Source organism: Vigna unguiculata, chromosome 11, assembly GCF_037176805.1.
Source record: "Vigna unguiculata cultivar grain cowpea cultivar isolate G323 ecotype 2 chromosome 11, ASM3717680v1, whole genome shotgun sequence".
Lineage (NCBI taxonomy): Eukaryota > Viridiplantae > Streptophyta > Magnoliopsida > Fabales > Fabaceae > Vigna > Vigna unguiculata.
Window position 1 is genome coordinate 15,944,324 of NC_140802.1, and position 72,089 is coordinate 16,016,412.

General features: G+C 33.7%; 2 protein-coding genes, 1 long non-coding RNA gene, 2 other non-coding genes and 1 pseudogene across 7 annotated transcripts; all 6 read left to right on the forward strand.

Moving 5' to 3' along the window:
* Positions 1 to 6,304: 6,304 nt before the first annotated feature.
* On the forward strand, positions 6,305 to 7,870 carry LOC114170072 (uncharacterized). 2 transcript variants are annotated; one of them, XM_028055553.2, is made up of 2 exons: positions 6,305 to 6,614; positions 6,692 to 7,870. In XM_028055553.2, exons 1-2 carry the CDS (start codon positions 6,371 to 6,373, stop codon positions 7,603 to 7,605), a joined length of 1,158 nt encoding a protein of 385 aa, XP_027911354.2. In that variant the 5' UTR covers positions 6,305 to 6,370; the 3' UTR covers positions 7,606 to 7,870. The 2 variants fall into 2 exon arrangements, with proteins under 2 accessions (XP_027911354.2, XP_085524861.1); XM_085668735.1 differs by having other exon boundaries at positions 6,476 to 6,614; positions 6,712 to 7,870.
* Positions 7,871 to 28,462: 20,592 nt separating this feature from the next.
* On the forward strand, positions 28,463 to 30,755 carry LOC114170201 (uncharacterized; annotated as a pseudogene).
* Positions 30,756 to 37,093: 6,338 nt separating this feature from the next.
* Positions 37,094 to 39,476, forward strand: LOC114168232 (uncharacterized). The gene is made up of 3 exons (XR_003600643.2): positions 37,094 to 37,326; positions 37,425 to 37,658; positions 39,093 to 39,476. It is a non-coding gene; the product is annotated as an uncharacterized LOC114168232 (long non-coding RNA).
* Positions 39,477 to 49,443: 9,967 nt separating this feature from the next.
* Positions 49,444 to 49,515, forward strand: TRNAQ-CUG (transfer RNA glutamine (anticodon CUG)). The gene has a single exon. It is a non-coding gene; the product is annotated as a tRNA-Gln (tRNA).
* Positions 49,516 to 49,624: 109 nt separating this feature from the next.
* TRNAQ-CUG (transfer RNA glutamine (anticodon CUG)) lies at positions 49,625 to 49,696 on the forward strand. The gene has a single exon. It is a non-coding gene; the product is annotated as a tRNA-Gln (tRNA).
* A 90-nt stretch (positions 49,697 to 49,786) lies between these two features.
* LOC114168713 (Cyclophilin-like peptidyl-prolyl cis-trans isomerase family protein) lies at positions 49,787 to 57,860 on the forward strand. 2 transcript variants are annotated; one of them, XM_028053620.2, is made up of 12 exons: positions 49,787 to 49,952; positions 50,051 to 50,302; positions 53,001 to 53,090; positions 54,930 to 55,025; positions 55,514 to 55,621; positions 55,755 to 55,807; positions 56,038 to 56,137; positions 56,348 to 56,401; positions 56,972 to 57,130; positions 57,211 to 57,333; positions 57,425 to 57,474; positions 57,558 to 57,860. In XM_028053620.2, exons 1-12 carry the CDS (start codon positions 49,857 to 49,859, stop codon positions 57,667 to 57,669), a joined length of 1,293 nt encoding a protein of 430 aa, XP_027909421.1. In that variant the 5' UTR covers positions 49,787 to 49,856; the 3' UTR covers positions 57,670 to 57,860. The 2 variants fall into 2 exon arrangements, with proteins under 2 accessions (XP_027909421.1, XP_085525573.1); XM_085669447.1 differs by lacking the exon at positions 53,001 to 53,090.
* Positions 57,861 to 72,089: the final 14,229 nt, after the last annotated feature.

Sequence of the window (72,089 nt, forward strand, 5' to 3'; positions counted from 1 at the left end):
GAGTATTATGGAAGATATGATAAAAGTGGACAACATCCTGGTTCATTCGCTAAGTTCCTTGAGAAACGTGGTATTTGTGCTCAATACACAATGTCAGACACACCACAACAAAATGGTGTATCAGAAAGACGTAATTGAACCTTATTGGATATGGTTAGGAGTATGTTAAGTAATTCATGTTTACCTGTATCATTGTGGATGTATGCTTTAAAGACGGTCATGTATTTGTTGAACATGGTTCCTAATAAAGTTGTTCAAAAGACTCCTTTTGAGTTGTGAACGAGTAGAAAACCCAATTTGAGACACCTGCATGTTTGGGGTTGTCAGGCAAAAGTAAGAATATACAATCCGCAAGAAAAGAAACTGAATGAAAGAACAATCAATGGATATTTCATTGGTTATCCAGAAAAATCAGAAGGGTATATGTTTTACTATCCTACCCATAGTACAAGAATCGTTGAAACTGGAAATGCTCGGTTCATTAAGAAAGGTGAAACCAGTGGGAGTGAAGCTTCACGAAATGTGGAGATTAAGAAAGTTAGAGTACAAGTTCTTGTAGCTAGTACTTCTTTAACAAGAGTTGTTGTTCGACATGTTGTAGAAACTCACAACAATCGAGAAGAGAAACAAATTAATGATCTCGAGGTTAACAATGAACCAATAGTAAAACAACCACAAGAAATAGTATTAAGAAGATCTCACAGAGATAGAAATTCTGCTATTTCAAATGATTATGTGGTTTATCTACAAGAGTTAAAAAATGACTTGAGTATTGATAATGATCTAATTTCTTTTTCAGAAGCCATTAATGATGATAATTTTGATAAGTGGTTAGATGCCATGAAAGATGAGATTAAATCAATGGCACATAATGACGTATAGGACCTTGTGGAATTGCCAGAAGGATGCAAGAGAGTTAGGTATAAATGGGTCTTTAAGACTAAGTGTGACTCTCAAGGCAATATTGAACGTTAAAAGGCTCGACTTGTTGCCAAAGGTTTTACTCAGAAAGATGGCATTGACTATAAGGAAATATTTTCTCCTGTTTCTAAGAAAGATTCATTTAGAATTATCATGGCATTAGTAGCTCATTATGATCTTGAGTTGCATCAAATGAATGTTAAAATTGCTTTTTTGAATGGGGATTTAGAAGAGGATGTTTATATGGACCAACCAGTGGGGTTCGCTGAAGAAGGAAAGGAACACATGGTGTGTAAACTTAAGAGATCAATATATGGAATTAAGCAAGCTTCTCGACAATAGTATCTTAAGTTCAATGATACTATTGTGTCCTTTGGATTTAAGGAAAACATAGTTGATCGGTGTATATATCTGAAGGTCAGTGGGAGTAAGTTTATATTTTTGATTATGTATGTTGATGATATCTTGCTTATGACTAATGATCTTGGTCTATTAAGTGAGACTAAGAGGTTTCTCTCTAATAACTTTGAAATGAAAGATATGGGTGAGGCATACTATGTGATAGGAATAGAAATATTCCATGATAAATCACAAGGACTGTTAGGTTTGTCTCAGAATGCATATATTAATAAAGTTTAGAGATATTTAGAATGGATAAATGTTCAGCATCTTTCGTTCCAATATAGAAAGGAGACAAGTTTAGTCTTATGCAATGTCCAAAGAATGATTTGGAACGGAAACAAATGGAAAATATCCCTTATGCATCTGTTGTTAGGAGTTTCATGTATGCTCAAACTTGTACGAGGCCAAATATTAGCTTTGTAGTTGGTATCCTTGGTAGATACCAAAGTAATCCAAGTCTGGAGCATTGAAAAGCTACAAAGAAAGTTTTAAGATATCTACAAGGAACAAAGAATCACATGCTTACTTATAGAAAATTTGATCACCTTGAGGTGATAGGTTATACAGATTCAGACTTTGCCGACTGTGTGGATACAAGAAAATCTACATTTGGTTATGTGTATCTATTAGCCGGAGGAGTGATTTCGTGGAAAAGTGTGAAGCAGTTTGTCATTGCTGCATCCACCATGGAAGCTGAATTTTTGGCATGCTTTGAGGGCACAATTTAGGCTAATTGGTTACGGAACTTTATTTCAGAACTTGGAGTAGTCAACAGTATTTCCAAGCCGTTGAAAATTTATTGTGATAATTTTGTAGCAGTCTTCTTTTCTAAAAACGATAAATATTCCAAAGGTGCTAAGCATATGGAGTTGAAATACTTTGTCGTTAAAGAAGAAGTTCAGAAACATAGAGTGTCAATAGAACATATTAGCACAGATCTTATGATTGCTGACCCTTTAATAAAAGGGTTACCGCCCAAATTGTATGTTGGTCATGTAAAGAATATGGGCATTATGTCTACTAGTGAATGTTAAATGTTAATTGTTAATGTTATTAATATTTATGTGACACTCTATGCTCTTTAATGTATAAGTTTCTGAAATATGTATTTTCTTCTTTAAGTTTATGCATGCAAATTATGATGAAGAAAACAAATTATGTTATGTTATTGTTTTGTAAAAATGACATTATGTTTGAACCCATCATGAACTTCTCGTTTTAAGGTCATATTAAAGAGAAAGAGATGATATAGTAGTACATGAAAGGGATCATGCCGATCGAATGATTTGTGACCATCATAACTTTTATTATTTTTTGTACCTTTAATTATGAATAATGATGGAATCAATTTATGTAAGGTCTTTTAATGCGCATTATGTTTATGTATTAAATCACATAATGTTATGACATCTGACATCGTATGGGTCAAGTGGGAGAATGCTAGAATTAATTGACAAATTTAATTCTATTAGTGACTCATTTGAAATATTATGATGGTCCAATTGTGATTTAATAAAATTTAAAGTCATATTGGTTATTATTATGGGAAGTGATAATAAAATAATATAAAGATAAAATAAAAACCAACTTGATGGATGTTGATTTATAAAAGGAGTTGGGGTTCTGTCTCTGGCCATAAGGTTCGTTTCTTTTCACAGTAACCATCAAGAACGTGCGTGTCAGGAGAAAAGAAAAGAAAGGCGAAGAAATAGATTGGAAAATTGTGGTTGAAGAGCACACAAAATTACAAATTGAAAAACGCATTCTCACAGGATCTCCCATACATCAAAGTTAGTACTCTATTATGTTTTATTGTGTGAGAATCCTAAATCTTATCTATCCTTAATTATTTTACAAAAGTATGGCGTAGACAAAGGCTCGTTAGTTTGATTATCTCAACACTTTGGTAGACAAAGCTTCATCTAAGGCGTAGTTGAAGCTGAATCACTAAATGAATTAATTAATGAAGAAATATTCTTTAAGCAATAAAGTTTAATGAAAAGTAGCAAGATTATTTGTATGTGTACTTCTCTTTAAATCTTTTTTTTTTAAGAGTTCCCTGTACGAACTATTTATCAATTTGGCTGTTAACTATGATTATTGGAAAATAGAAGTCACCAAATCTTTCATTCTAATCGCTTTTTGTATTATTTACAAAACTAAAACGGTTACTTAAAACAAAATCAAATTGACACTTACTTGAATAATTAACTTTAAAATAATTCAAATGGACTACTGACTTATATTAAACTAAAGTATATTATATAAAAAATACTATATTATTAAGAATAGTGACGGATTTGATTAATAATTTTTTGAAACAAAAATAATATATTTAAACTAAATATAATTTTAAGTCTAACCTCTATATAAAGTCAATATAGTTCATTCTTCCTATGTCTTATTCTTCCTATGTCTTAAAGTTGTGTAATCGAATTCGCTCACATATGTGGTAGAGGTGAAATAGATACAAAATAATTTTATCTCATTTAATCACCAAACTGCTCTCAATTATATCTTTTTTAATCACCAACAAATATATGGGATTTTTTAAGTCAAAACTCCCATCGTCTCTATTAAAATCCACATACAAAAAGTTAAATTGAATTTTTTAAGTTTAGTTTTAAAAATTGAATTATTTTTAAATAAAATTAGTTAAATTGAACTGAACTATAATTTATGAGTTTAAAAATATGTTTTTAAATAATATTCCATTGATAATAATTCAGAAATTTCAAATATTGAAAAAAAAATTATTTAATTAGTTCAATTTAATTTACCCAATAAGTAATGCAAAGGAAGAGCAAAGAGAAAGAAGAAAGTTATATATTTTGCAGTGGTATTTCGAAGATGGTGAGTAGGGAAGCAAAGCCTTTAGTACAAATATATTCTCTTACGAACTGAAAGGAGTAATGTAATTCATTCATGGGACCCTATGATCCCATCATGCCAATCATTGCCCGTTCCAAGAGGCTGTTATATCCATGACGAGAAATATGAATTATGATAATATATAATACTAACAACACATCTTAGCTAGTTCTTTGAAATTAAGGAACAACATTTGTCTTCAACCTGATAACTAGTTAGTTGGTGCTCATTTATTATCCCAATCATCCCAAATTTATCTCTCCTTGAATAATATAGTGGATCAATCATTATTTTTTATTATTTTTTATGTATTGTTCATTTTAAAATCTGAAATTTATAACGATATTATTTTTAAAAGACGGTTCAGAGGATTACAGAAGCAAGGAATACATAAACTTTTTTTACCTCAATTTATAAATGATATTAGACTATTAGTGTTAGGATTTTAGGGAAAAATTTCTATGGAGAGATACCATACCAATAAGACCTGAGTCCAACTGCATAAGGTATTGACGTCACTCTCAACCTAAAACCTCAAGACTATAGATTTATAAGTCTTTATTCTTATATTACTCTACTTTCTCATTTATATCCAATGTGAGATTTAGACTCACTTGAATTCCTAACAATTAGGTATACCAAAACAACAAACAACATGTATATCAATAATTGTTTGGCCATATCATGCTAAATTAGGTTGAAAATAAAATCTCAGCTTAAATGGCTTAGTTTCAAAGTTAAAAAACGCCATAAAAAGAAAATGCAATTAATACAATATTAATGCAATTATTGTTATTTTGTTATGCAAATGAAATTAAATAACCTAATCCTCTAGGTTTAGTCAGCTTTTTATTTTCTTTCATGAACATATTTTTATTACAAGATTCCGACTTCGTGTGAACTAGACTGCCCCATTATCAGTATGCAAGTCATTATTGGATTTTAGTGATGTAGCTTATAAACATCAATAAAAATTAATTTAGTGTGATGAAGAAATATATATTTTCCCGCAACCCGTTTCTTCTTAAAGTGATACACGTTTTAAAGATATTTTTTATTTCAATAACTTTTTAAAAAGTTCAAAATAATATTAACCAAAATATATATATATATATATATATATATATATATATATATATATATATATTGTAATTGAAGAGAAAACTAAAATATAACATGTACCATAGTGGCCAGATTAACCGCTACCTTAAAGAAGTCATTAACTTGAGGTAACTGTATCATAGTAGGCAAATAATCTGCTATCCTAAAAGGTCGCTAACTTGAGGTTAACCACTAAATCTAAAAGAAATGTCATACACAAACCATAACCGAGTGCATGACGACGACATACTAAATTAGTATCTCATCAATAAACATGAATCAACTAAAGTACATAACGACTCGGTCATTCAACTAGGCGGATTCATTAATTGGACAAGCGACACCAACCGACTACAAGAGTACTGCCTACTTTAACTTAAGGAAAAGACAACTGAAACCACTTTGAAAGTATGATGAGCCTGAAGTTTGGGGCCAACCAAATCCACACCAAGCCCAATAATGATTGGGCTATTGTGAACATAATCAACACCTAATACATAGTTCGAACCAAGGTAAAAATGAGATTAAACTCCTATAAATAAGACATGATGAATAAAATCAAAGAACATCCATCCAAGAAACTCAAAATTTGTAGTAAAATAAAGTTTGAATCCTGTGACGATCTAATATTATTTGTGCATCAACAGAAAATTTTACAAATAGTTTAAAAATGAAGAAAATTAATTACATTTTTATCTAAAAGAACCGTAAACCACAATTTAAAAGAATCCGGGTATTATTTTGTAGTGATAATAATAAATCAGTAATAATTGTGACAATAATGGTAATTCATTCATCAATATTAACAATTCTTTGTCGATCTTAAACACCACCATAACATCTCTCATTGTTTCTATCATATACTTAATATATACTTAATTAGCATATCTATAATTTCTTCTTCATTTTCTCACTTTCGTATACAGCAAAAAATGAAGCATACCACCTTTTATAACTACCCAATTTCAATTTTAATTTTTTAAATACTCACTCATTCTCTCTCTTAATTATTTTGTAGAGGTATATTTATTGTCCAAACAACTCTGGCTAAATATAAATACGATATAAATAATCAATGGTCTGCTTGGAAGGAAGAAAGAAAGAAATAAACCTCACTGATTACAGTGATCTCTCTACAGTCTTCTCTCCCTCATTTACACGCTTCCCTGTCTCTCTGACACTGAGAACGGAAAACGAGGAATCACTGGGAGTTTGTTTCAACCAAAATGACATCACACTATTTGATGCACCATCACCATTAACGTCAAATAAACCTTCGAAGATCCAAACCTCCCACTTTGTACTACCAAACTGTAACTGTATGCCACACACTCCTAGACTCCTGTCTCCTTTTTTGGGTCAATTAAGGATTTTTTTTTTCAATTTAATTTTGTAGGTATTTTCTGTGAATTGCAGAATCAAAGAATGGGAAAAACATCAAGCAGAGAATGGACGCGGATCTACCTCATCTACGGAATGGATCAGTGGCAAACCTTCGTCTTCCTTCTCTGTCAAGCCGTTCTCTTCTCGATTCTCTCAGTACTCTACCTTCACTACTTCAACCAAATCTCCAACCTTTTCGAGACCCTTCTCTCCATCGCCGCCGTACACCGCGGCGCCGCACGCTTCGCGGCAGGCTTCACCGGCTCCGTCACGGCTCTCTCCGCTCTCTGCCTTTTCTACGCGGCGGCCAACTTTTTCTACTCCGCCGTGCCTCTCCATTCTGAGATGGCTCAGCGCATGGTGGACACGGTCGAGGAGTGGTCCACGGTGCGCTTAGCGCTTGACCTCGGCTGCTGCGGCCGCGGCATTTTGCTGAATGCCATAGCCGCCCGCCTTAAAAAGGAAGGAGGTTCGGGTCGGGTGATTGGATTCAGCGGTCCGAATAAGGCCGGGTTAGCGGCGACGCTTCGGGCCGCTAAGTTAGAGGGAGTGGAGGAGTATGTGACATGCCGCACAGGCGACCCGACCAGACTGCCATTCTTGGATGGCAGCTTTAACGTTGTGGTGTCCGGGACGTTTTTGCACACGGTGGGGAGGGGACACGGGGCGGAGGTGGCTGCGGCGGAGAGGGGTAGGGCGATGGCGGAGGTGGTGAGGGTGTTGAAGGAGGGTGGCGTTGGAGTGGTGTGGGACCTTGTGCACGTGCCGGAGTACGTGCGGCGGTTGCAAGACATGAAAATGGAAGACATAAGAGTGAGCGAGCGCGTGACTGCGTTCATGGTTAGCAGCCACGTCGTGTCGTTCAGAAAACCCACTCAACACGTGCATGGCCCACCTGAGGTTAGGTTGGATTGGAGATTCTGCTGACGTGGATTTTCTCACAAACACTACTGATGTTCATATATACAAACAGAACAAAACCATTTCGTATTTTTGTCTGAGTTTTTCCTTTTTTTTGTTTTCTCTATAATTTTATCAAGGGGAAGAAAAATTACTACTTGGCTGGGGAGGCAAAGTCGCACCATGTAAATGAGTAAGGTTATATAATTTATATTATAGTTTATATACACTTAAACTTTAGTTTGTTGAGTGCAAACTTAGTTTACGAATAATAAGTTTCATAGTTTATATATTTAGATGTGTTTAAATTTAATTTTGCGTTTCAATTTCAGATTGTAACTTGAGAAGGAAGAAGCAAAAAAATCTTTTGGTATTGAACTGTCATTTAATTGTAAGTCAATGACGTTTCCCATTTACGTCTTAAAAATAATATTCCCTGAAAATCAAATTTCTTGGAATGGTTTTATCTTTGCATATAAATATTCTCATGCAGATGTGAACAATCTAACTTTCACTAATTAGAATAAAAAATTATAAAAAATTCATATTATTCTTATTAAATCAATTAGTGTAGTAAAAAGTAAATCTTTTAATAAAAATATTATATTGCTCTTTAATTTTTAGAAATCTTTATGTAAATATTCCTCGAAGTATCTCTTACCGATAAAAAAAAAGAAAAAAAAAACCTTAGTCATTCATAGGAATCGTAATTTACAAGAAGATTAGAAATCACGATTCCCATCTGTGAAAAAATTTCCCTCATGCCAAACCAATTGAAATGTTTAAATGTGCCATTTAAACTTAAACATAAGTAGAAAAAGGTCATAATTGATGGACTTAAAATAAGTATTCAAATCACTTAAACCTTGATTAATATTATTATTTCAAAAATATTTGTATCATTAAGCATAATTTTCAATAAATAATAATTTGAGGGTGACTAAGAAAAATATCTTCTTGTTACATAAAATAAAAATATTAAATAAACTATTATTCTTAATCAATATAGAAATTGTTAATTTTGTTTATAAATGAGTTGGGAAGTATTATAACATAAGGAGATAACTACCCAAGCATTTTTGTGTTTGTTAGTTGTATAAGAAAAATGTGATAAACAATATAATATAATATAATATAAAAAGGAATAGTAAGAGAGTAAAAAAAGCAATAAAAACAGTAACGTATATTATAATATTGGGAAGAAATTAAAAGAAAATTAAAAATTGGGACACAGAAGGAAAGGGATCACGTTGTCACAATCTAATTATTGCGTTTTCAAGTGTTGTGTCCATGTGAGCTTAAAGTTATGAATAAAGTTGAAAGGTAGTGCTAAGAATTGATGAAAAAGAAAAACAGTGACATGTGTTTGAAGACTCTACTACGTGCAATTCAATTTTGTGGATGCTGTGATTTGATATGAAAAACGTGGCAAGCTGCCCCTGAAGTGTTATTAAGGTTCGGAATGAATTGGTTATAGGTTACTATCAAAATGGTTACTGCTTATCAAATTAACTAACTGTAATAAATCATTTTAAAATATTAGGATTAAAATTAATTGTAAATGATAAGACCCATACATTTCCAATCAAAATATTCCTAATTTTATCTTTCTTTAATTATAACTTTTCACATTCAAAATCATTCGTTCAAAACAGGTGAATTACATCATTAACTTGGAATTATCAAAGGTGGAAAGTCTTGATCTTATTCTTAAAAGTCTCAAACTTATTGTGAAAATGCAATCTCAAAATTAATTATTTATGTTAGAAATTTAAAAAATGATAAAATTTATTTATTCATGAATATTGTTTATGCGTACCATTTTTTCCTTTCAAATTTAGAAAACTTTTATACTTTGTTAGCCATTGGGTCATATATATATATATATATATATATATATATATATATATATATATATATATATATATATATATAAAATAAATAATTAAATGTGTTAGAGTCATTATATTATTAATCAAAGTATTTAAGTGATTTAATTAATTAAATATGTGGCTATGAACTTACATATGATATATTAAATGTGTGTATACTAATAATATTCTAATTTGATGAATGAGTCAAATTAGGAATATTGAAATTAAGTAACTATCAGAAGTTATATAAAGGATTATGTTAGTGTTCCCATCAATGAGCACATTACATTACATATTATTCCTGCTTCGTTCTCTCCCTTTCCGTTAAGAGAGAATCTAAAGGGAACCTTCAGGTACTCTACTGTTGGAAAACCAGGTACCATCTTTCTTCATCTACGGTTCCCAATTATAAGGTACGCTTCCACATTCAATTCTTTAAAATATTGAGAACTGTTTAATTATTAAGAGAGTTTATTATTTTGATATTTTCATAAATCAACATACTTAATTGATTCGAGTTCTAATCTCACTTCTAAAGTATTCAGAGTTATTTTAACATATTTAAAGTTAATTATATAACTAAATATATTTTATATTTTCTATTTAAACGACTTGGATATATTAATACGACAACTAAATATTTTTTAAGAGATTTTAGATAACTCAATCAATTTTAAGTAATTAAATATATATTTTTTTTATCTTTTTCTAAAGGTCTAATAAGTCTATACTTACAGCACATCAATTTAGAAAGTACTTAATACTAAATTCTTAATTCGTTTAATTTTTATATAATCGTATTTTAATATTTTCTTTAAACTTTATTGACTCAGACATCGAAAAATATTTTACATATAAATCCTTCTTTAATTATCCCAATAATTCGACAACAAGACCTTAGAAAGAATAGTTCTTTTAATGACCTTATTTAAAACATCTACTATGATAAAAATTCATTAATATTTTTAATCATCTCAACTAAATCATTCTAATATCATAATTATAGTTTTTTCCCCCTTACCAATTGAATATGCTAATATGGTATTTGACTTGTGACAACAATTATACGATCTTTTGATGTATTGGATACGAATAAAGAGGCACATAAAAATTTATTAAAATAATGTAAATAAGTAAAAAAAAAAAAATTTATAGTATACAATATTTGTTTATGATATATTTTTTATTTAGGTTATACTTTGTCATTGAATGATTTTTTTGTGTGTGTCTTAATTAAGTATGGACAGTACATGGTTAGATCAAGTGTTTACTATTAGGTCAAAAGTTATAGCTACACAATACTACTACAGTTTTGACTTTTTAACTCGCTCTTTATGTCTCGGTTGTACAGCAAACGAGGCGTATAAACACGCGGTGACAATTTTGAAATTTTTCAACCTTTAATGCCTCGGTTATTTCAATACCCGAGGCAAAAACTTACATTATGCCTCGGTTCACTCAAACCCGAGGCCTAATGTCTGTCAATATTTTTAATTCTCCCGTCATTTTTAATTTTTCAATTAAACGAAAAGGGTTTTGTCTCGGTTGTTTAAGACCCGAGGCATAAACTTCACACTGCTTTGATTTTATTTGCACTGCAGGAAGGTGGAAAGTTTAGGTTAAATAAACCAAAATCAACCACAATCCTCGTCTTCCTCTCTGCACCGCATTCTTCCTCATTTTCTCTAACACTTCAAACTTTCTTTCTCTCCATCTCCAAAATAAAACCCAATCATTTCCAAAGTTTCAAACTTTCTTTCTCTCCAACATCTCAGATCCAACATCCAATCTCAAAGGTAAGATCTTTCAATGAGGGACGTTGCGGTAGCGTCGCTGGCCATCTAACGCGCCACCACCATTGCGCACACTGACGTCGTGGAGACATGGCGGAAGCAGAGGGACTTTGGTTCGCCGGTGCTGCTCGTCGCTGCACCACAGACGACAAACGCACACCGCCACACGCAGTGAGGGACTCTGGTTCGCCAGTGCTGCTCGTCGCCTCTGGTTCGCCTTCATTGTCGTCTCCGTTCGAAGTTCCGACGCCATCATCCTTCGTTCGAAGGATAGCGTTTTCGTCGAACAGGCATGAGGCGCAGAACAGTGAGGTGTTTGGGATTTATTTGGTGAGACCAGATGGGAGTGGGTTGCGGAGGGTGGAGGTGGCTAAAGGGGTGGAGGGTAAGAGGGAGAGGTTGAATCACGTGTGCTTCAGTGGCGACGGAGAGTGGCTGTTGTTCACGGCGAACTTGGGTGGCGTGACCGCGGAGCCGATTGGGTTGCCGAACCAGTTTCAGCCGTATGGTGGTCGGGAAGATGAAGATGAGATAATGGTGAAAAAAGGGTTCTAAAATGGCCACTGTTTTTGTGCTTTGGGTGCGTGAGTGTTTATGTGTAATAGACATTGAATCTGATAATGGAACTCAGGCAGAAAGGCTGGGTTGTTTTAATTTTTTTTTATTTTTAATGTCTATATTAGGCCTCGGTTATTCTAGAACCGAGGCAGTAATGAATGAATATGCCTCAGGTGTAAACCGAGGCAGAAAGGTAACATTTTTTACCTCGGCAATATATACCTCGGGTCTTAAACCGGGGCCAAAAGACTAAAATAACCGCGACAGAAACTCTTTCTTGCACTAGTGCAACTATTTTTATTTAAGGGTGTAACATAAGTCCAAGCGCCACAATTTGATTGTGACTCGACCCATTTAGTCTCTGTCACTGGACAATTGATACCACCTATAACAATCTCTCTCTCAACAATTGTCCTACTAGGAATCTCACTTGTGATCTGACCCACTTGGCTTCTGCCACGGGACAATTGTACAACCTGCAACAATTTCTCCCTTAGTAATTATCCACCAAAAATTAAACTGGTGACCTTAACTCTGATACCAATTGATATAAAAATCCCAATAATCACTTTATTAATAGATAAATAAAATAAACACAATAAAATACTTCCTAACATAAATAACCAAGACAATTTTTTGTTTTGATTTTAGTTTTTAATTTCTCTTTATTAAGTGATATCATATATAATAATGTTGATTGTCGGTACGTAGCACATGGTGCATGTGGTCGTGCCTCTCTTAGATGGGCCATGTGTTGAGAAATTAATCAACTACAATTGTTTCAGATAACCAATGTGATTAAAATTGGTCTTTGTAAGACCTATTCTTGGATGAGTGATAAAATTGTAGTTCAAAATATGTGACCGTATGATCTTTTACAAGATACGAACAAATATCATTTTCTTTGTTTGGAGATAAAATTTGTTAGAGTACTCTAGAGCAAACAGTCTGTGATCTATTCTATAGTTTTTGATAAAGGTTATGTAACTACCAAATAAAAAATTGTTCACGACACATTGACAAAGAATTTTCAATTAAAATTTACTTTATTAAATATAATCGTTTACATTTTTATAAAAAGAAAAAACACACTTTTTATTTACCATAATTGTTTATTTAAATCTTGTAGCTTGTAGTACATCTTTGTCTTTATTGTCCATCGCATCCTAATTGTTTAAATGTTATTTTGATGTGTATTTTCTCCATTTTTTATTCTATAAAATACAAAAAGAATGTTATTAAAAAGTTATTTTCCAGATTTAATATAATATTTTGTGGAAAAGCATATATTCCTGCATATTGGAAAACTAAAGAAAATTTTTAAAATTGAAATTTTTTTAAAAGATTGTTTCTTTTAAAGAAGGATCTTTAAAGATGAAAAAATTAGTCCATGTATGACCTCAACAAGAAGACAAGTTTTTTAACTAAATCATTCTTCCTATAGCACCTTTGTTTGCTTTCAAATAATTTTTTTAAATAACTCAAAAGACACTGTTTAAAATTTGGTTGTTTAAAAAATTTACTTTCTTCTTTTTCTATTTCTTTATCTAGACTATGGTTATTCACATCCTTCTCATTCTTCTTTGTATTATTTTCTTCTCTTCTCAATTCTCCACACTCATTTTCAATCTCATTTTCTTCTTTTTGCACAACTTTTTCTTGTTCATGCTCACTCTCAATATTTTATTCTTCTTTTTTCTCTCCTTCTAACTCTCATCTCACCTTCTTTATCTCTCAAGTTGTCTTCAATTCCTTTTCTTATCACTATGCCTTGTTTGACAGTGATGGGCTTGCATTGATCCTTATGATTGACCCTTGTATTGTTTGAGATTTGAGCTTCTTATTGATTTGTGAGTTGCTTTGCAATCTGTCCAATCCACACTTCAAGGTTTATTGTGTATGCCTCAGTGTTCGTTTCATTAGAAATTTATATTTGTATGAACTAAGTCAAAGCATCTTCAATCTTGGAAACTGTGTCATGTTGCTTATTATGTTGTCCTTGATAGGGCATATGTGCATACTGCCTATTGGATGTTCCTCATTCTTACCTCCACTAGAATGTTGATTTTGATTTTGATTTTGATTTGATCTTAATTGTTGGAATAATGGTTTGTTCTTCTATTGTGTTAATGTAGTTCACCTCCTCCTCTTTTCAAGTCTCTAATGTAGAACATTAATCATTTTGGTGTTTTCCAAAGCAAAAATCACATCTCATCACTTATTGCATTAAGCCAAGAGGTTGTGGCTTAAGCTGCAATTTCTTCATTTGCTTCTTCAGTTCTTTCATTTGTTGTGAGATTATTTTATTTTGGACAAAATGGCATCCTGTGTTCCCAGCTCCAAAATTCTTCTTCTGGAAGGTTGACTTATGTCCTATGATGCATGGATACAATATGAGTATCAAATACATGTCGTATACGATGATTCGTCCTACTTTACAAAATATAGGATACAAACATTTCCGATACAACAATTTATTTTATATTAAAAAAAATACACGATGTTATTATAATTTGTTTTAAATCATATTAAAACAGAGAAATTAGTAATGAATATTATCTAAATAGAATATGCTAAATACATTAAACTCGATATATAAATTAAAACTAATAAATTATACTTTTAAATAGTTTAATAAATAAAATTATAAATCACTATACGTTGTCTATTGTCTAAAAATAAATACTCTATATTTTAAATTTATTTTTATGTTAGATGGTTAATATTAAAGAAAGAAGAAGTGTTAAATTTTTTTTTAATAAATTAAAGAAAACCTGATAAATAAATTAAAAATAATATTTAAAAATATACTTTTTTTATGTGGGTTGTTAATATTGGAGTTGTAAGTGTTGAAGATAATAATGTTAAAAAAATAAAAGAAAAATCCTTTAATAAATTAAAGTTTGGATGAACAAAATAAAGTGTTGTACAAAATAATTATATGAATCAACGAAATTTAATTGGTGAAGCATAAATGTCTAGATAAAACGAATTTTAATGAACTAAGACGTATTTGTGTCGGTTACGTCCTCGACACGGATACACATGCTTTATCTACATGTTCGTGCTCCAGTACTTATGTTATATTGAACTTGTTGGTCATTAGTAGTTATTGATTCAATAATCACAATGGCTTCTTTAGTATTTTTTAACATCATTATTTCTCTTGTAGAGGCATCCAATAACATTTTGGTTTAGGGCATGAGTCCATCGTAAAATATGTTACGTTGTGCTATGTCATTAAATCCATGGTTTGGGCATTTCTTTAATAATGCCTCATATCTTTCCCATGCTTCAAAAAAGTGCTCACAATAGCTCCTTGAGAGAAGGTGGTTATGGCAACTTTTGCATTGATATATTTGGAAGGAGGGAATAATCCCTCTACGAACTTTTTCCCTACATCTTCCCAATTGGTTAAGCTTTGAATTGGGTGAGATTGTAGCCATGTTTTGGCATTACCTATGAGTGAAAAAGGGAATAGTCTGAGGTAAACAACATCTTCATCATCAGAATTAGTTCCAAGAGTTCCACACAACTTATAGAACGTGACAAGATGATTAAAGGGGTCTTCTTGCTCCAAACTAGAAAATTGATTTGTTGTGATTAATGAGAGTAATGCAAGCTTCATTTCTATACCATTAGGAGGCTTGACTATGCTTGAGAAATAATGAGGTCCCTACTATATGTGTAATCACCTAACAACCTCCTTTGGTTATTTTTTGCAGCCATTTGGTCTGGTGTATGAGAATCCATACTAGAGTTTGAATTAGCCACCTCTGCTTATTGTTGTTACTGTCTTTTCACGAGTTGCTTATGTTTTTTTGTTTTTGCTATTGTTTCTCCTACTTGTCCTTTCAATTTCAGGATCAAAGAGTAGACCTTGTTTTTGTTTTCTTCTTTGCATACAAAAAACCTTCGAGCAATAGTGAGCAATAAAATTATGCAATAACAAAATCTATCAAACAGAATAATTTTATATAGTTTATACAGTAATCAAACTAGTTGTAAACAATGGTTTTCTTAACACAAATCCACGACAACCACATAAAAAAACTTGTTGATGCTCCAATGTAATCAATTTTTCCAACAAGTATACTCGGTAGTTCGTATCATCTAAAAGTAGGAGGAAAATCAGTTGGACCACAACTTGGAACCAATTTCCACTCAATCTCAAGCTAGTGAAATAAGATGAGTGGTAAGTTCATCCAACAACAAGTATAAACTAATTCACAAACATGTAATAAAAACATACCTTGATAAATGTAACAATACCAATACAAGAGTGTTCCAAAGAGTTACATCTTTGCTTCAACACTTAAACAAATTTAGCTCCTCATAATAGATGAAGAGAATAAAATATATTCAAGAATCATCCTTCTTATGCCCTTTAATAATGTTCACTAAGTATAGAGGTAAGTGATTACAAAAAGCTCTCAAAGAGTCTCTCTATAGAACCCCTAAAAAAGTCTGTCAAAACAGGGGTACAACTTTGTTTCATTAATTGTCTAGGGCAATGCTCAACAATGCACTTGTGGCTCTAGTTGCAGAGGTTTCCTTCCTAGTTGAGTTTCCTTTGTGGCTCAAGCCTCATGCTTTGGTGTTGTGGCTCGAGATAACTTCCTAGAGAAGGGGTCTTCAAGGCTTAGCCTCAGGTTCAGTGCTTGAGGTTTTCCTTTGTAATGAGTTCGCTTTTGTGGCTCAAGCCTTGGCTTTGCCACTTAGACCCACCAGTGTCATTTTTTGCCCAAAATTGCTTGAAATTCATTTAATTTATTTATTTTTCCACTTTGACTCTCTGTTGATATCGGGAACTACAAAACAAGTTAAACTGGGGTGATTTGTTGAGAAATTCAACAAAATCAAAACATGACAAGCTCCAAATTCATCTCAAAATTATCTCATATTGGGCACTTATCACTATGTTTCGAAATGGGTGGAATCCAAAGCCATCAGGACTAATGATGCTCGAGTTTTTGTAGATTTTGTTATATCTAATATATTTTGCAGCTTTAGAGTACCCGAAGCTATTGTTAGTGATTAGGGCACCCATTTTTGCTATAGATCCATGCTGGCTTTGTTTAAGAAGTATCAGGATGTTCACAAGATTTCTATCCCTACTAGCCTGAAACTAACAAGCAAGATGAGATTTTAAGCAAAAAGGTAAAAAAGATATTGGAGAAGATTGTGCAGCCCAACAAGAAGGATTTAAGCAACATATTAGAGGACGCTCTTTGGGCACATATGATTGATTACAAGGCACCTATAGGGAATCGAGCCTACTTGGTTGTGAAGTCCTACAACTTCTCTCTTGACCAGACTGGGAGGAAAGGAAGCTGCAATTGAATGAATTAGATGAGATCCGACTCAAAGCCTATGAGAAGTTCAAGTTCTACAAGGAGAAGACCAAGAAATTCCATGACAACTTCATAGCTAGAAAGGAGTTTGTGGTTGGACAAAAAATGTTGTTATATAACTGTAGGATTTGTATCGTAGGTGGTAAGCTCTAGCCTAAGTGGATTGACTCTTTAGTTATGACTAATGTTTTTCCATATGGTGCAGTTAAAATCAAAAGTGAGTCTACATATAAGAGCTTCAAAGTTAATGGGCACCATCTGAAGTCATTCCTTAGCAATCCTTCTTTGGTGGATACGGTCGTCGAGGGTATTTCTCTACTTGACCTTGATTCTCTCCCACCATGACTTAGGGAGTTTTCTCTACCTTTCCTTACTTTCATTGAACTTTTCCAATTCCATTTGTTGATTTGAATGCTTGATCTTGTGTTTGTGCCACATTGGGACAATGTGTAGTTTAAGTTTGAGGGGAGGTTTACATGTTTTCTTTGTTTTAGATTTATGTTTTTTGTACCATTTTTACATGTTTTTCTTTAATTTTTAGGTTTTGTTCAATTTGAGGGCACTTTTGCTTGATATTTCATGGATTGAATTCCTTGTGTTCTTTGCATGTCAAGTTCATTTTGAGGTTTCAGAGGTTGAGTTGAAAGTGATACGTGTACCTATGTGAGGTTTTGAGACATTCTATGTTCTTTCTTGTGTGTTATGCCTCTTGATTGCTTGCATTGTGGCCTTAGCTTGATTCTTTGTATGCTTCTTGATTCATATGTATGTTTAAAGATGATTCAATTATTTTTGTTCTTTTGAGCCTCTAACCAAATGATCCTAACTTTAATTGATCCCTTTGATAACCCTTTTTGTAAGACCCATGAAAATAAAATAAAAAATATTTATTTAATATAAATGCAACTAAAGTGATCTTTATGATAATTAATGTAGAGAATTATGAAAAGGAGCAATGGTAGCTCAAGTGATTGAGTGTGTTGGGTGGTGTTGAGAGGCCTTAGGTTCAAATCCTGTGTATGCCATTATTGTGATGTTTTAATTATTTAATTTGTTTTGTAGGTATACATGGACACGTGGCACAATGTCATAATTATGTGTGCATGATATGCTAATAACCATGTAATGGCATAATGGTAATTGGGTGGATGAGAGTTTGAACCTTGGTAAGCGCAAAATAGTGCTTTTTATTTTTTTATCATTTGCCATATTGGTATAGGATCAAGAAACCCTAGTCGTCTTCAGAGAAGCTAGAGAGGTAAGGATCATGGCAATTGATGAGCTAAAACCACCATATAATTGCAATTGAATGACACTTAATCATTATTTTGGTTTTGCAAATTAATGTAGTAATTACTAGGGTGAAAGCTTAATGAGAGAGTAAAGGTAGTGTATGAGGGAAGTAATTTCGTGTAGTTGGCTAAGAAGGTTTTCCAGAACACCAAAATGGAACCAAAAGGAAGAGTTGGAAGGGAGAAAGCGCACTCAAGTGTAGGAGAAAAGAGCTAAGGTAATTTCAGTGCAAGAAGGAACTCTAGGAGTACTTGTGGAGAGGGAATACCAGGTTAGGGGAGCTGCAATTTGTGATTTCATTTTTATTCGAGTGATTGCATGATGTATTGGATGTATATGTGTTTTTTTTCCTTTGTCAATTCTGGATTTGTATGTTTATGAATTTTTCCATAAACTGCCTAGCGGAATTGAAGGTCCGCCAGGCGACGCATGTGCAACCCATTTTTTGGGTTTTTCCTTGAACTGCCTAGCGACAGTGATGATCCGCTAGGCAACACGAGCACAATGGGACATTTTTTAGCGTTGGGTGGATGTCTTGTGGCACTTTTGGGGGGTTTACTATGAAATTATATAATTTTGGGGGATGTGTAATGTTATAAATGATGAAAATACTTTGTTTAATGATATTTTGATAAATTGATGGGTGCACGAACTCGAAAGTTAATATTTGTGCACAGAATGAATGGGAACATAATGTCACGTGCTAAATGATTGTGATTTCATGCTTGGTTGTAATTATTGAATATGTATGGAGGTTGAACATGATTGAATGAGTATTTCATGCAACAAGATGTTTGGGGTCGAGTAATTGGGGATTTAGGAGTTACTACAGATGGAAAAATCTGGGATTTTCCCAGAATCGTGATGCACCGCCTGATGGCATATAGGCATCGTCAGGCGACGACCAGTGCGCAACAACACTAGTTTCTTTTTTTTGCGTGTTGCGATGGTTGCGTGTGGAGTCTCAATCAGAGGCCATCTTGTTTTAAGGCATGTGGAATTATTGTAAAATGAACAAATTTCTATTGTGGGATTCATATGTATGAACTTATGGCCATGTGACAAGGTTAAAGTTGGATTGGTATGCAGGATGGGGTTCAGGGGAATTTTACAACTACTGTTTGGGTTATTTTATAAATTTCATGAGTTGGGTGCATATTGGATTCTGATTTTGAGTTCCTTATAACATGAATGGTTCTTATTAAATCAAGTATTGACATTGTATAAATATATGAATCCTTGTGTAAAAATATATATGCTTGATTCTTATGACTTGTGGAATGTACATTGAGTTTTGGTAGATGTATAAGTATGTTTTTTGTGTTTTGGATTGTGTGTGAGGTGTGTAGGTTCATTAGAACCTGCTCCGGAGTGCCAAAAACCATTAGCATTGATGCTATTGGTATGGCGCAAGATAAGCCGTCAGACGATAGTAGGTGCAGGGAAGCTTTGGGAGAACACAACGCTAGGCGACACAGGTGACCCGTCAGACGGTTGCGTGGAATTTTTGGGTCTGGACCAACTCCAGGGTGTTGGCGCCTAATAACACAGGGTCCTTCGCCAAGCGGTCTGCACTAATTTTGCCTAGCGGTGTTAGAGTTGCACCAGGCGATACCGCGTGTAATGATAAGTTGTGTTGGAAGATTTTACACAACTTTGGATGAAAGTTGTACCCTGATGGTAATTGTAATTCCAATGTGAGCGTACAGGTTGTGACTCGTACGGATTGGTTTCACAAGATTGCCCTTCATGCTAGTGGTCAGTGAGGTTGGTAGTCTCATGATTAATATAAATGGTGGTTCATATTGGGGAGCTCCACTCAGTGTTGCAAATTGTAGTCCATAACCGGATAATTCTCGCGTGTGATCTATAGGTGGTGGCCGGTAGATGGTGGAACCACGAGTTGGAGCTTGTGGTAGCAAGAGTCATCTTAAGGATATCATCAGAGTGTGTAGAATCGGGATGCACACAATGGTGACTGTGATTTCTAGTGCATGATGGTGGAGGTCCTCAAAAAGGGTTTGAGTTAATTTTAAATGCTTTTGATGATGGCTTTAGGGATGGAGACTTTTTGAGGTCATTCCTTGAGTTATAGCTTAGAAAAAAGGGTAAACATGTGGCGACCCCGGGTAATGGTCTGGTGGTATTGGAAATCCAGTGTGAGTATACGAGTTGTGGCTCATATTGGTTGACTCCACTTGATTTACACTCACGGGTAATGGCTTGTGATGTGGGGAATCTTATGTTGAGAATATGAATTGTGGTTTGTATTGGGGAACTCCACTTGGCGTTGTAGATGATAGTTCATAACATGATATTTCGACACATGTGATCTACGAGTTGTGGCTCGTAGTGGTGGAATCACGAGTGGTGGCTCGTGGCAGCAAGTGTTAACTTAAAGTCATCATCAAAGTGTGTAGAAGTTGGATGAACATGGTGGTTGGCCATGATTGCGAGTGCATAAAGAATGATTCTCAAGAGAAGCTCTGGAATCTATGATTTTGCTTTAGGTTAGGGTTTTTATAATTTTTATGTGTATGTTTAATTATATTAAGCTCACTCTATCTGTTTGTGTTTGATGATGATCGTGTAACTTATTACAGGGATCAAATAATGTTGCAAGTGGTTGGTGATGCGTAGAGCCGAAATAGGGCTAGTATGGGGAATATATATATATATATATATATATATAAGATTTTATCACATTTTTATGTATTTCAGATACTATGGCTTTTATGATTTGGAAATTTGGAAACATTGATGTTTGAGTTTGAATTTTGAACTATGGCGCATTTAATAAATTTAAAATTTTCCCATGCTTTGGGAAAGAGGTTTTATTAAATTGCTTATTTATTTTTACATTTTTTTATTTTATTTAAATTAGTAATATTCGGTCAGGATGCCTCATCTTTGAGCATGTGTGCCCTACTTCATTGTCTTATAGCTCATTACAAGCCCTTAGCTAGAAAAACCATCATTCACCTTCTCTTTGGAAATGTTGGAGCTTTGGAAATGTTTTGGGAATTGGTTCTCAATTAAGTGTGAGGGTGTGTGCATATCCGTGTTGGTTCTTGGGTCCTCTTTTGTGTATATATGAGTGACTTTGGAAGTTGTTTCATCACTTAAAAATAAAATAAAAATAAAAAATGAAGAGAGAAAAAGAGTTTGGATTTGGACATTGTGTGAGAATTGAAATTGGAAGTGTAGGAGTTTGAAATTGCTTTCATGCTTAACTTTGACTTATTCGCCATTGCTCTTATATTTTCTTTGGTTCTTAGCTACTTGTCTATACATTCCACACCTTGTCCTTAGTCCCATTACAACCTTCAAAAGTCGTTTTGATCTTTACGTGCATGTGTTTTGGTTATTGACTTTAGAGGCTTGGCAAGTCTATCTGATATAATACACCTATTCACAATGTAATACACCTATTTCACAATTTAATTGGGATACTAAGGGAATGAGACATCAATACAAATGTGAATAAAGGCACATGTATAAGAAAGTTCACCAGTGCAGTAAGGGCTTTTTGCCCCGGTTATTTTCCTCATTTTGTCTCGGGTTTGGAACCGAGGCATATTGGGGTGAGGCTAAAAGGTATCTCTTTTGGCCTCGGTTGTTACCCGAAGCCATAAAGTCCCTTTTATGCCTCGGTTCTAAATGAACCGGAGCCATAGGTAAAAATATTTTTTTTAATTAAATTTTTCGCGAGACATGTCCCTCTGCACGTTCTTGATGATAGGTTTAACAGACCTTCGCGTCACCACCGTCATCTGCCTCGTTCTCCTTCTCTTCTACCTCCTCCTCCGCCTCCTCCTCCTCTTCCTCTTCGCCGGAAAAATTTGTCACCGATCGTCGAACCGCAAGAGCTTCCCTGCAATACAACATCACACCGAATCAGAACCCCCATCCCAGCACAAAGCTCTCACATTTCATCTTCCCCAATCGTTCACACCCAAGAACAAATCAGAAATAGAGAAACAGAGAGTCGGAGTCTCGAACAGGAGCGGTCGTTGTCGCGGCGGCCGGAGGGCTGGTTTCCTTGGTGCTCGTGGACCCAGTCTCGGTGGCTGGCGTGGTGGCAGCGAGTCGCAGGACCTAGGACGTTTCTCTCGTGCGGAAGAAGAGAGTTAGGGTTTGGAGACGAATGCGCGCCGGCGTGAATTGTTGACGTAGTCCCCGTCAGGCAGGGCCGCTCAGCCGTGAGAGGGATTAGGGTTTGCGTTGCGTTGTCAACCGTGAAGACTGTAGCAGCGGCGGTTCCGAGGGTGGCGGAGACTCTGCGTCGTCTGATGACTGCTGCGACGAGGATTCGTTAGCCATTTCTGATTCTCTATTAAATCTGAAGTTGATGATACTCAGAAATGGCAAAAAAACAAAAAGTTTCAGAGGTTGCATTTGAGAGTGCGCGCAGAGGGGAAGAGTGAGGAGAGTGTTCATTTTGAATAGGGTGAGGGTCAGTGTTATCGCTCGCAGAGAGAGATGGAGCAGCGGCGCGCGAGGAAGAAGTAGAGGAGTTCGTGCCCTAATTAAACTATATGGCCTCGGTTCAATTAATAACCGAGGCATATAGCCTTATTTGGTCCCGGTTCAGTGTCACCCGAGGCCAAAGACCTAACCGCTAGTGGCATTTTTGAAATTTCTAGCCACCTTTTTTGCTTCGGGTCTATTCAACCGAAGCATATAAGGACCTTTTGGCACCGGTTTTATTTGAACCGAAGCCTATAACCCCTTTTGGCTTCGGGCTTTTCTTGAACCGAGGCATAAAAGTTACCTGGAATTGCAAAAATGCCACCGCGCCGTTATATGCTTCGGTTCTTTACCAACCGAGACCTATAAGGCGAGGTAAAAAAACTGGGAAAAAAAAATATAAAAAAATATATGTTGCACACTCAACTAATAGGGTCGACTCTCGAATGTCCCTAGTGGAGTCACCATCTGTCGCAACCTTGGAAAGTATTGCGACGGGATGGAGAACTTAAAAAACATCATTCTAAATTATAAATTTAATAAAAGGGAGTTGCCACTGTAGTTTTGGGAAGGGAAACTATGGAAAACCTAAAATACAATGGTCTACAAAATCGAAACAGGTTCGAGAATCGATTACGTGTGGGAAAGATATTAACACCCCACATGTCCATCCTAAGATGATTCCTTTTAATTAAGTGTGTAATGTAATTTTAAAATACTTCTTTTTCCCCAAAAGTCAAAGGAAACAGGCAAATGTGAAGTAAAGAAAATATGTTTTTTTTTATTTGAGCCTCACAAGGTGTTTAACCTTACTCCTACGTATTTTCATGAAAATGAGAAATCAGGATTACTAACACTTTAATTTGATTAATATCTTTTCATTTAATTTTAAATTTTAATATATCTATATTATTTATCAAGTGAATCTGAGACTCAACATGACAAAAAAGTACTATCAAACAAGTTCAAGAATAGACATGATAATTAAAAATTTATAATTATAAAATATTTAATTATTAAGTAAATCCGAGACTTAACATGATAATCAAATTTATTTATGAAAATGAGAATTATAATTATCAAGTAAGTTTGAGACTTAACATGATAATCAATAATCCCTAATATAAAAAAAATCATTTAAAAGAGAAAATGAATTTATATGTAAAAACATAAAACCGAATAAAACATAAAGGAGTGTGTGATAGCTAAAACATGGGTGCAGGCAGCATAAATTTCTAATTAACAATGTGATGGGGGTGTAAGCACGTACGATTAGAGATGGCAAATAAACTCGTCCCCATGGGTATTGCCCGAACTCGTCCCCGTTTTGACGGGGAATCCCCGCATTGACTGGGTATGGGTATGGGTATGGGGAATCCCCAACTTTTTCAATTGGGTATGGGGATGTACATATCCCCGCCATAATACTCGTCCCCGTTTAAATTATTAAAATATTCACAATTAATTAAGTAACCATATATATATATATATATATATATATATATTATTTTTTATTTCTTCTAATTATTTGGTTTGTCATGAAACTCATTCGCATCTCAATTATATTTTTTATCTTATCAAAACCTTTATGTAATTATGTTTAAAAGATGTATGTCAATTAAAATTTTATGTCTCACATTTGAATATTTCTATTATTTTTTAATGTTTTTATTTATTGTATATTTCCCTTTCACATGAGAATGTTTAATACTCTCAATTTAAGTATTTAATAGCACAAACCTTTCATTTATTAGGTGATATAAAAAAAAATCCTTTACTTATTATTATTAGTTTTTGTTTCATTTGAAGAACTCTTTTGTTTCACTAAAACCATTTTTGTTATTTCTCAAGCATTGAGTATATATGTTGATATTTGAAAAGTTTTCTTAGATCTCTAATATATTTTTCAACTTATCATACCCTTAATTATACATTTATTTTTCTTTGTGCGATTTCTTTCAATAGTCTCTCAAATTATTTGTAAACATTTGTTAAATTTTTAATATTTTTATTTGTTGTTTATTTTCATTATGTAGAATACTCTTTTGATATATTTTATCTAATTATTTTTTATTTTCTAACTCATTATCAATCATACTGTCATTTTTTCACTATAATTGTATAAATAACTTTTATTTACTACAATATAAAAATTTAATGTAATTGTCATGAATATTTTTTTATCATCATCCAAAATAATTGAAGTTCAAAAGATACAAGATCTGTGATAAAAATTTTATTATTATAATTATTATTTGTTTTTTGTATCATTTTGATCAAGTAATGTATTATAACTTTGATTAGTGTATTAAAAAAAGATTCATTAGAATTTAAAAGATTGAAGTAAACAAACATTTAAAATATATTTTAATTTGAATATTTTTTTTCTTTATATTTTTTTTTAAAATATTTATAAATTTTATCAACTATGTTTCATTAATATTTGCAAATTTAATAATTGTTTTGGTCCTCATGAAATTTTATTTGGTATTATAATCTAAAATGTAAACAATTATAATTTATTTTAAAGTATTTAATATTAAATAAACAACCATCATTCTAATATTGAATATTTGATAATATTATGTTTCCTTTACCATAATTTTTTATTATTTTATAAAAATTAATTAAAATTAATATTGAAGTAGTAAGAAAATAGGTATGGGTATGAGATTATACCTGTTACCTAGTGGGGATAGGGATAGGACAAAAGGTTGATATCCGTTGGGTTTGAGTATGAAAATGATGATAAATTTTTTTTACGGAAATGAAAATGGGATAGCGAAACCCGTGTCCGTCCCGCTGTGTTGCCATCCCTACTTACGATGGGTAGAAAGGGTAAATGAATAGGGGTGCATTGTATAAAATATAGGGTGCCCAAAGTAATCTAATAATATCAATCCAGAGGTTGCAAATATCAAACAATGGGAATTCGAAAAAACAAAGAAACAAAATGAAATGGATTTAAGATAAAACCAAACAACGATTTTTAGAACAACTAAAAATATCATGGCCTCACTAATCATATACCCCAAGCAAGTAATCAAGACATTACACATCAATAAACCTTTGTTCCGAGAAAGCTGAACACTTGAACCTCAATCTGTGAGTCCCTGTTTCAATTTAAATGCACTAATTCCAACCTCATTTAATAATCAATAATTTATCATTCATATTATTGAACTCTAAATCAATCCATTCCACCATCGTGATTCAACCAGAAACTTGACATTTAAATGAATCCAAATCAAGAGAAATCATCAAAGATTTAATCATTTCTATAACTTCAACCACTCCATCTCAGAATTAACGGTAAGTAAAATGTGAGCAACTAAAAATCGAACAAAGTTTCACTGTACTCCTTATTCAAACATCCAAGAATGCGAACGTTTTACTAAACCGCACTAAAAATCACATTGCAAATAGAGAGTCCAGAGACGAATGGAAAGCACAAAACTATCCAAAAACAATGCCAAACGAAGCCAGTTCCAGAATAATTATCAGGTTATGCAACTTCATCAATTCCATCTCAAAACCAATTCCTTCTCATTACCAACAACATCATCAATTTCATCATATATTTTCTTTTTCTATTGGTTGCTTAGTCTTCGAGTTGCCAATAATATTTTCTCTGCGAGGCTTGGGGATGTGTTAGGTTTACAGAGAAAGTTTCAATGAGAAGATACACTCTCCCTCTAGCTAAAGCATTTCCAATCACGAGTATCCTTTCTCGTACCGCTAGGTTCATAGAGGGGTTTCATTGGGGAGATACAACATCAATGAGTCTTGAGTCCAACTACATAAGACATTGACAACACTCTTAACCTAAAACCTTAAGGCAATAGATTTATGGGTCTTCATCCTTATATGGTGCTCCACTCCTGTGATGCTCCGACACGGTGGTTGGACGGCACTTCCCGCTCCCGAAGCGGACACAGACGCTGAGGCGTGGCGGACACCTGCACTTTACGCCCTTTTCTTTTAATGTCACTATAATATTTTATTTGATTGTTCTTTATTACTCAAATATTTTATTTGATTTTTTCTTTGTTACTCAAATATTTTATTTGATTGGTATGATATTTTTTTCTCTGTTTTTTAGAGAATAAAGGGAAATCTAACAAATTTAAAATAAAAAAGAAAATAAAAAGAATAAAAATAATCTTTTATACCTTCTATTAAAATAAATTTAAAAAATTTAAAATAAAAAGGGAAATAAAAAATTAAAAATAATCTTTCATACCTTCTATTAAAATAAATCCAAAAAATTTAAAATAAAAAGGAAAATAAAAAATAAAAAATAATCTTTCATATCTTCTATTAAAATAAATCCAAAAAATTTAAAATAAAAAGGGAAATAAAAAAATAAAAAATAATCTTTCATACATTCTATTAAAATAAACCCAAAAAAAATTAAAATAAAAATGGAAATAAAAGGATAAAAAATAATCTTCCATACATTTTATTAAAATAAACCTAAAAAAATTAAAATTAAAATGGAAATAAAAGGATAAAAATAATCTTTTATACCTTCTATTAAAATAAATCCAAAAAAATTTAAATAATAATGGAAATAAAAAGATAAAAAATAATCTTCCATACCTCCTATTAAAATAAAATAAAATAAAGATGATAAACAAAAATAAATTATTCTAGATTGGGAGCTCTTGAGTTGAGGATAAATTATTCTATAAATTAGAGTAAAATGAGATGTTATAATCACAAGTAACAAAAACAAAAGAAAGAATCGAGATTGGGAGTTCTTGAGTTGAGAGGAAATACAATTAGAAAACTTGTTAGCAATTGCAGAACAAAGGAAAGTTGTTGCTTTGCAGTTGTAGAACGAAAGAAAGTTGTTGCTTTACGGTTGCAGAACCGAAGGAAGAAGAAAGAAAGACTAGAAAAGGTAACTTTATAAACTTTCTTTTTTATAATTTAAATAAATATCCTTCATAGTTTTTTTTATGTAAAAATAATTTATCGTAGTTTTTCTTATACAGTGTATATTTGTATATCTGAACAATTTTCTTGTTAATGTTGTTAGTATTTATTAAATAATGTTTTATTGTATTTTATAATTTATTTATTATATTAAATTTAAAATTATGTAATTTAATTGTATAATTGCTGGAACAATATATCTATTGTTGAAATTTTATAAGATCAAATTAACTAGAATAGAAGAAAAATAACATTTTTTATGTTTTAAAGTTTTTTATTGCTATATTTTTATTATTTAAAACACCTTTATATAATGTTAAGATATAAATTCAAATAAAAAAGATAAGTTTAAAGTAAAATGAAACAAATCTACATAGAGCGAATAATTTTTTTTATATTTAAATTTTTATTTTTTATTTGAATTATATATATATATTTTTAATATTTGTCCCATTTAAATTAAAATATTAGTTTTTTATTGTTATAATTAATATTTGTCGCATTTAAATTATATAATTTCTTTTTACTTTGTGATATTATTATTTTTTATACCCAAATAAATTAATTTAATAGAAAATTTATTTTATTATAGGAAATTAAGATGAGTATACCTAGTCATGCCATCGAAAAAGAAGATGAAACGAAACCTTTTGTGGAGATATGTTACAAAGTTAAGAAAAACTCCTGGTGGTGGAAATAATATGATTAAATGCAGTTTGTGTGATTTATCATTCAATGGATCTTACACTCGAGTAAGATCTCATTTGCTAAACATTACGGGAGCAGGAGTTAGAATTTGTCCAAACGTGACTACATCAAAACTTGCTGAGTTTAGAAGATTAGACAATGAAGCAGCATTGAAAATAGAAAATTCAAAGAAGAAAAAGGTCTCTCTACCATCTGTATCTAATGAAGGAAAGCAGACGAATAGCGGTGTTAATCCAAAACACAAAGGTCCTTTAGAAGCTTCTTTCAATATCCAAGCTAGAGATACTCTTGATTATGAAATTGCAAGGATGTTTTATTCTGTAGGACTACCATTTCATCTAGCAAAAAATCCTCACTTCAGGAGCGCATTTTCTTATGCTGCCAGTACTTCTAATCTCAGTGGATATGTACCACCAACATATAATAAATTGAGAGGTCCTTTAATTGCAAAAGAAAGAAGTCACGTAGAAAATCTTCTACAACCCATAAGAGATTCATGGAATGATAAAGGTGTGACAATTGTTTGTGATGGGTGGACTGATCCTCAAAGAAGACCACTTATAAATTTTATGGCTGTCAATGAGAGTGGTCCAATGTTTTTAAAGTCAATAGATGGATCTGGTGAGATAAAGGACAAAGATTTTATTGCTAAACACATGAGAGATGTAATTATGGAGGTTGGATCAAAAAATGTGGTACAAATTATAACTGATAATGCAGTTGTATGTAAGGCAACATGTATGCTTATAGAAGCAGAATTTCCTTCAATCTACTAGACTCCTTGTGTAGTGCATACATTGAATCTTGCATTGAAAAATATTTGTGCAGCAAAAAATTGTGAAAGAAATAGTGATACTTATAAAGAATGTTTTTGGATCACACAAATTGCTGATGATGCTACATTTATCAAAAACTTTATTGTGGGGCACTCTATGAGATTGTCAATGTTCAATACCTTCAACTCATTCAGGTTGCTTTCTGTTGCTTCTACAAGATTTGCTTCAACCATTATCATGCTCAAAAGGTTTCAACGTTTGAAGAAAGGACTTCAAGAGATGGTTATTAATGATGATTGGTCTTCTTATAAAGAGGACAATGTGGACAGTGCACAATTTGTGAAAGAAACTTTATTGAATGATAATTGGTGGATGAAGGTTGACTACATACTTGCTTTTACTGCTCCTATTTATGATGTTCTCAGAAAAACAGATACAGATATGGCTACTCTTCACTTGGTATATGAAATGTGGGACTCAATGATTGAAAATGTTAGAAAGATCATATACCAACATGAAAGGAAGACAGAAGTTGAACATTCATCCTTTTTTGAGGTGGTAAATTCAATATTGATTGATCGTTGGACTAAAAGTAGCACATCTCTTCATTGCCTTGCTCATTCTTTAAATCCAAGGTAATTATGTAGTTCAATTACTTTATGACTATATTTTATTAAAATTTATAATATTATGTTAATATATCTTTATGTCTTTTTTAAAATTGTAGATATTACAGTCCTGAATGGTTAAATGAAGACCCACAAAGACGTGCCCCACATAAAGATTTTGAACTTACTCAAGAAAGGAAAAAATGTTTTAAGAGATACTTTGATGACGCTGATGTGAAGAGAGAAGTGAATATAGAGTTCGCAAACTTTTCAGGTAAATTGGGAGATTTTGCAGATGAGGACTCTTTAAGGGATAGAGGCAAAATGGATGCAAAGTCATGGTGGATTATTCATGGATCTCATGCACCAATACTTCAAAATATAGCTCTTAAGCTACTTGGACAACCATGTTCTTCTTCTTGTTGTGAAAGAAATTGGAGCACCTACTCTTTTATACATTCTTTAAAAAGAAATAAGATGACACCTAAAAGGGCGGAAGATTTAGTATTTGTCCACAGTAATCTTCGTCTTCTTTCAAGAAACTCTTCAAAATACAAGGAAAAGGAAACTAGCCTGTGGGATATTGCTGGAGATGATTTTTCAATGGATGATAATGAAATTCTTGATATTGCTAGCCTATCTCTCGATGAACCAGAATTAGAAGTTGTATTTTTTGATGAAGATTAACATATATAAGACTCAAACATTATGATATTTTAAATGTTTTTTTTATTATGAAATAAAATTATTAGATTTTAATATGTATATTGCCGTGTCCGTGTCTTATACTTTTTCAATTTTGCCGTATCTCCGTATCCGTGTCCGTGTCGTGTCCGTATCCGTATCCGTATCCGGGCATCACAGCTCCACTCTCATTTCTACCCAATGTGGGACTTTGACTCACATTTGGATTCCTAACACATAGAATTCAGTTAAAGGCCAACGCTTAGCTGGATCGTGACTCTCAATCACAACATCCACAAAGCTAGTGGAATACTTCGTCGACCTTTCTTTGATTTGACCATTTGAAAGCATGTCCCATATACCTAAGATCATGTAGGGTACAGTCTACCAATGCCTCTTTGAAGGCTCGCATTAAACTCGGGGCCTCGATCTTCCGATCCTGTCGCTTCACTAATGTGTAGAATCTCATTAAAATCACCGATAAAGAGAGAGCCTGCTGAAAGTGAATTTTCATTTACTGACTTGCATTTTTATTCTTTTCTGCTCTAATTTTTCTTTTATATATTCTACTTACACTATAATTTTTGGATTAAAATACGAATTGATGCTAGAAGAAAATTCGTCGGAACAAGAAACAAGTAAATGCCCAATCAATTCAAGAAGAAATAGAAAATGAAGGAAAAAACGATTCGAGCTTATATCAAAATATTCAATGAAATCGATAATAGATATAAACCTCTTTAGCAAGATAATTCTTTATTGATCTTCAATTCTTCTCGAATTTCCAGAATCTTCTAGGATCAACTTTCTCTCTTCCAATTTGCTTCTAACTTCTTAATTTCTTTCATCCAATAAAGATTCCTTGCTCTTTGGTTGATAATAGGAGAATGAATGGTAAGAGAGAGAAATTGGATCAGGAGAGCGTTATTAGAGGATCTATGATGCTCTGACATGCCTCATAAATGATATGTCCCGTGTCCGATACGTATCGGACGCCCACACTCATACGATACTTGTAGGACACACTATGTCCAATTTGAAAGATATTTTTTTATCGTTGACATGATTTTGACAATTAAAATAAGGAACAAATCTTACATTATCATTACTTTTCGCATATTGAATATTAGATAGATAAATTAGATTCATTTTTGTGCTAGTTGACAATGTGTTAGTTGACACTTTCAAACTTAACATGTATATACACGTCGTGTCCCGTGTCCTATATTTTTTCAATTTAGCCATATTTTCGTGTTCATGTCCGTATCATATCTGTTTTTGTATCCGGGCAACATAGGCGAGGATTTTCTGGAAAGGAATCCAGAACCGTGTGAAGGAGTGGGCCTTTCCTCAATGAGATTCGAGAGGGGATGAAAAGGTTGGATGACCTTGAATATATATTGCTGCATGAGGAAGTGAATCGTTTGTGTTTGCGGGTTTTGTAGAGAAGAAGAAGAGAATTGGAGAAATAAGAGGATTCGTGTTGTGTTGGTGTGGGTCATGGCTCCTCAGAAAGTGGGGATATCCGTGGGTTTTTGTATGTGTGTTTTGTTTTGTGAAAGTGTTGAAGCGTCTGGTGTTGGGGGGTGGATCGGTTAGTTGGTTGAGTTTGTTAGGTTAGTTGGTGGACTTAATGAGTTTAGGTTTTGTGCATGAATTAGTGAGTGTATTCGGGTTATTGTGTGTGTTACGTGAGAAGAGGAGGTAGCAGTGGCGGAGCATATAAGGGGCAGGCGGGTGCCACGGCCCCCCTCCCCAATTTTTTTTTTATTTATTTTTTATTATTTTACATTTAATTTTTTTTTAAATATTTTAAATTATTTATATTTTTTAAATTAAATACTATTATATTCAAAATTAATAAAACTTAAATTAATTATTTTTTATTTATTTTATAAAGTACAACAATAAATAATAAAATATAAAATTAAATATATAAGAAAATAAAATTATTAAGATATTTTTTATTTTTTTTCTTAATTATTTTTTGAGTTTTTGATATATTGTATTCTTCTTTTATGTTTATTTATTTTCTTTTGTTACTAAAAAAAAGTTAGGCATAAATTCAGTATTTCTATTCTCATCTTTTTATATTTTCTATTCCATTATTAAATAAATAAATAAGGTAATTTCCTCTTGTCTCACTTGATAGTAAACTATTTCTTTAACATTTAGTATTATTTTTTTATCTCATGACCTTCTTGTATATTAATTTTTTATTAATATAGAAGAAGAAACAATGTACTATGTGATTTTTCATAGTCAATTTTTAATTGTAACTTGATTATTATAGTTTTTTTAGTAATTATGTGTCTCAACTTTTGATTAGATTATGATAAATTATTTTTTAGTCTTAAACTTATTTTCTAAATAGGTATATTAATGAAAAATAAAAGAATAAATTTATTTTTTAAAATTGATAGAGAAACTACTGGTGAAGATGAAAACATGATAATATGGTTATTTATCGCATAATAATGAAATGAAAGTTTGTGAATATTTTTTGAATCAAATGTATGTTAATAAAACGGAAGATGAATATTTTGCAGATAATATGATTATTTACATCCAAAAAAGTTAACTGAAAAATCTAATTATAATCAATTTCCATGAGTTCAAAAATATGACAAAAACAATAGACATTCCTTTAGATTATGTAATTTCTTTGATAATTATATATGTACTAGATTATGTATTCATTTTTATTGAATTAGTCACAAAAATATTAAATATATAAATTTTGAGTATATTATTTTGGCTCCCCCAAAAATTTTAGTGAAGATCCGCCATTGGGAGGTAGTGTGGCAGTGAGTGTTAAGTGTTGCTGTGAGGTTTGAGTGAGTGCAGTGAGAGTGTGCGTTATGCGTGGGTGTTATTAGAATGAGTGAATTGTGAGGAAAAAGAAAATGAGTGCATGGTGCAGGTGTGTGTGATGCGTCAATGGTATGGAGTGGGTGTACAAGTTACATGAGAGAGAGAAGATGTGAGGGGGTGTGGATCCCACGGTGTGTGAGAGATAAAAAAAATGAAAAGAGAGAGAAAAAAATGACACGTCTTGTATAGGAGGAGATTTTTGGAGGAAAGAAAAGAAGAAAACATAGATACGGTTCGAAATAAGAATTGTACTTTTTGAAAGAAGATTATGACTGGTAAGAAAATAGAAAATAAGGTGTGTTAAAAGGAAAACTTTCCACTATTTTTAATTAATTTAACCAATTCATTTTTCTTTTCATTTTTGTTTTATTATTATTTTTATTTTTATCTTTCTTTTACCCTTTATTTCATTTATTTTTATCCCTTTATTATTATTATTATTTACCATTTACTTTTTTTTTAATATTTAAAAATCATTTTATTTGTCCGAACGAAATTGGATGTTGACATAATTACATAATATGTTTAGTTGGTTAAATTCAGGTGGCATGAGACTTATCTGAATTGAACAATAGATTTTGTAATCTGGGATAAGTGGATTTACATTTGAATCAAGGAGTCAATGCATTTTAATCATGGTTTCATTAACCATTTTTAATAGCATTTTGAATCTGCCAAACCTCTCTAACTTGTGTTCTATTAGAACCTTTTATTGAAAACAATGGTCATTGGGAGATGACCTTGAAAGAACTCCGAGTACTACATTTAAATTATTTATTTGATTGGGTATGATAATGATCATTTGTCTCTATGCATCTTTTATTAAATCATGTTTGTTGAGCTATGATTCTTTTATTAAATCATATTTATTGAGCTAAATGTCTAGTATTAAATGTTTGCATGTTATATGTATAGAGTGTGATATTAATTCTAGAATGTTCAAAATTATAATTAGCTTACCCTTTCTTTTTTGTGTTGTTGTTATGTTTTCTTTTGCAATGATCATTGTTATCGCTTGTAGTGACAGTGATAGTGACAGTGATAATGAGACTAAAAAATAAGGGTGTGGATCACTAATGGGAGTTTGAAAGAGTAGTTTTGTGCATGTATGGATGGATATATTATGTAGTGTAAAATCATAGTCCTTCTTTTAATTTTGAATTATGTGGAAACTAACTTTTTTTTATAAGCTTTGCAACAAACGACTCTAATTACGTTTTGAATAGATTTAAGCATGTCTCATGTTTGCTTGGTTTGTTTTACTTAATATCTATCATGTATGCGATCTATAAATAGAATTTCTCTCTATTTTCAGAGTGTTACAAGTATCATTAAAAATTATGAATAAATATTATTAAATATATACATAATTTTTGGGGACAGGGAGGTACAAATATATTTTACTTTATTAATTTCAAAATATCTCCCCGAAAGAAAAAAAACATCATTATTGCTTTATCCACTCAAGTCATACCTACTTCCGTAAAACTGAGTTTGGTCTTCCATCATGAAGCTCTCTAGATAGCTCTACGTTAGGTGAGAAAACTCCACCCATTTCCATATTGCATATCCTATTTAACCCTCCGTAATTATACACGTAATTATATATCATTGAGAAGAAAATGAAGATCTCATACCACCAATCTTAATTTTTTATATTTATTTATTTCAACACCTTTAATTTTATTTTTATCTAAATTTTACTAAATGTAAAATTTAAAAACCTAAAATATTTTTTTTTAAATTAGAAAAGTGAATTTTATTAAAATATAATGAAAGTGAATGTCATTCATAAAATAAAATAGAGGAATTGTTGAAAATTATAGAAAACTTTAGCGTCTTTTTATTTAAATAATTAAAAATGTGAATGTTTATTTTAAAACTACATAGAATGAGTATCATATACCGTATAACCTATTCTTGGCAAGTGAATTTTCTTAAGGAAACATATTAAATGAATATAATCAAATTCATAAAAATTTAATTCTTTAATCTATGTAATGACAATTTTAATTAATTAAATACTATAAACTTGATACAAAATTATCAAAGATATTAAATTCCATTTTATTTTTCGTTCTAAGTTATTAATAGTTTGTTAATTTTACATTGATTTCATTAAGCAAACCCTTTAAAATAAAATAGTGTTGTAAGAATAGAAACTACAAATAGGAAAACACCATACATCACAACTACTACAATCTCGATCTATATATATATATATATATATATATATATATATATATATATATATATATATATATATATATATATATATATATATATATATATATATATATTCAAACTCCGAAACCATTCAAAACCACACAATTATGACTATTTCAAAAGCTGAAAATGTGGTATTTTCCTAAAATAACTAAAACCCCATCTTTAAAAGCCAATTTACATCACCATTATTCCTCAGACCTGTAAGAAAATAACATAACAAAGCCATACACATTTGTTTCATCAACAACACTTGCAGGTCTCAAACAAAGTCACATTTATTCATCATGGACATGAGGAAGATTGCTTGCGCTGCTCTCATCGCCGCTGCCTCCGTTAGTGCTGTCGTGGCTACCGTCGAGGTTTCTGCCCCTGCCCCTGGACCTAGCAGTGGAGCCTCAACTATTGTACCGCTTGTCAGCTCCTTGGTTGGTGCCTGTGTCTTGTCTTTCTTTGCCTTGTTACACTAAGCTTTCATGGCAAGAGGTTAATGGAAGAGTCATCAGTAAGGAATAATAGAAAGAGTGGATGATGTGATCTTGTAACAAATTCATTTAATATGTTAATTATACCACAAATATATGTGATAATAGCTATGAAAATATAATATTAGTCTTAAATGAGACTCTAATAGCATCATTAAGAATGCAAAAGCAAATGAGAAAGAAGAAAAAACTAGTTAGAATTGGTCCAACCATTCTAAAATGAAAATAAATTTTAAAAATAATATATAAATAACGTCGACTAAAGACACTCAAAATTCAACACAATGTTAATTTTTTGTCGTCAATGCTAACGATGAATAAATATAAAAATAGAAAAGAAATAACCACCATGGACTATTACGACACTAAAATGGACATTGCAATTTAATTTTATATTGAAAATTAAACTTAAAGTTTGTCAGACTAACGCTATGGAAGGATATATATATATATATATATATATATATATATATATATATATATATATATATATATATATATATATATATATATATATATATAAAAGCAAAAATGATATAAATTGTGTTGGTCATTGGGACACTAATGAATACTACAATTTAATTTTGAATTAAAAATTGAATCATAGCATAAGTTAGACCAACTCTAAGAAGTCATAAATGTAAAATTTCAAAATAAGTGTTGCGTGTTGTTTCTGAGATGCACAAAGGGTCAAGTTTCAATAATAAAAAAATTAGAGCATTTGATTGGATTTGTCGACGCTTTAGATTTTATAATAAAAATAAAAATAAAAATTAATTCTTTAAAAATGTTTCTGTTGACTTGGCGGACGCATTTCAAATAAGTTTTTCATATGAGATTTACAGTGTTGATATAGCCAACGCTATGTGAAAGTTAATACGTGAAAGTTAGTAAAGTTAGAAACATTTTAGAGTCTAGGTTTCCTCCATTTTCTTTCCATAAAATTGAACACCATTACGCTCGCGAATGTGCTTCGTCCAAGCTTACGTCCTTTTCATAGTTTGTCTTGGTTGAGCTTATTGAGAGTTTGCGCAAGATTGCAAGCCGTACACTTTTGAAGGGGATGCAATTTGTACCCTGTGAAGTAAGAAGAATATAAACCTGGTATGTAATCAAAATTCCCCATGTTATTGTTCATTTTATCCATTGCGGAACCATAATCTTTGAATTTTTTTTCCCAATCATGGTCCCCAACATTGAAGGCGGAGCTATTTATGAACAGAAATAAGAAGTGTTTTGTTTGTTAAGGTAAAGGTTAATGGTTGGATCTGAAACCCTGAATTTGAATTAGAGGTTAATTTTATGACCGAGTTCATTAAAAAATTTAGTACATATTTGATTTTGATTTTTGTTGTGATTGAATGACCTATTGTGGAGGTTGAACAAAGACTTTTGCATGGAGGGGAATCCTTTGTTGGCATGGTGTTAAAGGTTAGGTGAGTTCTGTGCATGAAATTGTTTTAGTTGTTGCTATATACATTTTCATAATGTCTATGCTTTTTTCAATGTCTATGTTTTTTGTGTAAGTTGTATCTGTGTTTTTTCTTTAAAGTTAAAACTTAGGCTCTTTTTTTTATATAAATATAGTTAGTAAACCTATACATAATATGCACTTGAACTAGTAGTCTACTCCTATTGTGTTTTTGTTAATCCTGCTAATTTATTCATAAATGAAGATCTGTTTGTTTAAAACTACTACCAATAACTCATAACAGGCTAATGAGCATTTAAAATGAACATGTAAATTAAGAAAATTATTTATAAAAGGAAATATAAAATAACAATGTCCTCTATTATTCAAACAAAAGCTATCATCTGAAAAATTAAGGGATACTATTTTAAAAAGATATTTTTCTCCACTTTGTTTGTCATTGCTTTGTGCTATGCAACAACAAGATGAAGTGATTTTTTGGTAGAATTTTGAAAAAAAAAAGGTTAGATTCATTATGCTTTTGGAGAAGCAGAGTTCAAGTTTGTGCAATTCATTTTAAAATTTTAGTTCTTACCTACTTCACAAGAGGTTTGTATAATTAACTCTACCTCTTTCCTACGATGCCTAGGGATTTGTTGATGGTGATCATCATGATAATGACTATTATACACCTCTTCAAGTCTAGAGAAGTAAGGGACCTCATGATGTTCTCACCTTCTATATGATCCCTGACGTTGTTTACTCCTTTGTTTGTTTTCCTTTTGCACAAGTTGAGCAAGCATGCTCTTCAAACCTCATCTCTTTTTCTAAATTCCTTTTGTCATTTTCTAAATTTTCTTTAAAGTTTCCAATCTCATCTCTCAAGTTCATTCCTCATTAGGCTTCTCATTGCTTCTATGCACACTATAATTCCTTGTATGTCTAGAATGACAATGATCACTCCTTTTTTATCAAAAGATTTTCTCAAAGTTTGAAAGGCTTTTACAAAAATGGAGTGACATAGGTTTTCACAAAAAAGATTTTTCAAAGAGTGTGTGTGCAAGTTTATGTATTTGCACGTGAAGGGGGATTAATGGGTCATTTTGGGGTGCAAAATACATATAACATCTTGCATGAGCATTTTTATTGGCCTCATATGAAACATGATGTGCATACATTTTTGTGATAAGCGTATTGATTGCAAGAAAGCTAAATGTAAAGTCATACCAAATTGTTTGTATAATCCATTACATGCTCCAGAACTATCTTGGATTGATATTTCTATGGTCTTTGTTTTAGGTTTGTGATGACTCATTATTTTGATGGATGTTTAGTGCTTATTTGTCTATTGTTAGTGCATTTTCATCTATTGGGCTTCATTAGACCAATAATTCAGTTTTTTACTAATTTGGATTTAGTGCATTTTAGACGTCTAATTTTCGTTTGTAATTATTTTTAGGGTCTTTTTTGTGAAGCAATAATTGGTTTGGACACTTCATCTTGAGCTGAGAAAGTTGTGCCACTTCAACCCTATTTCCATGTCAACATTTAGGCCTAGAGTGGCAATTTTGTAATTTTGTCGCCCACAATGGCAGATTTGTAATTCTGAACATGTTTGGTGATGTGACCAAGTTGGGTTTAGGGTTTTAGGGACCAGAACCTCTATTTTTGTTTTGGTCTTCTCTTTTCACGTTTGGAGAGACCTTATAAGAGCCATTTGAAGGCAACCACTCTATTTTCATATTTTGGTTCATTTTGGACAACACCCAACTTAAGGTTTCACATTCTAGTTTGATTGTTTACGTTTCTAGTTCAATTTATCCCTTTCCATGATGCATTTTCACTCTATTTTGTTTTCTAATTTGAATCCCATGGAGAATTAATTTTGTGTATTCTTTGGAAAAGAATGAAATGAAATCTTGAGGTTCTTTTTCAAATTGTGCTTTTGTTCTGTTTACTTCTTCAATCTTTGTTTTTATTAAGAATATGAATTTGAATGATGATTAATCTCATATTCGTGTTTCTACACCTTAATCAACCTATGTTCATGCTTAATGGGTATGTGTTATTCACAACATGATTAATCTATGGGTGTGAGTTGATTGAAGCAAGCTTTGCTTAATTGCATAAATAAACCTGTGTTAATCTTTGCTTAGTTGGTTAATTTCGGGTTTCATGAGAGTAACCTGGACATAACAATTAATTTAGTGACCTTTGATCAGTGGAGTTTCATTGAATCCAAGGAGTCAATACGTTTTCATTGACTATTTATTGAATTTATTTTTGTTTGCTATTCTGTCAAATTGCGTTTTGAAACTAAACCCATATTTTTTGTTGTGTTTGAATCCTTTGATTGAGGACATTGATCACTAGAGATGACCTTTGGATAACGTCTTGAGTACTACATTTAAACTATTTTATTTTTTCGAGTACGACCTCGATTACTTGCTTCGGTCGAAAGGAGGAAAATAATCAATTTTCATAGTGGTTGATAGGTGTTCTAAGATGGTTCATTTTATACCTTGTAAGAAAGTAGATGATGTATGCATGTTGCTAACTTATTTTTCAAAGAAGTGGCAAGATGACATGGCTTGCCTAAAAGTATTGTAAGTGACTGAGATTTCATATTTTAGTCACTTCTGCAAGACTTTGTGAAGGTAACATTGGAACTAAATTATTGTTTTCAACAACTTGTGACCACAAATAGATGGACAAACTAAGGTGTTGCATAGTACCATTTATACTCTTCTTAGAGCAACAATTAAGAAAAATCTTCGAACTTGGGAAGAATATTTATCATGTGTTGAATTTGCTTACAACATGGTTGTACATAATAATACTCAATTGTCACCATTTGAAATTATTTATAGTTTTAATCCTTTAACTCCTTTGGATTTGTTACCATTACCTAACATTTCTCAATATAAGGACAGGATAAGATGAAGCAAAATATGTCAAGAAGTTACATGAGAAAGTGAAGGCCCAAATTGAGAAGAAAATGGAAGGGTATGCAAAATATGCCAACAAAGGAAGAAAAAAAAAGGTCACATTTGAACTAGGTGACTAGGTATGGGTGCATTTCAAAAAAGAGTGGTTCCCATAAAAAAGAAGAAGTCTAAGCTTATGCCAAGAGGGGATGGTCCTTTTAAAGTATTGACCATGATAAATGATAATGCCTACAAACTAGATTTGCCAAGTTAGTATGGTGTAAGTGATACTTTTACTGTGGATGATCTATCAGTGTTCGATGTAGGTGATGATTTATCAAATTTGAACACAAAACCTTTTGAAGAAGGGGGAATGATGTGGACATCATTGACAAGGGTCAAGTTTTTAACAATCATGAAGTTTATATTCAAGATGAAATGGAAGCCCAAGACCCAATACAAGGCTTAAGAGGGTCCATGACAACAAGAGCTAAATTCACCTAGGAAACTTTGAAAAAGATGGTGGTTAGTCTAATGGAGGTGTAGTTACATGATAGGACCCAACATGTGAAGAAGCTACTCACATGTAGTGTTTGCTTGGAACAAGAACAAAAGGCTCAATTGTTAGACTCTTGATAAAAGACCTAAGAACTTATTTATGTGATATTTTTTCTTTGGTAAAAATGGGTATAAATAATTTGGGAATGAAGGGAATAAACATAATTTTTAGTTATAATTTAATAGAGCTTAGTTGCATAGTCTATTCAAATACCTAGATTCCCTATTTAATGCAATATAGGGCATAACCAGATATCAATCTGCAGATATAGTAAGACAAATGAATAATATGCATGTATGGTATGATTTGCTTAGGAAAAACTTGCTAAAACTTATCTAAACTACCTAAATTGAATGCAAAACTTAACTAATTATGAACTAAATGAATATGGAATAAGTAATGCATGCATAAACTATGCTGACATATGATATTTATTCTTTGAAAGTGCCTTAAAATGATGAAATCATAATGCACAACATGTGTTTAATGAAAATCTTAAAAGAGAACCTAATGCTTGAAAGGTGTTTGACAAAATGCTTGTGAGAATGGGATTGGATTTATGCAATGCAAAGCATACAAAAAAAATTAAGGGTTAAATATGTTTTTAGTCCCTGAACTTTGACTCAAAATTGGAATTTGTCCCTGTCTGAAACTTCGATACATTTTGGTCCCTAAACTTTAGAAATGGATGAATATAGTCCTTTTTAACCCAATTATGTTAACTTTTTTTGACGTGTTGAACGCTTTTCATATTAGTATTAGAGTTTTTTACACTGTTTGACACATTCTTGGTTCAATATCTACTGAGAAATATGTTTGACACTTCAAAAAAAGTTAACGTAATTGAGTTAAAAGGACTATATTCATTCATTTTTAAAGTTTAGAGACCAAAATATATTGAAGTTTCGGACATGGACGAATTCCAATTTTGGGTCAAAGTTCAGGGACTAAAAACATACTTAACCCAAAAATTAACTACACTAAAAACAACTGAAATTTATGTTGAGATTCAATTAAACATGCACACAACTCTCTACTCGAAGAAAAATGCAGAAAACAAGAAAATGTGTTATGGCATGGCTTATGAATAAGAGCTTGATGCGATTATGATGTATGAGCAAGTTATGATGAGAAACAAATGATACAAATCATTCACAAATGAATGCAAGTGCAAACTAGAACTATCAATTCACTCTACAATTGCGAAAATCGAAAATCCCCAAAAATGAACCCTAATTAATAGAATAAATGGTAAAAGTGAATTCACACTAAATTCCACTTCATTTATGATGTGATTTCAGTCAGGATTCACTTTTCAGCTTTATTATGAATTTTACTCTACTTTTGTTATTCAAGAGTCACTATGAACATCTTGAATGAATATAAGTCCACTATGTGCTCACGAAATCATAATAATGACTATGCATATACTATGATCTAGCATGTTACAAAAGCAAAATTTCATTCGCTATCAATTTGAAAGCAATTGTTAAGTTGAAAAAGAAAAACGAATTAAAATCATGTAAGAACAATGAGATGAATGAGTTTAATCAGTTAGAATTAACAAAAAATATTATAGATGGAAGGTATCACTGAAATCACAAACAACATTTTGAGTTCATGACCAAAGCTCTCTCTATGGAGTTCAAAGTTCATAAAATTAACAACTAAAACTACAAGAGAGAGGAAACTTGAAGATCAATCTCCTTTAGCTAGATATGTAGTTTGAGATTCAATCGAAACTTCAAGGACAAATCCTAAACACTGGTGGAAATATAATCAAATGTTGTGAAGTGTGGTTGTTCATAGCCTCTCGAGAGCTCTTTTGATCTTGATTCTTGTATACGTTTCTACTTTCTCCAAACTTCGAGAACTTCCTTTACTAATTCAGATTTCACTTGCTAAACATGTTTACTCACTCCTTGCAGCAGGTCAATTTTTAGTTTGGCTTTTCCTTTCTAGTTAGACTTCTTCTCTTGGGTTAACAGGTCTCATGTCTTCCTACATAGTTTTTTCTCCTTCACTGGCTATTTTTGGTTGTTGTAGTTGTGTAAAATTGTCCTTTAGAGTCCTTAACATGCTACAACATGTTACGTCTCTAGCCTCGGCCCTTTGCAGGTCATATGGCAGCAACAAATTCAACTTCAAGTCAATGGCCTATAGCAATTCACTACAAAAAAACATGTAAATACCGACGTTTATTTTTGTAATTTACGTCATTTTTAACTGTCGTTATTTACTTGAGCGATGGTTTCCTGAAATATCGTAATTCTTGCCGTCACAAAGTATAATACGGCGGTTATAGATGAACCGCCGCAACAACCATCATTTTATACAACGTATAAAGTGACGGTTTAAAGAGGCAAAAAAACGTCAGTTAAAGCTGACGTAATATTTTTACTGGATGACAAATATAATGTGAAAAACGACACTTTAAACTGACACTATTATCATTATATTATGACTTTTTTAATTGTCACCAGATAAATTACGTCATTATCAAATGTCATAATTTTAATATTTAATTATCTATTATTTTCCACCATACTTTCATAATTTAATATAATTTATTTTTTATGATAATTTAAAATATATAAAAAATTATATTACTATAAAAAAAAGAAATTAATAGACTAAATTATTTTATTACCAACATAATATAATTACACCAAAGTACAAAAATATTCAATCATCCAAAAAAAACATTAAAATTTCATAAGACAATTATAAAACTTGCAATGCTAATTCTAAGTTGTTTTGCTTCCACCACTTGATCTTCATATATCGTGTGGAGATGGCACACCACTTCTAACATTTGGTGCCTACAATGAAGAAAGAATATAAATACATATGAATAAGTAAAATTCAAATAAATTAAGAGATCCATACAATTAAATGCCAAAATAATTAAATAAAGATGTTCTATTCTCAAAACAATTAAATGAAATAGTTAACTAAAATAATTAGTTAACCAAAATATTCATTCAAAACAAATATAAAATTATATATATATATATATATATATATATATATATATATATATATATATATATATATATATATATATATATATATATTCTGCACACATATAAAATAAATGTCAAAAATGTATTTTATAAGTTTTAAGCATTTTATCTTCTTAAACATCATACTTGGCTAAAAAAACATAACAAACAACTACGACATTTAACATATAGACCTTAAATCCTTTAAAATATAACTTTTCATAAAAGTATAAAACAAATTTGAACAAATTCAAGAGAAGTGTTAGATATGGGTGAGTTGCTAGTATTTCTCATTTTGAAATATGAACTTTTAGACATATTGAAAATGGTGAGGCAATACCCCTACACGCACCATAACCGAACAAGGTTAGCATTTGAATATACTAATTTAACATTATCAGATTAAATATAACACGGTCTCTTTATGGAATTAAGGGAAAAAGTTGCTAAGTATTTAGTTTTATTACACTACATATATAATCTCATCAACATCTAATTAACATAATAAGATTCTCAATGTATAGGTCATACAAGAAAGAATTAAGAAGTCACGTGAAAAACCCAAAACTTTATGAGTTATGAGAATTGAAATGCATACCTTTTGTTATTTTTCAAGCTTTTGAAATAGGGAATATGCAGGTAGCATAAACTACCTCATTGAGAAGCAGAACATATATAGTTATGAAAACTAACCTTTCTTTAGTTAACATTCTTGCTCACAGATTGCGTATCTGCACAAAACAACAGTAAATTCTTTAGAAGTTATATACATACGACTCTTATATATATATATATATATATATATATATATATATATATAAGAAACAAAGAAGAGAAGAAAAGAAAGAAAAGTTTAGCATGTGATATATCTATCTCATAAACATTTGTATGAACAGGGGTCTTTGTCACACCACCTTTTGAAAAGGAAATGGGAAGTCAAATTAATTGAAATTCATACAATAAGCCATATCTCTTTACACACCCAACCTGCAAGCCTACCAAATTAATACATACATACACACATAAGCAAACTGAAATAGAAAAGGAACATGAACACACATTATAAATTATTGTCATATTACTTATAAGGCTATGAATTGTATAACTTCCTAGTCGACCCCGAGCATGCTTTCTCTTAGAATAAGTGCAAACACCTAAACAACCAACGCTAATAGGAAGAATCTCAACAAACTTGTTCTTCCTTACCTCATACAACAGTATAATTTGAAAAAAAAAATATATGCATTAACTATAAAAAGCATAAAACATAAGATTCAACACACAATAATTGGGTAGAAATTCAAACCTTTAGAATGTGTATTCTGTGGATTCAACATAATTACTCACTACAAAGTTGTCTCTTTAGGGCACTGCCTTTATGTTCCAAAGGATATATTTGAGTTTATGTATGCAGATGTTTAAATATAGTTGTGCTTTCTTCTACTTTTCAAATGGTATTCGTATTCTGCCTCAACAGAAAGTGAAGAACTTTTCCCTAATTGCACAAGAAAAACAAAAACTAAACACCCATTATCCAGAAGGCTTGATTATACATTGACATCATCATTACTTCACAAGTGCCTTCTAATTCATATATTCACAAGAAATGAAGAGGAAACTCACAAGAAAAAATTGTGTCGTTGTGTCCTGACGACCCACCACGATCCCCTTCACGAAAAAAATGCAAATCCACGCCCTCCTTCTTGCATTATTGTTTAGCTTCTCCTGCGATGACGATAGGGAAAACAATCCTTGGGTGTTGAAGGTAGTTCCTGAGCGGATGAATTGAGAAACCCTAACTCAGTGATAAGATGAAGATATTATAGAAGGTGGAGGTAGGTGAAAGGGAAGAGGGCGAGAAGGGTGGCATTGGCGGGGGATTTATAGATGCAGCCGAAGAGGGAGTGGTCACCGTCATTGTTGTTGGAGAAGAAGTCAATGTTTAGGGTTCCGACGTGGGTGAGGTAGAGGAAGGGGCGGCACTAGTGGCGACTGTGGAGGGGAGGTCCTGGGAAACTGAGAGTGAACTGAACGTAATCGTCAATGACTAAGTCTACAAAATGTGAATTTGGAAATGTGGGTTTGGAGTGAAGCGTTTCTGAGAGGGTTTGGTGAGTAGGAAAGAGGTGCGGGAAAAACAATTGTGGGAGGCAAGGTTAAAAGTCGACAAATTTTAAGCACCGAGAGGGTAAGTAAAAAGTGAGAGGGAAAGTATCAACATTAATTAAAAAATGACATTTAAAACGTCATATTTTACCGTAAACTGCCATATTTTACTCGTAAAATGTAACAGTTGTTCAAATGTCATATTATATCGTAAAAAGTGACAGTTTTAAACAACCGTCATATTAAAATTATCATAATATACATGATTTTTTGTAGTGATTGTCTTTCTTTAGATGCCACGTTCCCAACTTTGTCGTACTTGCATTAAAACTTGACAAATATCATGAACTGAAAGCAAATTATTTTGGACAGACATAATGTTCACTATTGCAATTATTTGTTAATGAAATGAAAAAACATGTTAACCATTTAAACTAAGGAAAATACTGCCATTTAAAGCTAAAGAATTAATAGTCTAAAACCAAATTTTATATTCAACTAAGTAAAGCTAGATAAATTTGATGCAAAGGCAAGAAAAACTAAAGAATCTACTTATTCTATCAATTAAAAGTCTAGACTAGGTCAATTAAGACTAAGACAAACTAAGGCAACACTGCTATACTCTAGATTATCACTAAACAAAGCCTAAAAACTAGTAATTAAAACAAAACGCAACTTAAGACCTAATTATCTAATCTACACTAGAATTGCCCTAAAATACAAATAATGACACTACATAGCCCTTAAAGAAGTGATTTTAAGCTTGAAAAACATGACCACTTAGGGACTCATCAAAGGAATATAAACATAATTTTTAGTTATCATTGAACTGAGAGAAATTCTCTGTTAGGGTTATTTCCTGAACCATTTCAATGTTATCAAGATTTTTCTATATCTTGTGGTGATCTTCGAGGCTTATCAAACCTCGTTGTTTGTGACACTTATTTTTATGTTTTTTTTTATCTATTTGAAATTCCACAGTTCAAAATTTATAGTTGCCAAATTTGCATGTTTTAGGGTCACTCATTGGTAATATCATTCTCTAAATCTCATTTATGTTCATACAATTTCATTGGTATTATGAGATATGTTCAAGCCCTAGTTAGGTCTAAAATTCATTATGACTAAGAATAATTCTCATCATATGTGGCATGCTACATTAGGTCATGTAAACTCTGTATAGGTTCTGAAATTTCAATGATGAGGATTAATTAACTTGCATGACAAAAAAAGAAAGAAACTTGATATATGTGTAGAATATAAAATAACAAAGAAAACATATAATTGTGTAGAATGTCAAATTGAACTTCTAGATTTAATTCACACCGATGTTGTTGACTTAAATCAAACCAGTGTGGGAAAAATTACTTTGTAACCTTTATAGATGATTATTTTAGATACACCAAAGTGTACTTAATCAAACATAAGGATGAAACATTTGATAGGTGCTTTTTACACCTATAAATAAAATTAGTTAAATAGGAAAATTGAACAGACTAGATCAAATAGAGGTGGTGAATGTGCTTTTTTCAATGATTAATTTGTTAAAGATGATATTATTTACGAAACAACCCCACCATATTTATCTGAGTCTAATGGAGCTAAGTGAAAAAATAACACTCTTAAAGAAATTACGAAAGTTATTCTTATTAAGTCTAGTGCTCCTAATGAATTTTTAGGAGAAACATTACTTACCATATGTTTTTTTACAAAATAAGATACCAAAAAGTAAGAAAATTGCTAAAACACCCTATAAGTTGTGGAAAAGTTATCCACCTAATCTCAAATACCTAAGGGTATGAGAGTGTCTGGCTAAAGTGATGCTACCCGATCCTAAGAAAATGAAATAGGTTCTAAAACTTTTGATTGTATGTTCTTAGACTATGTAGAACATAGTGTTTCCTATAGGTTTCCTCTATTCAAATTTCGCTAGCTCTAACATCTACCCATAAGTTAGTTATTCACCAAATGGATGTTAAGTTTAAGAGTTAGAATCATAACGAAAAGAGAGTATAGTACTATCCTAAGAGCAATATTAAGAAACTTAGTAAGTTGGATTATTTTGAACTCAAACAAGTAAGCACCCTTTATGATGCTAACTCTCATTTAAAGAAAAATAGAGGATACTTTATTTCCCAACCTTAGTATGTCCAAACAATTGGGAACTTACTGCATCCAATGAACTTTTTTAGACAAGGCATTAAATATGCATTAGGTAGACTAAGTATATATTCTCAATGTCCTAATCAAGAACATTGAGATACACTTGAAAGTCTCAAAAAATACTTGGGGGGTAAAATGAATTATGTTATTGAATATAGTAGATATCCTATTGCACTAGAAAAGTATAGTGATGCTAAATGAATCTCTTATTAAAATGAGATAAAATCCACTTGTTGTTATGTGTTTACATTTGGGGGTGGTACGATTGCATGAAGATCAACCAAATAAACAATTATTGAAAGATAAATAATAGAATCATTGCTTGTTGCATTTGAAATGGTTGGAAGTGAAGTTGAGTGGTTGAAAAAATTCTTAGCAAATATTTCACTAGGAATGAAACCAACCCCATCTATATGAATACATTGTAATTGTTGATCAACAATAGTTATAGTTAAAAATAAAACTTACAATGGAAGGAACAAATGTATACGACTAAGACGTAATTTGATAAAATAGTTGTAAAGAGTGGCACAATTTCCACTGACTATTTTAACTCAAAATAAAATTTACCAGTTCCTCTAACGAACCCCTTAAAAGAAATATGATTTTAGAAACATTGAGGAGAATGACACTCAACTCCTTTGCAAACAAAAATTAATGAAAACTCAACTTTTATGATCTACAATCATTTGAATAAAAATTAGTCACCTGTTAGTTTTGCTAGTGTTAAAATTAATTTTAAATCAATTCTCTCCATTCCTATGGTGGGTGAAAGTGCTAGATAATATATTATTGAGAGGATAAACTTTATAGTTAAAATTCTAAGTGTTGAATAGACTACTTGTATAAAATCTTAACAAAATTTTTAGAGTACTCATGAATACTAAAACATTCATAAATGTAAGCATATAGATGATTTAATCAAACATATCATTATATTAGATTGTCAATAATACCTTTTATTTGTATAATAATACATATATTTGGTGTTCACAACAACCAAATGGCAACTATAGGTATTTTATATATTATTGTTTAAACAATTGAATTGGTCCCATGGTCTAGTGGTCAGGACATTGGACTCTGAATCCAGTAACCCGAGTTCAAATCTCGGTGGGACCTTTATAATAATATTTTTAAAACTTCTTGCATCTGACTGTTAGCAAAAATTTAACTCACATGAACAGCTACACTTAAAGAATATTGTTCTCCCATTCACTCTTAATGAATTGGTCCCATGGTCTAGTGGTTAGGACATTGGACTCTGAATCCAGTAACCCGAGTTCAAATCTCGGTGGGACCTTTGTCTAAACTTTTTATTATAACTTCTAAACGGAGGGCAAAAATGTAATCTCAAATCAACCGCCACACTTGAAGCATTTTCTTCACCCATTCACTCCCACACAACAACAGATTAGGCACGCACGCACACACTCACAGGGTGTCCTTTCTTCCCTGCTTCAATGGCGTTCACTCTCTCTCCCTCCTTTAACCTTTCCCTCACTCGTAACCGAATCACCTGCTTCTCCAAGGAGCACCGCCGCCAAGTCATCGCAAAGGTGTTCCATCACAACAACGCGCATTACAACTGCAATGGCACGTTTAACATTTCTGTCACGAGTGGGTTTTTACTGAACCTGTTTTCGGGATGGTGCAGGAAGCGGTGGGAGACGCGACGCGTGCCATTTCTGCGAGTGTTGTGGAGAGGATAATGAAACGGTTGAGGAGTGTGGTTCCGATGGTGATTGCGTCCGTTCAGATTAGCGCTATGGTGCCGTTGGTTGATTACGTGGCGTCTCCTGGTGCTGCCGAGGCAGTTTTGTATTCGCCTGATACGAAGGTTCCAAGAACCGGGGAGGTTGCTCTCAGAAGAGCCATCCCTGCCAATTCTAATATGAAGTCTATACAGGTCTGCTCGGTTTTGCTAGCGTGTTTAGTTGATTTTTTTTTTTTTTTTTTTGTGTGTAAAGGAAATAGTAATCGCTTTCTTTTCTTTTCTTAAATTAATATGAAAACGCCAAATTTTACATTTATTGGCTAAGATGCTACTTATGTTTATCTTAATTTTCCATATTTCATGTAAAAAACACTACATTTCTTAATAAACAATCCTTAACATTCTTCTTTAAGATGATGCTCATGTATTTTTGGAATAAGAACATTAAATGGGGTTATATTAGTTGGAATTTACATATATTTTAATTCACCAAAACGTAGGGACTTGTGTCCCTTATAATCCTGGTGATGCCAATTTGTGTCGTTCAAGATATCTGAGATGTTAGTCATTGCCTAAGCTTTAGTTTGAAAAAAAAATAGTTTACCAAACTGAAATCATTTTTTTAATATTTTAATTTAGAAAAAGCATAAAAGTGTCGTTTGTTAATATAAGCAAGCATTTTATTAAGGGTAAAATGGGATAAATAGGTAATTACAGAGTTCAATGCTTACACGCTGAAGATACTTATTGTGGATTTTTTTTATATATTTAAATTCAGAGGAAATGTACGCGTTGTTGTACTCTAGACATATATTTCATTAAGGGCAAGATTGGACAACCAATTAATTTAAGAGTGCATTAGGAATGTACTTAAAATAGTTATATCACAAACTTATGATATTTAACATATTGTAATATGATCACAATGCAATCACATTATCCCTGTTTTTTTTTTTTTTTTTTTTTTTTTCTGTTCTTTGTTAATTATCTAATAACAGTTTATTTGCTTATGTAAGCTTAATAGAATAACATAACAAAATACATACTTATTTTGATAGAACTCTCCATCAACCTTGAAACAAGTTTAGAAGAGCTGTTGGAAAGTTAATATAAATGGATGCAATCTAGACTTGGGCTGTAGACCTCGAAGCTATACTGACTGAAGCAGAACATGAACAATGGCCCGATACAATGTTACAAGAAATTGCAGTCTTAGAAGCTGTAAGGACACTTGGAAGATCGAGAGGCTAGTGGCAATGGGTCTACAAGATAGAAGTACAATTCTATTTTAATGGTGGAGCGCTATATGTCCAAGCTTGTGACAAAAAGGTTCACTTAAGTTGGAGTTTTGGACTTCCATGAAACCTTTTCACAAGTAGCACAACTTTTATTGGTTACAGTTTCCACTTCAGTAATACTTTCGGAAAAAGGAGACTTAGTAGATGCTAGCAATTCATTTGTGCATGGTGATATAGAAGGGATATTTACATGTGTCTCCCCCTCGGCTTCAAAGCAGGTGGAGGTAACAAAGTTTGTTGAACTCAGAAGTCAATTTATGGACATCTTCAAGCATCACAAAACTGGTTTTTAAAGTTAACTGCAGCTCTGAAACGTTATGTATTTGTTAAGTCCCTTGCTGACTATTTTCATATCTGAAAGGCAAACTCTTCATTGGGTTGTTAGTATAAGTGCATTACATCTTACTAGCAGAAAATAGTTTAGACGCTTGTTTGGACTTCAAGAGTTATTTGGAAAAACATTTTCATATCAAGGATTTGGCGGTGCTCAAGTATTTCTGAGGAATAGAGGTAACAAGGTAAAAACAGGGAAACTTTGCGCAAAAGGAAAATAAAATGCATTGAACATAATATCACCTTGTGTACGTAGACCTGCTGAGTCTTCCATGGATGAGGGACAAAAATTGGGGCTAGCAGGACACCAGGAAATGAAGTATTACTCAGTTTATCAACATCTAGTTGGCAGACTATTTACATGATGATTACTGACCAGAGATGTTTTATTTCGCTGCATGTGTTGTCCTACTTTGCACAAGCACATAAAAAAGAACACCTAAAGATTGCAATGGTGGTAGTGCCTTAATGTCAATCCTTGAGAAGAGATATTACCGACCAACAATGATTTGATATAGTACACCTATTACGGGCACATTGAGATCCGTGATGGATACTTTGTCAATATTGGGAATCACCCATGTATTGGAAGACGAAAACTTAGGGCAATATATCCTATTTTTTAAGAAAAGCATAGTATCGGGATGGAAGCAGCCAGTAATGAGCTAATTTGCCTGAAGTCAATTCATCCTTGGGGATAGGTCTCAAATGACCTATTATGAGGTTGTATTGTGATATCAGTATGCTATAATCATAGTAGAAAATCATGTTTTCCATATTGAGATAAATTGTTACTGTGCAAGGGAGCAACTACAGGTTGAAAATATTGTGGTGATGACTTATGCCATCAGTTCATAGTTCCAACAGATAGACATATTCAACCAGGCTCTCACTTGACAATAATTTCAATTTCCACCGGTCATGCACCAACTTCAGAGGGTGGAGGATTACTGAAAGTAGATAGCTGCTGTAATTGGTTATAGATGATTATTGACAGATATTGGATTTGGAAAGTAAATATTTTGCTATAGAATTTATTATAGTTGGCCAGAGATGATTTTGGGATATGATACATTTTCATTTGATTCATTTGAATGTTACATTGATTAGGAATTTTTATATAAGGCAGGAGCTGCCCGTTTGTACATCTTTTCTAATCCTTTCTGATTAATATGGAATAGGAGAATTGTTTTTCAGATTTTTGTTTGTCTTTGAACCTTTTAATGATCAGCATTTTGTTCTGTTAATGTCTTTTTCAGGACACTCTTGAGGATATTACGTACCTGTTGAGGATTCCCCAAAGAAAACCATATGGAACAATGGAGGGGAATGTGAAGAAAGCTTTGAAAGTATTCAATAATTTTTTTTATTTCCTGTTTCTTTCATCGTTTGTTCTTAGCTGTATTTGATTGAGAAACAAAATATTGATTATTAGGTGATGTAGTGATGTTGCATCTGTGAAATATTTGCCTTTCATTCTATGGACCGACACAGGTCAAATTTTGAATTTCATACATGATAACATGTGTGAGCTTTAGACCTATCAATTTGGCCCAATCCACATGGCTTGACCTTGACTTACATGGAGCATGGCCAAAAGGGTCCAAAGGACCAAAAACCCACATAAGACCAAAAAACCCATAGGGCAAATATGCCCACAAAAAGTCTTATGGGTCAGGGCAAATCCATGGACCATTTTTTTGAGGTAAAAAATTTTATTTAAAATGAAAATGAAGAAAAAAAATTTAATTAAATATCTCTTTAGACACGAAAAACATTTACTCAATGTAAATCCAAATTTAAGTCACTATGGGTAGGCTCCAATTACGCTCAAGTCAAGTTAGGCTAGGCCAAGACCATGTATAGTTGGGCCTAGGATAGGCCAGGCTGGGTGTAGGTTAGGTAGAGATGAATCAGATCTAACTCAAGCTGAGTTAGGACGAGCCCAAGTCGTGTTGACTCGGGTTGGACCTGGGTTAGGGTGAGTTTGGTTGGCCCAAGACAAGTTGAATCTAGGTCGGACTGAGTCTAGTATGAAATAAGTCTGGTCAGGATGAGATGGGCTCGACTTTGGTCAGGAAAAGTTAGGTTGGACCCATGTCGGGCCAAGTCGGGTTTAGCCGAGGTCAAATTAGGCTAAGTCTAGTTAGGCCAATTCGAGTTGGGTCTATCTTAGGCTGAGTCAAGTTCAGTCTAGGTCAGACATAGTTGAGAGTCCATGTCGTGCTAAGTCGAGTTAGGCCAAGCAGAGTTTGGGTCCAAATCAAGCCATGTCATGTTGGGCTAAGACAAACTCATTTGAGATTGAGCCCATGTCGAGCAATGTCAAGTTTGACCAAGATCAAGTCAGGCCTAGTTTAGACCAAGTTAGGTTAGTTCAATGTTAGGTTGGGCCCTATTCAAGAAAGTTTAAGTTATGTTGGGCTTATGTCATGTAAGATTGGGTTGCGCCCAACCTAAGTTTGGGTGAGGTTCAAATCAGGCTTTGTTGGGTTGGACTAGGTCAGGTTGAACTTGGGTGGGAAGAGCCCAAGTCAAGATGGGATTGAGTTGGGTTGAGCCTAGGTCAATCTGGGTTGGGCCTAGTAAGTCCATGTTAGGTTGGATCAAGCATAGCCAAAAACAAGATTGGTTGAGTTGAGTCGAGCTCAAGTTAGGCTTGGTTGTGTCAGGCAAAGATTAAGTTGCGTCCAAGTTAGGAAAGGTCTAGTCATGTAAGGTCAGGCAAGCTGAGTCGAGCTCAAGTCAAGCTGTGTCAAGTTGGGTCTAGAAAGGTTGGATTTGGGCCCAACCTGGGAATGTTGTAAATAATAAAAAATAATGACCAATTTGCAATTAGTATAAAATATTTAGAGATTAATTTGTTATCTAGAATACCATAAGGATTCATCCGATCCTGGGAAGTATTTAGGAATCAATTGAAGTCTTATTGTAATTTTGTTGTAGGCCAAACCTACATTGGTTTTGATAAAGCTTGCTATATCTTTTTTGTTGATTAAGAAATTGAGGCATATAACTAAGAAACTCCTTTAGAACTTATTTTGCCTTTGGATTTCTGTAGTATTTGTTGCACCTCAGTAGAATATCTTCTTACATCTTTGACATTGTGTTTGGTCTGTTGTTGATATGAATTTGTACTGTTGGCATTTGAGGACATTTAATTTTAGTAATTTTCTTCTTTTCATCAGTTAGCAGTTGATGAAAAGGATTCTATATTGGCCAGTATACCGGCAGAACTGAAGGAAAAAGGCTCTTTGGTACATGCATCCCTAATAGAGGGAAAGGTATTCTCAAAAACTGTATCTTCTGGAACATATGAATTTTAGTTTGTATATCCCGATATAATTATTGTCATTATACATGCTGGCATTCATGATCTAACGCCCTCCTCTATTTGGATAAAAGAGTAGTCATTTGCATTTCATTTAAATTGATTATTTGTACAACGATCTCAGTTGAATATTTCTGAGGTTATACTTAAGATTATAGTTCTTACATTACAAAATGAATATATTTTTCTATTGTCAATGTTTCTGATATGAAACTAATATACCGGGTACCTATTTCCAAAGGAATACTTAATGCAAGAAAAGAATTTTCAAATGTAGAAACTAGAATATGGATTTTGTCATGTTTAATATTGTTCTTTATGTTCTGTCCTCTGCAGGACGGAATCTACTAGAATATCTTAGAAGTTATAATTGACGAATTATGGAAATTAGTAGTAATGGTTCATTATAGAAGCTACATCAGTGATGTCAATATTTTGCAGGGGGGCTTGCAAACTCTTCTTCAATCTATAAAGGAACAGGATGCAGATAAAGTATCTGTGAACCTTGCATCTACACTGGACACTGTAGCAGAGCTAGAGTTGTTACAGGTAGCTGCAAACTAGATAATATGATAGAATCTTGAAATCAATGTAGTTATGTTCAATTATCCAAAAATACTTGAATGAATCTGTCCAACAACAATATTATAACCATATCTGGAATCTGAACTTGTTGCAACAGGCGCCAGGATTATCTTTTTTGTTGCCCGAGCAATATGCAAAACAATATCCACGGTCAGTGACTCAAATTAAAAGTCATGTCATTCTCTACCTTGATGTAATACATAGATCCGTGTATGGATATTTCAGTTTTCCACCCTTTTAAATGTTGGACATACCGTGGCCATTTGATATGAGTCTAACATAACAAAAGATATTCACTGAAATTATTCATAGCTCAATTCCTTAGGAAAAGTGAAGTGTGTAAACATTGGGGAAAATCAATATCTTGCCATTGCTTTTAGGCTTTCTGGGAGAGGAACTGTCGAGTTCACCATTGAGAAAGGAGATGGTTCAACATTTTCCCCAGTTGGTGGAGAGCAGAAAAATACAGCCACTATTCAGGTATAATTAATCCCGTAAGTTCCCCTTTGTAATTTGCCATTGGTTATTGATTTGGTGGGTTCAGGTGTCTTAAAGGATCTATAAGCAGTAAGAACAGATTCATTTTGAAGACTAAATCAAAATTGCAGTTTGATAAATGGAGCATGAATAAAAAAAAAACTGTTAATAATTGGTATTATTAAAGATTAACTATTAGACCTTTGTTTTCAGGTTGTTATTGACGGATACTCTGCTCCATTAACTGCAGGAAATTTTGCAAAACTGGTAAGGTAGTGGAACGTTACTTCAGACTTGTGAATTTTCCATATGGTTATTCTTTCCCTATGGCCATCCTTGATTTTAATCACTTCTGAGGGTTCAATCACTTTCGTTCAGATTTCCCAAGTTCTTTGAGTGAACCAAAGCACTATTTGAATGGTTAATGTCAGTTACTAAGTCCTATTTGCTTGAACTTCTCATACCATCGCTGGAAATAATTCGATCAATTAATATTCTTGTGAAAACTAAGTTCTTTGAGAACTTTATATTTATTTTGGCCTCTTGGTTTGATAGTTTGAAAATAGAAGAAAGATTCTGTTGAGACTGTAATGCATTTGGGAATGGATCCATCACTAAACTGAGAAAGTTGTTTAGGATGTCAAAGAGTCAGCAATGAACTGAACTTGTTGATTTATTGGAATATTGCCATTCTTAGAATATTTAGTTTCAATTGTACATGTCCATGAGAACTTGTATTATGCAGTATAATTCCTGTTTTTAATTGTTGGTGCTTTAAATATCAAGATTTTTAGATTGTATAGTGGAAACAACACTTACACACTCCCCACCCTCCAGGTGATGGATGGAGCTTATAATGGCGCAAAACTCAACTCTATCAACCAAGCTATTCTCTCAGATAATGGTGGTGAGAAGAACAGTGGTTACAGTGTTCCCTTGGAAATAATGCCCTCTGGACAATTTGAGCCCCTTTACAAAACAACATTAAGTGTGCAGGTATGTTCATAAAAAATTGGCAGCAGGCATTACAGGAATTTATGATACTGTTCTCTTATATATTTTCTGTGTTGAGGAAGGATGGAGAACTGCCAGTTCTTCCTCTATCTGTTTATGGGGCAGTTGCTATGGCTCATAACGAAGCCTCAGAGGAATATTCATCACCTTATCAGTTCTTCTTCTATCTCTACGATAAACGAAGTGTAAGTGCAATTTATTACTATTATTGATTAAGCAATTCATTTTTCCTCGTATTAATGTAACCTCTAGTCGTTTTCTTTTCCTCTTTCGTAGGCTGGTTTGGGAGGGATATCATTTGATGAAGGACAATTTTCAGTTTTTGGGTATGTTATCCTAGCCTGCCACATAATCAATTTTGGATATCAACATTTTTTCCAGTGTTTATTTATGGCATTAAACGATGCAGATACACAACCACCGGGAGAGATATTCTTCCCCAGATAAAAACTGGTGATATTATTCGTTCTGCAAAGCTAATTGAAGGCCAAGATCGTCTTGTATTACCGAATGAAAGTTGAGTATATTTGGTGGCGGTGTTACCCAAGTAGGAAAAATATTCATTCTTTTTAATATATATGTATATGTGGATGGCATATGGCATCAACCTGATTTTCTTGGAGTAGGTTGGGTTCTAAATTATGTAGAAAATGAGTTGAAATTTCAATTTAATAAAAATTCCATGGAACAGTCAATTAAATTCTCCAGAAAAGGAATCCCTTTCGGTGACTTAAATATTACTTTAGTTTCTTGTAAACGAGTATATCATATGGTTCGTTATCCACCTCTTACTAAAAGGATTATATATTATCTGTGCAGGCCAGTCGGTTTAATGGGTCTGCTGCCCAATAATGCAACGTTTAATAACTATTAGGAATTTTAGGTCAAAGGCATGGAATAACAATCTAATTTTTTTTATACTTGAACATGTTTGAAAAACTTTTAGAAAGACAAGTTAATTAGGATTTATAAAATACACATTTCAAAAGGGAGACATTTATTTAATTCTACATTTTTTGACTAGAAATTTTAGGAATCATATTAAGATTTTTTAACTATAATATTTAGCTTCTACCATAATGCCTGATGAAACATTTTGTAATACCTCATTTAAATAATAACTTTAATTAAATGAAATGTCACACAGAAAATTATATGAAGCAAGGTCATGGCGTATAATCACTACTTCTTACAGTTATCCAAAAGAAACCAAGAATGAACTAGGGCACATCACGATGCAAAATAAAGTCCAAGTCTAGCTTTAAAAGAAAACTCAAATCAGCGGAATCCAACCCGGATAGACTATGCAGCGAAATCTCTATTACCCTATTGACCACGAGGAGTTTTTGCATATGCTCCCATAAATAAATTGATGATCATCGCAAAGAGAGAAAACTACAGAGAACATACAACAAGCGGAAAGGGTAAGCTAGAGTGGAAAACATTTTATCATACAATTGCATACAATTTCATAGTCAAAGATACATGCATCAACCAATCATGTGATGACTTACACACAATACACTAAAACTCAAGACACCACTTATCTAGATACATATAATTAGTCAGATTCATTGGATGCTTGCACTTTTGGTGGCCTATACTTCTCTGCAGAGCCAATTGGCAATGGATTTCACCCTACCATTCACCAGGTTAGCCTTCAAAGATCTAAGGCCTCCTACTACTCTCACCATTTGAGTCAGTATGCTCTACGTGAGACTAACTGACTCTTTAGAGTGTCAGGATGCAATCCTTACCTTGAATCCTTACTAAATTATATAATGAGGCACCACCACAAATTTCATGGAATTACGTCCTAAGTATGAGGCACCACCATGAGCTCCCACTAACAAGGGTCATGGAATTACGTCCTAACCAAATGAGGCACCACCACACAATCATCATGGAATTACGTCCTGACCAATGAGGCACCACCATGATATCTCACCTAGAGATTTATGGAATTACGTCCTGACCAAATGAGACATTACCACGAAACTGTCGTGGAATTACATCCTGACTATATCAAAATCATGTTCCTCCAACCAACATAAGTCATCATACATACGAATTTCCATGTCAACATTTATTACCAACCATCCCATACTTGTTACATGCCAAGATCATGCCAAACTCATCAATCAAGCCCACACAATCAGAGATTTAATGCATATCCACATATTTCATACTTTGAAGGGAACAAATCAAGTAAATCATGCCATAAAACACTGCAGCTATAGAAATATACAATCCTCCAAACACACTGTTGTTAACCTCGCTCAAGCTAGCAGCTCTCGCTCAGGCGAGAGGGATCCCTCACTCAAGCTAACAACATTAACCTTGGCGAGTTTCCGAGCAGTGGGCACCTCGACTTCTCGCTCAAGCTAGCCTATCTCGCTCAGGCGAGATTACACTCGCTCAGGCGAGAGGCCTTCGCTCAGGTGACAACTCGAAACAGAGGAGGGGGCAAGCCACTGTTATTCTCGCTTAGGCGAGAGCTCCTCGTTTGGGCGAAAGACACACTCGCCTAGGCGAGTTTAACAAGTCACTTCTATTTTCACGCGAGCATCATTCCAAAAACTCAGATTTCATGCACGCACAACATCAATCAAGCATTTAAAACACGATTCACCAATAAAATAAGCCATATGCCACAAAACTTAAAGAACCCTAGCTTCCCGTACCTGGAAATAGGCTAGTAAGGGACACCAACACTTAACAGTTGAGCAATATAGCTCCAGAAGCAGGTTCGCGAGCTGAAAAGATAGTGGTATAGATTGAGCACGTGAACTAAGGTGAAACCTAACTGGACCACGAAAACAAACCAAAGAATAAAGGAATGAGTTGGGGACCAACTTACGTGGAGGGAGAACGAAGTTGAACTAGCTTGCAATGGAGTAGAGGCAAAACCTAGCAGAGCTTCTGAGAGTGTAAGGTGGTAATGGCAAAGTGAGAGAAATGAGAGAGTTTGGCTGCTTTAGGGTCTTTGGCACCCTATGAGCCAGCCCTAGGCCTAAACTAATTTAGGGCAGCCCTTAAACATTAGGGCAAAAACATAAGTGGGCCTTACACATTTAACGTTGTCTTTCCTTTGATTGAAAATTAGTATAAAACCCGTGCAATCTTTTGTGCGTGTGTGTTTTTTATTATAATAAATATAGGGTTAAATATGTTTTTGGTCTTTTAACTTTCAGTGAATTTTAGAATTAGTCTATTTCGAAACTTTAGACCAATTTAGTCCTTCATCTTTCGAAATACATGGATTTAGTTCTTTTAATTAAATTTTGTTAGGTTTATTTGTTGTTTCGCACACATTTCAGGATTATATTTGAGTTGTTTATACTGTTTGTACATTTTTGCTTTAATGTTAAGTCAAATACTATTATGAAACGCGTTTGAAATATCAAATAAACTTAACAAAATTTGATTAATAGGATTAAATCTATGTATTTCGAAAGATGAAGGACTAAATTGGTTAAAAATTTTAAAATTTACTAATTCTAAAATTCACTGAAAGTTAAGGACCAAATATATATTTAACCCATAAATATATATTATACTAGAAGAGATTTAAATGTTAAGAAAACAAATAATAAATACTTTTAATGAGATAGAAATGTTAGACAATATATTCATGATTTTAGGTACAGAAATGTTATATATGATATGATGTTAGACAAGTTGAAATGTTATACAAAAGTAACATACCGTAAACAAGCAACATAATATATATATATATATATATATATATATATATATATATATATATATATATATATATATATATAAATATAAAGAAATATTCTTCTATATCCATATTTCATTATTCTAATTTTACCTTTAATTATTATTTTAAAGAATTTATATTTAAAATGAAAATTAAAAAATGCGAACACTGACACTATCACGCCTGTATTATGAAAGTTAATCCCCAGACAAAATTAAAACAATATGAAAATGAGGTTACAGTGGCAGAACATATATATGATAGGGAGCCGTGGCTCCTCCAACGAATTTTTTATTTTATTTTATTTTTTATGTATTTTAAAAAAATATTTATATATTATTATTTTATTTAAATTAATTTAGTTTGAAAAAAGATTTTTTTTTTAAATTTAAAAATCACTTTTTTCCTCTCTATTATAATTTGTTATATTTCTTTATTTGGTTTCTCTCTCTTTCGTATCTCCATCTCTTTCGCTCATCTTATTTTCATCTTAATTTTCACTATCAATTTCTTATTATTTTCAAAATCAAATTGCACTATGACAAAATTGAGGAGTTAAGAAATATTTTGGATCAAACAATTTATTTTTTTGAGTATGTTCATTTTTTATCATTTTTTTTCGAAGCAATATGTTTTCCTCTTGTAAGTAGTTTTTCCACACTCTAGGCGTATCTCTATCGGTTAGAGATAATAAAATCATGCTCTAATTGTTTATCAAACTCTTCTTTGTGTAGATAAAGTTCTATTTTAGGCTTTGAAGTTGTGTAAGGGAAGTGCAAGATTAGGAATCTACTCTAAGGTAAGGAAAATTAATCATTTAGAAGTTATTAGTTTTCTTAAAATATTGAGTCTTGTTTTTAAGATTTAATTTGAAATATTCATAATTTTCGTTTCGTAAATAGGTGAGAGGTGACAAATTTATATTAGAAAAATTATGATAAAGAGTAAAAAAATGTATTCTTTTTTCAAGAGGAAGGTTTGTGATGAAGATGAAAAAATACATCTACATCATCTAAAGTTGAGAAATTTCATGAGAATCCAAAAAATGAAGAAAATGAAAAACAACTCTCTAAGGTTCCTAAAGTTACATATAATGAATTTGAAAATGGTTTAGAATGTGATACGGGGAAGCGTATTCAAAGTTGCTAGTACCCACCAAATCAAATTAATGAGGTATGGAGGACTTATCTAAAATGGGGTCCATATCAAATGCATCTAGAAAATTACTCGTTGTCTGGTAAAGATGATCATCCAAGAAGATTTTAGTATACATGGTTTAGCTTATTTCCTTCATGGTCAGAGTATTCACTATTAAAAGATGTTGCATATTGCTTACCGTGCTATCTTTTTAGTAAAAAACCAAGTGGATAACCTAGCTCATATGTTTTCATTGTTAGATGTAATTGAGTTGATTTTCGCGGAAAGAGATATTACAACTAGCTTTAGTTCTGATTCAATTATTGAAGATTTGAAGTCATTGAAAGAACGTAGAGGAGCACTCTCAGTAAAGGTAATTTTTTTAATATATTATTGTTGATGATAAACTTTATGTTACTCTTTCATATATATTATTGTCATAATGTTTTGGATTCTATTGTCATGAGTGCTTGTTTTGAATAGAGCAATAATGTAAAGAAATGAAAAAAAAATTAATTAAAAAAAATAATTTATATATAACAAATATAATTTGCCCCCCCTAAAATTTTTGTTCAAGTTCCGCCACTGAGGTTAAAATTAGAGTAATCCTTACAAAATGCACATGTATTGTGAAAGGAAATTTCCGTACAAATATAGAATAATAAATAGAGGTCATGCAAGATTAGGACACAATCTTTCAATTGAGTTACTTATTGGGTTGTAATCCGAGCATTCACAGATGAACAACCAAAATTTCTCACTAAATTAGATTTTGAGTCACTAGAAGTTGATGTAATTGGATTTTACTCTTACTAATCAAAAAATATTCGAATTAAAGAAGATAAGCTTTATATCTTTGGAATTTAGCATGTTTTCATTCCAAATTCAGTATTGAGATGCAAGAACAATTTTCAATTAATCACACATTAAACAATCAAAATCAACTTTTGTTGGAAAAACAAAGAAGTAGGAAATTGAACGGTGAGAAAGGAATGAGTAACGAATATATATGAAGAAAAAGAATTAAACTCAAAATTGAACTAAGAAATGGATGGACCTATGTGAAACACTCCAAGCACCAAGCTTCCTCAACATAATTTGGCCTCGTAGAACTTCCACAAAGAGAGAAAAATAAAAAAGACGAAACTCTGAAATGCTTTTTTTTTCTTCTGTGTGTAGTATTAGTGGTGTCTTGAACAAGCTTAATAGCTTTGCTTATATACATAAAATTAGTCCTATGCTACTGGTTATTATTGTAAGGCCCACTTTAATTCTGCCCTAAAGTTTAAAGGGCTGCCCCAATTAGTTGGGCCTAGGGCTGGCCCATATGGTGTCCAAAAAACCCCTAGAGCAGCCTAACTCACTCATTCCTCTATTTTTCCAGAAACGAACTAGTTCCCTTCTCTCTTCCTTCTCTCAACTGAGCTCTGCTAGGGTTTTGAATCCCCTTTCGTCTTCAAAACGAACTAGTTCCCTTCTCTCTCCCTTCTCTCAACTGAGCTCTACTAGGGTTTTGAATCCCCTTTCGTCTTCAAGTTAGCTCAACCCATTTTCTGCCCACGTAAGTCAATTTTCAATTCATACTCTTTCTCTTTCAGCTTATTTTTCATGGTTCCAACTAAGGTTCGTCTTGATAAGCCGTTTAAATCTGTTCTGCTATTTTTCCAGCTCTGGAATCTGCCCTTAGAGCTGCTGTACTCCGCTGTTTGGTGTCAAAGTCTTTGCTAGCTCTTTCCAGGTAAGGGAAGCTAGGGCTTTACTATTTTCATGAGTTATACGCTTGTTTAGTGGACTTTACGTACTGGGTGATTGATATAAGTTGTTGATTGTACTGCTATGATGATGTGAATCTGTCTTTGCGTAAAGAGAGATTCGTGAGCTCTGCCGAGCTCGCCCAGGCGAGCGGGTTGGTCAATCAAAACGAAAGCTCTCACTTAAGCGAGGAGCTCTTGCCTGAGCGAGAACAACAACAGCTCATCCCCTCCTCTCTATTTTGAGGGCTCGCCTAAGCGAAGGCCACTCACTTGAGTGAGAGTAGTCTCGCCTAAGCGAGAGGGGCTAGCTTGAGTGAGACCTCGACGTGCCCACTGTGTGCAATCTCGCCTAGGCGAGAACTGGCAGCTTGAGCGAGGGGTTCTCCTCGCCTAAGTGAGAGTTCCTTAGCTTGAGCGAGATTGACAGTGGTGAATTGATAAGTGTGTTTCAAAGGCTTGGTTTGGTTGGCTATCTTAACTGATTGAGTATGGTGCATGATAAGTATTTTATGAGACACAATTGAGCTGAAATTGATGAGTTTGGCATGATATACGTATGAAATGTGGTTGGATGGTTTATAATATATTGGAATGAGATTGATACGCAATATTATTTCATATTTGGTTGGTGAGACATGATTTCTGGTGTGGTTAGGATTTAATTCCACGATGGTTTCATGGTGGTGCCTTATTGGTCAGGACGTAATTCCATGAATCTTTAGGTGAGATCTCATGGTGATGCCTCATTGGTTAGGACGTAATTCCACGATGGTTGCGTGGTGGTACCTCATTGGTCAGGACGTAATTCCATGACCCCTATTAGTGGGAGCTCATGGTGGTGCCTTATACTTAGGACGTAATTCCACGAAATTCGTGGTGGTGCCTCATTATATAATTTAGTAATGATTCAAGGTAATGATTGCATCCTGGCATTCTAAAGAGTCAGTTAGTCTCACGTAGAGTGTACTGACTCAAGTGGTGAGAGTAGCATGAGGCCTTAGATCTCTGAAGGCTAACCTTGTGAGTGGTAGGGTGAAACCCATTGGCAATTGGCTATGTAGAGCAATAGAGGCCACCACAAGTGCAAACATCCGGTGAATCCGACTAATTATATGTATCTGAATAAGTCGTGTCTTGAGTCTTAGTGTATTGTTTGGGATTCATCACATGATTGGTCGATGTATGTATCTTTGACTATGAAAATGGTATGCAATGGTATGATAAAATGTTTTTCTACTCTAACTTACCCTTTTTGCTTGTTTGTATGTTATGTGTGTGGTTTTCTCTTTTTGCGATGATCATCAATTAATGGATGAGAGCAGATGAGAGAACTCCTCGTGGTCGTCAGGGTGATGGAGGCTCCAACATGTTCTCAACACACCATCATGTTCTTAACATACCAACATGTATTCGATTTCTTATCTTCATGATCCATAAAACAATGTAACAAAGTAGTTACTATCATGCATACAACATATCAACATAGTGTTCATAAATGGAGTACAAGATTATTGAACGTAGTAGTAAATCAAGAAACGGCATATGCATGATGTTTTCATTTCTATTAGTGTAATAGATAACAACGTATGAGAAAATTTGTTAGCATAGATAAATGGGAGAGACTTTAAATATAAAAGAACGTTATCTTTATGTAAATATTTTGTGTATACGGGTTAGGAACCCATTTCTCCTACTCAATACAATAGTTTTGCAGATAAAAAGCACCGAATTCCCATACTTAATTTTGGGGAGTAATTGTTTTCATTTTCTTGGCACATACCAGCAATGATTATAGAAAAGACAATGCAACCCATTTCATTTAACTTCTCCAACAGCCATCAAAGTATATGTTATGATCATTGTAGACAATCTGTTCAAAGTTCGTTAGTTCAGTCATTATATTCTGTTTTTTTTATCTGGATGTAACTGTAACAACAACATACTGCAGTTCAAACTTATTACCATGTTTATATTTGAATGGTCAATTTTTTCTTCACTTATGGAGTGGCTTCGCAAAGTTTTGATTTATGTTTAATTCTCTCTCGAAAAACAAAATCTAGTCGTTTGGGAACACTAAGAGCAAGAGGGCTTTGCCTCTTTTTCTTCCCTGAAAAGTTGCCATATGTACTTTGGATAATGACCCACTAACTTCAAATTTGGAATGCGTTTGCCGTTTCTTTGATTTACAATTGTACACGCTGCTCGAATAAAACAAGAACCAGGAACAAAAAAGAAAATGAACAACACTTGAAAAATCCGATCCTTGCAATTACAGCCAATTTTTCATTTATTTTTTTCTAGTTCATAACATCCTTATCGTATATATATATATATATATCCTCTCTCTATTTCCAACTTCTAAGAGAATTCTAAGTTTACACTAGCAAGTTAATTGACATGGCTATTTGCATTCGTCGATTCACTTTCCTTGCCTTCTTTTGGTTTGCTCTTCTCTTTTCTCTTCCAGGTTAGATTCTTCCCTCTTAATTATACTTGTCAACACAGAATCAAACGAGTTTAATTTTTCTGCAGTCTCAATGTAAAATTGTATACGGTCAATCGATAAAAAATTAAAGTAGATACTTTTAAAATGGTTATTTGAAATGATAAATTTATTATATATGATAATTTTTATCAAAAAAATTTAAACATATTTTTTATTTATATGATTTTCTCAATAAACATATCACCATGTCTTATTCTTTTCCAATAACCCTAATATTTGAGCGAAATCTACCTTGCAACATTTAATGATTTTTTTTTCTTAATCATGTTTTTCTTTTCTCCATCCATATGGTTCAAACCTACTGTGAAGTTTGAGGTACAAAGCACCTCTCTCTCATTATAAGTATATATACAGAGTTTTTTTTTTACATACATTTCATTTCATATTTTATTATATCCTACATAATAATACTGGCGATAATAATTAATATACCCTTGACTTAATATCCTAGATTCGCCATTAATGCAGGGATAAGCCATTTTTTTAATTAACTTAAAAAAAATAAAGGAATTAATTTATATACCTTCATTTTAACTCTCCTGAAGCAGTGATTATCTAGTTATATTTATTTTCCTTGCTTGCAGAGGTTAGTATTGGTGCAGCAATCTGTGGGAGGCCAAGTGGAACATGGAGAGGGCCTTGTATAATCTCAAGCATATGCAACAATCAGTGCAAAGAGCGGGAAAACGCACAGGGAGGATCCTGCTGGGTTTTAGCCTGTTACTGTAATTATTTCTGTAACAACTGAGACTGGAACATTACACCATCATTACAATATCCACTGCGTCTTCTCTCAATAATGAGTTCAACATTGAAACTATCAGTTTCAGTTGCAGCAGCTATGCTACGGTTTTCCTGTTACATCTTTGGACTTTGTGATGTTTCAAATTGTGTTTGAAAGAGTGTGAAAAATTGAATTTAAATGAAATTGATGTGTGTTTGTGTATGTTCGGTCCACAAATCTTGAATATGTGGTATGATATATTTATTAGGGAATAGAGTGCAGTGTGTAGAATAAATTAAGGAACTAGAGAAATCATAAATAATGTTATGCATCTTAAGAAAATAGTAGGCTTTGAAATACGTAAGTCAAAGAAATATTATTTCAAAATATATTTGAGAAGGCATAATTATCTCAGAATAAACTGTATTTGAAAAAAATCAATTAATTTAAGGTAAATTAACTTCGGGAAAATTTAAATATAAAGATTGTTGTTCCTGCAGGGAACAAATAAGATAGGTTAGGTACAAGCGTCACCTTATCACGTAGTCCGCTATCTCCTTAGTTGGCCTCTTCCCAGTCGGTACATGTCGGCTTGAACCCAGGGGGTTACCTGCAGGAGAGTCTCCGAAGCTCAAGTCAGTCAAAGCTCTTAGAGAGTCAAAATCAGTGATTAATGAATGCGTACCTTTAAATGATGGGGTCCACGTGTATTTATAGAGCATTAATGACGTTTGACCATTTCATAGGCTGGGCCTTGACTTGGGCTCTAGTTTGGGCCATGAGTGGGCCTGGGCCCTAACCCAGGCCCTTGAGACCTATTGAACGCGGGGGCTTCGATTTTCGCTAAGTTATTGGAGTAGTCGGCCTGGGCCCTAACCTTACCAGATATGCTCGAGTAGTCGGTCTAGACCGACTACTTGCCTAGATGGCTTTTGTTGGTGATATGAGGTGCAGGTTGTCCTCTTAGACATTTAGGTTAGGTTAAAACCGGTACAAGTTAGCCTGGGTACTTGGCGGTCTCAATATGTACACTGTTTACTTGGTCGAGTTTGGCTAGGTACGGTACACCAGTCTCCCAGCCTTGTCCGATATGGGTTGTCGGTCAAGGATGATATGTGTTGATAAGCTAGCGGAACCGGTTAGGTGTGATACATCGGTCTCCCAGCCTTTACGTGTGGTGAATAGTGTTAAGGCTTAGAATTTGTAACCGTCAGAAGGTAGGTGAAAGGGTGTCAGTTAGTCAAATCGAAAAAGTTTTGGCGCCGTCGTTTTGAAGTGTCATATCTTTTGCAATGATGGTGTCGATTGGTCTGTGGTATGGTTTTGGCGGGAAGAGGTTCGTCGTTTGGGATTGTGGGCTATAAATATGTGTTTACAAACAGATGAGGGGTTACTTGTTTCATTTGTGAATTCTGAATTTAAAGACCTTGTGCGCGTAAAAGTGTCCGACTAGTCCTCAATTTCGACCGACATCTTCTCGTAAAAAAAACGAAATCAGGTATGTCCAGTAGTGGTAGCGTGTCTTCGTCTAGTAGTAGTGAAAGTACTGAGTCAGATAGAAGTAAGGATGGGCGACTTGGCGGAGAGGGTACGAGTTCTGGAGTTGTTACGAGCGGGATGCCGATGGAAGTAGTGAGGGAGGTTCGAGAGGATCCTCCCGAAGAGTTGGAGGAGAGTAACTGGCTGGCCAAAGGCGGCTATGGGTGGGTTGCTGCTGATGTTCGTGATCAATCATCTTTATTCAGGTGGTCTCGTCTGTTGAACTCTTGGCTGAACTGCACACCTGTTATGTCCAGGGGTGTCAGTGGAGACATTGTTTCGCTGGAGAGGGTGAGTGCCGTCGACCGGGTATGCCATGGGCAGGAGGGGGCTACCGAAAAATTCTTCTACATGTATATGTGCCACTTTTCTCAGCTTCATGTGCGACTGCCCTTAGACAATTTCACTATGGGTGTGCTGCGGGCGTTGAATGTGGCACCTACCCAGCTACATCTTAATAGCTGGGCTTACTTGCAGGCCTTCCGCATTCTGTGCGAGTCCTTATATTTGGAGCCTACTCCCTATGCTTTCTTGTATTTTTATGACACCAGGCCCCGGAGGCCAGCTACTTGGCTTTCTTTAATCAGTCGCCCCAACATCAGCAGACTGGATGCTTTCTCCCAGTCTTTCAAGCATTTCAAAGACGGGTACTTTAAAGTCGTCGTTAAGGAAGGGGGTAAATCTCATTTTTTGAATGCGGATGGGAGTACCAAGTTTCCCTTTAGCTGGACCAACAATCCTTCTCGATATAAAGACATGGGAGTGGAGGAGTTGTCGGCTGGTGACAAGGAGGTGGTGGGGATGTTGTTGAAATTTGTGGATAAGTTGCCCACTAAGGGCCTAGTTAGGGTTTATAATTCGGTGCATCCGATAATAGATATTGAAGGTATCTGTTTATTACTTAAGCTGTGTTAATAATGCTAAGTTGTTTTGATCCGAGTCGTGATATGTTATTGCAGGGCATATGGTGCAATCTGGCAAGAAGAATTTGGCGCTTTTTCAATCACTGAGGAAGGAAATGGCCGCTAAGGCCAAGGCGGCTGGGAAAGCTGACGTTCCCAACCTGCAGGAATCGGTTGTGGAGGTGCATGTACACGGCGAGACGAAAAGGAAAGCTGAGCTTCCGCCTCAACCCGGGAAGGGCAAAGACGTGAAGAAGATAAGGGCAGCTCTTTTTGGGACGGCTAGCGGGGCGGGGTCGGCTAGTGGAGAGAAGTTGCCTGAGGCCGGGTTGATCGAGTTGCCAGAGATATCTGTTAGGAAGGATATCTCGATCGACCTTCCGGATACCGTTGTTAACTCTATTGATAACATGGAGGTGGATCATATTGTGAGAACAATGGTAGAGTTTGGAAGTAAGGCCTTAGTCCTGAGTCGGCGTGTAGGGTCTCTTTACAGAAGGGAAGTAAAGGAGGTGGGGGAGTTGCAGGGTAAGGTGGATAAGCTTGAGGAGGAGAAGGCGGCTTTAGAAAAGGAGAAAGAAGGTTGGGAAGCAGAAAGGAAAAGGTTGGCAACATGGAAGGTGCGTTGCTTGGACTCTGAGGAAAAGCTAAACAAGCGTATAGGGGAGTTGGAAGAAGACTATGAGGATTTGAAGGATAAGTATGATGGGGCTGTTGGGGAACTTGACGATTTGAAGAACAGCGTCATCCAAGAGCATATTAATGGTTTCAAGAAGGGCTTGCGGCAGGCGGCCTTCTTCCATCCGGATGTGGATGTCTTGGATTCAAGATTTGACGTAGATAAGAACGTAGTTGGTGGGAAGTTGGTGAGGGAGGATGAGGGGGATGTTAAGGAGGTGGAGGAGAAGGCGGCAGAGGAGGAGAAGGATGCGAGAGCTGCCGTGGGGGGTGATGAGAACAAGGGGATGTAGGAACTTCATTTTTTTATAATTTGAAACTTGAATTCTGTTTGTAATAATGCGTACACTATTTTACTTTGCCCTTAATATGATGAATGCCTTGTGTATGTTATGTTTGTTATTGGATGTCGATAACTTGCGTGATATTGGTGCGTTAGCGGATGGGATAATTATGAGTGGATGTTTTGGTGTATGTGATGTATGGGATAACTTAAACGAATTAACCACGAGTAAAGGGTGTTCGACCCAGGCCGCTTACTTGGGGTAAGGGTGGGGAACTTAAACGAATGAACCGAGATTAAAGCGTATTCGACCCAGGCCGCTTATTTGGGGTAAGGGTGGGGAACTTAAACGAGTGAACCAAGATTAAAGGGTGTTCGACCCAGGCCGCTTACTTGGGGTAAGGGTAGGGAACTTAAACGAATGAACCAAGATTAAAGGGTGTTCGACCCAGGCCGCTTACTTGGGGTAAGGGTGGGGAACTTAAACGAGTGAACCAAGATTAAAGGGTGTTTGACCCAGACCGCTTACTTGGGGTAAGGGTGGGGAACTTAAACGAATTAACCACAAGTAAAGGGTGTTCGACCCAGGCCGCTTACTTGGGGTAAGGGTGGGGAACTTAAACGAATTAACCACGAGTAAAGGGTGTTCGACCCAGGCCGCTTACTTGGGGTAAGGGTGGGGAACTTAAACGAATTAACCACGAGTAAAGGCATAGAGTCATAAAGTAGGGAACCCTTCTTTTTATTTATTGAATAGGGGTGCCTCGTTAAAACCTCCTTGGCCAAAACCTTCCTTAGGGAAAAAAGACCAAGTGAGAAAAAAGAGTACACCCGTGGTTACAAGTATTGGTTCAATTATGATACATATTTAGCTGAAGTAGAACTTGAGATGGGATACATTCCATGTGTTGGGAATCTCTTCCCCAGATAATTGTTCCAGGCGATAAGCCCCTCCTCCTGCGTCTTCTCGTATGCGGTACGGGCTGTCCCAATTGGCGGAGAACTTGCCATCCTTCTTTCTAGCATTGCTGGCCATTCTCCATATTAGGTCCTCGACGACAAATGATCGTGGGTGTAGGTTTGCATTATATTTCCTGGCAGCTCGTTGTTTGGCGGCTAGATTGCGTATTTGGGCTTTTTCTCTGAGTTCGGGAAGGAGGTCGAGATGTAAGGCCATGTTTTGGTGGTTGTGAGTTGGGTCGTATAGTTCTCGGCGCAGGGATGGTTCGCCAATTTCTACCGGTATCATGGCGTCTGCGCCGTAGACTAGGCTGAATGGGGATTCGTTTGTTGATGATTGAGGGGTGCATCTGTAAGCCTATAGTACTTCTATTAACTCTTCAGGCCATCGGCCTTTGGCAGTATCCAACCTCTTGCGTAGCTCTATGAGAATAACTTTGTTTGCTGCTTCTGCTTGCCCATTGGTTTGTGGATGTTCTACAGAGCTTGTGATGTGTTTGATGCCTAGGCCGGTGTAGAATTTGGCTAACTCCTTGTCGATAAATTATCGGCCATTGTCTGTTATGATGGTATGTGGTACACCATATCTGCATATAATGTCCTTCCACACGAACTGCTGGACTTGCTGGGCAGTGATGGTGGTCAGTGGCTTGGCTTCGATCCATTTGGTAAAATAATCAACGGCTACGATTAGGAATTTTACTTGCCCCTTGACGGGTGAGAAGGGGCCG

Excerpts from the sequence above, each read along its gene's own strand:
- LOC114170072 (XM_028055553.2), top strand. The coding sequence starts at position 6,371 with ATGGTCTGCTTGGAAGGAAGAAAGAAAGAAATAAACCTCACTGATTAC. Across the intron at positions 6,615-6,691 it reads TGTACTACCAAACTGTAACT|GTATTTTCTGTGAATTGCAG; the intron begins GTATGCCACACA and ends TTAATTTTGTAG.
- LOC114168713 (XM_028053620.2), top strand. The coding sequence starts at position 49,857 with ATGGCGTTCACTCTCTCTCCCTCCTTTAACCTTTCCCTCACTCGTAAC. Across the intron at positions 49,953-50,050 it reads GCCGCCAAGTCATCGCAAAG|GAAGCGGTGGGAGACGCGAC; the intron begins GTGTTCCATCAC and ends GGGATGGTGCAG. Across the intron at positions 57,131-57,210 it reads AAACAACATTAAGTGTGCAG|GATGGAGAACTGCCAGTTCT; the intron begins GTATGTTCATAA and ends GTGTTGAGGAAG.